Raw genomic sequence first — 72,089 nt, 5'->3', positions numbered from 1 at the left:
GCCGGCCGATTCCAGAAGGATATGCTAGGGTGATGGTGGATGAAATAACGGAGGGATTTGAGGACCTCCAGCTTGACCACCCTACCGGTGAAGGGGAGACTAGGCTGGGGTCTGCTCTGAAGACTCCATGCCTATGGCGGAAGGAGCTCATCAACCTTCCGAACTGGACGCCTCCGCCTCCTCCTCCTCCTCCGGCAAGTCAGGGCACTCCGCCTCCTCCACCGCCTCCTCCTCCGGCGAGTCAGGGCACTCCGCCTCCTCCACCGCCTCCTCCTCCGGCGAGTGACGATCAGGGCACTCGACCGGCTCCTTCTCCAGCGCGTGGCGGCACTCCGCCTCCTTCTCCGCCTGCGCCGACGCGCCCGAGCAGCCAGCCTCCTCCTTCTCCGCCTCGTCAGCAAGGGCGGAAGAGACCTGCCGCCGCTCCGGCTGCTCCGGCGCGTCGTAGTCCTTCTCCTCCGCCTCGTAAGCAAGTAAAGAAGACAACCGCTCCGTCTGCTCTGCCGGCGTCTAGCAGTACAGCCAGAGGCGGGAGGAAATACAGATTTGGTCCTTCTCTGAAGACTCCAGAGAAGTTACCATACGAGAGGACCCCGGAGGAGAACGCCGAGATCGCACGAGAAGAAGTGAGGAACTACTTTGAAGGGGTGAAAGCAAAGAAACATCCACCTCCGGAGGAGAAGGTAGATCCGGTGAAAGCGAAGCGCACTCTGGCTGCCCTGACAAAACCACCCAAGTCTCCGCCGAAAGGAAACTATGAGCGCATTATTGGAAAGGAATTTGCCGAAGCGGAGCGGTCGGGAAGTACTGTCAGTGATCAAAGGCTGAAAGAACGACGAGCTGGGAAACAAATTGCCCAGCTCGGCGAACAAGCGAAGCAATCGTGCCCCCCGCTCAAGGTGCCTAGCGACAACGTCGCTAATGATCCGAGGATGGTGCCCGGTTATAGCAATCTTGGCGATTACCTGCCCGACGATGTACATTATGATTTCATGGAGGTGCAGATACAAAGATACGAGTACGGGAAGCCTCTCGTCAAAGATGAAAGATCTCTATCAACGATGATGCGAAGATTGCATGATTGGTACTTGAAAATCTGCAGAGACTCTGGGGGAGGAGTACTTTGTATGTGAAAGTTAAAAAGGAGCATGACCTCGTTGGAATTGAACTGTTGCCTGTTCCATTTGAGGAGTTCTTTCAGTTTTTCAATCAATTGGCCCTCGATAAAACAACGGTCGCCTGCTACTGTCTGTAAGTAGTACTACTTCTGTCATTAAGTCTCTCTATATAGCTCAGCTCTTTCATTGCATGTATTTATAATCATCCTCACTATATTATGCAGATTGAAGATCGCCGAATTGAAGAAAAGACAAGTCGGTGATATTGGGTTCATTAACACATATCTCATAGATGCAACTCAGGTTAAATTTCATGCCGCAGATACCGAGGCCAACTTGCTACGATCGTTGGTAATAAATGAAAACAAAGATATAATACTCTTTCCTTACAACTTCAAGTGAGTGTTACTGTCTTGTGCGTATTCGGTTTCCCTTATATATTAGTCAAGGTTATAGTAATGTAATTGATGAGTTATGCATGCGTGTGCAGTTACCACTATATTCTCCTAGAGATTAAGCTTGAGCAGGGACTAGTAACCGTCTTAGACTCAAGACGAAAAGATCCCCAGGACTATGCAGACATGACTCAAATGCTCGAGAAGTAAGTTAAATCGATCATTATCCACCATATCAGCAACTTTGTTCATTTCCTGATATATCAAGTAATTGTTTTCTTTGTCTGGCAGGGTTTGGAAAAAATTCTCCAAAAAAGCTCCAGGACTCCCGAAGAAGCTGCAATTTAGACACCCGAAAGTAAGTACTATAGTAGCATGTTCCGCGCATCTCCTATTGATTCAAGCGCTAGTTTCATCAATACCATTTGGCATTCTTGCTTATCAGTTTGATTGACCTCTATTTCTTGTAAAGTGGTTGTGGCAGGAACAAGGGAATGATTTCTGTGGATACTACGTTTGCGAGTCCATCCGCCACACGACCTGTGAGCGGGGCTACACTGACGAACAATATGAAGTACGTAAATAACAACATTCACAATTTTATTTTATTACCATCATTTGTGTTGAGTTTCATTCATTCATATATATATGTATTGACCCCCTTCTTCAAATTAGATGTTTCGGAAGCGGGATGAACTCCTAGCACCAGCTCGCATGCGAGCAATTCAAGAGGAATTGGCGGCATTCTTTCTTGACCACGTGATCGCTGAAGACGGAGAATACTATGTGGACCATGAGTCCGTATGATTATATTTGTAAGAGATAATTATTGTATATATGTAGCCGGTAGTGTCGGATAGATATACGAGAACTTGTTGTTCGACCAATCTCTCGGAGAAGGAGAGGTGGTCGATATCACTTCTCTCTGTATGCATATATGTTCATGACGATCTTCTGTTTCCTTCGTTTGCTTACTAGCTAGCTAGCGTGTCTAGTCCTCTCTATACGTATGTATAGTACGTAGCGTCGACCAAGCACGGACATAAGAGAGGACACTTCTCTCTATTAATTATAGCTAGCTAACACAATATATGAAACACCTAAATTAACCCCCCAAAACCCCCAACCCCCCCCCCTTCAAAAAAAAACAAAAACCCCAGCCACAGAAATGCTGACGCGTGGATGCCTATTGGTCCCGGTTGGTGCCACCAACCGGGACCAAAGGTCTCCTGCCTGGGCTCCGCGCACAGGCCACGTGGAGGCCCATCAGTCCCGGTTCTGGATTGAACCGGGACTAAAGGGACAGGGCATTAGTACCGACCCTTTAGTCCCGGTTTAGGAACCGGGACAAAAGGCCCTTACGAACAGGACAACGGGCCCTTTTTCTACCAGTGTAAGGGGGCACGATCTCTGTTGGGGAACGTAGCATAAATTCAAAATTTTCCTATGTGTCACCAAGATCTATCTATGGAGTCATCTAGCAACGAGGGAGGAGTGGATCTACATACCCTTGTAGATCACGCACGGAAGCGTTCAAGAGAACGGGGTTGATGGAGTCGTACTCGTCGTGATCCAAATCGCCGATGATCCTAGCGCCGAACGGACGGCACCTCCGTGTTCAACACACGTACGGAGCAGCGACGTCTCCTCCTTCTTGATCCAGCAAGGGGGAAGGAGAGGTTGAGGAAGATGGCTCCAGCAGCAGCACGACGGCGTGGTGGTGGTGGAGCTGCAGTACTCCAGCAGGGCTTCGCTAAGCTCTATGGAGGAGGAGGAGGTGTTGGAGAGGGAGAGGGAGGCACCAAGGCGTGGGTTGAGAGGCCCTCCTTTCCCCACTATATATAGGGAGCCTAGGGGGGCGCCGGCCCTAGGAGATCCAATCTCCTAGGGGGCGGCGGCCAAGGGAGGAGTCCCTCCCCCCAAGGCACCTAGGAGGTGCCTTCCCCTCTTAGGACTCTTCCTTCCTTATCTCTAGGCGCATGGGCCTCTTGGGGCTGGTGCCCTTGGCCCATGTAGGCCAAGGTGCACACCCCTACAGCCCATGTGGCCCCCCGGGACAGGTGGCCCCACCCGATGGACCCCCGGGACCCTTCCGGTGGTCCCGGTACAATACCGGTGACCCCGAAACTTGTCCCGATGGCCGAAATAGCACTTCCTATATATAATTCTTTACCTCCGGACCATTCCGGAACTCCTCGTGACATCCGGGATCTCATCTGGGACTCTGAACAACATTCGGGTTACTGCATATACATATCCCTACAACCCTAGCGTCACCGAACCTTAAGTGTGTAGACCCTACGGGTTCGGGAACCATGCAGACATGACCGAGACGTTTCTCTGGTCAATAACCAACAGCGGGATCTGGATACCCATGTTGGTTCCCACATGTTCCACGATGATCTCATCGGATGAACCACGATGTCAAGGACTTAATCAATCCCGTATACAATTCCCTTTGTCTATTGGTACAATACTTGCCCAAGATTCGATCGTTGGTATCCCGATACCTTGTTCAATCTCGTTACCAGCAAGTCTCTTTACTCGTTCCGTAACACATCATCCCGTGATCAACTCCTTGATCACATTGTGCACATTATGATGATGTCCTACCGAGTGGGCCCAGAGATACCTCTCCGTCACACGGAGTGACAAATCCCAGTCTCGATTCGTGCCAACCCAACAGACACTTTCGGAGATACCCGTAGTGCACCTTTATAGTCACCCAGTTACATTGTGATGTTTGGCACACCCAAAGTATTCCTACGGTATCCGGGAGTTGCACAATCTCATGGTCTAAGGAAATGATACTTGACATTAGAAAAGCTTTAGCATACGAACTACATGATCTTGTGCTAGGCTTAGGATTGGGTCTTGTCCATCACATCATTCTCCTAATGATGTGATCCCGTTATCAATGACATCCAATGTCCATGGTCAGGAAACCGTAACCATCTATTGATCAACGAGCTAGTCAACTAGAGGCTTACTAGGGACATGGTGTTGTCTATGTATCCACACATGTATCTGAGTTTCCTATCAATACAATTCTAGCATGGATAATAAACGATTATCATGAACAAGGAAATATAATAATAACTAATTTATTATTGCCTCTAGGGCATATTTCCAACAGTCTCCCACTTGCACTAGAGTCAATAATCCAGTTCACATCGATATGTGATTAACACTCAAGGTCACATCCCCATGTGACTAACACCCAAAGAGTTTACTAGAGTCAATAATCTAGTTCACATTACCATGTGATTAACACTCGATGAGTTCTGGGTTTGAACATGTTATGCTTGTGAGAGATGTTATAGTCAACGGGTCTGAATCTTTCAGATCCGTATGTACTTCGCAAATCTCTATGTCATCTTGTAGATGCAGCTACTACGCTATATTTGGAGCCATTTCAAATAACTGTTCTACTTGGAGCTATTCTAAATTATTGCTCCATTATACGTATCCGGTATCTCTACTCAGAGCTATCCGGATAAGTGTTAAGCTTGCATCGACGTAACTCTTTACGTCGAACTCTTTATCACCTCCATAACCGAGAAACATATCCTTATTCCTCTAAGGATAATTTAGACCGCTATCTGGTGATCTACTCCTAGATTACCTTTGTACCCTCTTGCCAGATATGTGGCAAGGCACACATCAGGTGCGGTACTCAGCATGGCATACCGTATAGAGCCTATGACAAAAGCATAGGGGACGACCTTCGTCCTTCCTCTTTCTTCTGCCGTGGTCGAGCTTTAAGTCTTAACTTCATACCTTACAACTCAGGCAAGAACTCCTTCTTTGACTGGTCCATCTTGAGCACCTTCAAGATCATGTCAAGGTATGTGCTCATTTGAAAGTACCATTAAGAATTTTTTGATCTATCCTTATAGATCTTGATGCTCAATGTTCAAGTAGCTTAATCCAAGCTTTCCATTGAAAAATACTTTACAAATAACCCTATATGCTTTCCAAAAATTCTACGTCATTTCTGATCAACAATATGTCAACAACATATATTCATCAGAAATTCTATAGTGCTCCCACTCACTTCTTTGGAAATACAAGTTTCTCATAAACTTTGTATACACCCAAAACTTTGATCATCTTATCAAAGCATACATTCCAACTCCGAGATGCTTACTCCAGTCCTTAGAAGGATTGCTGGAGCTTTGCGTACTTATTAGCATCTTTCAGGATTAACAAAACCTTCCGGTTGTATCACATACAACCTTTCCTCAAAAATCGTCGAGGAAACAATGTTTTTGGCATCCTATCTGCAAGATTTCACAAATAATGCAGTAATTGCTAATATAATTCCAACAGACTCTTAGCATCGCTACGAGTGAGAAAGTCTCATCGCAGTCAACTCCTTGAACTTGTCAGAAAACATCTTAACGACAAGTCGAGCTTTCTTAATGGTGACATTTACCATCATTGTCCGTCTTCCTTTTAAAATCCATCTGCACTCAACAGCCTTACGACCATCGAGTTGTTCTGCCAAAGTCTACACTTTGTTTTCATACATGGATCCTCTCTCGGATTTTATGGCCTCGAGCCATTTTCGGAATCCGGGCCCACCATCGCTTCTCCATAGCTCGTAGGTTCATTGTTGTCTAGCAACATGACTTCCAAGACAGGATTACGTACCACTCTGAAGTAGTACGCATCCTTGTCATCCCACGAGGTTTGGTAGTGACTTGATCTGAAGTTTCATGATCACTATCATAAGCTTCCACTTCAATTGGTGTAGGTGCCACAGGAACAACTCCCTGTGCCCTGCCACACACTAGTTGAAGAGACGGTTCAATAACCTCATCAAGTCTCCACCATCCTCCCACTCAATTCTTTCGAGAGAAACTTTTCCTCGAGAAAGGACCCGATTCTAGAAACAATCCCTTATTGCTTTCGGATCTGAGACAGGAGGTATACCCAACTGTTTTGGGTGTCCTATGAAGATGCATTTATCCGCTTTGGGTTCGAGCTTATCAGCCTGAAACTTTTTCACATAAGCGTCGCAGCCCCAAACTTTTAAGAAATGACAGCTTAGGTTTCTCTAAACCATAGTTCATACGGTGTCATCTCATCGGAATTACGTGGTGCCCTATTTAAAGTGAATGTGGTTGTCTCTAATGCCTAACCCATAAACTATCGTGGTAATTCGATAAGAGACATCATGGTATGCATCATATCCAATAGGGTGCAGTTATGATGTTCGGACACACCATCACACTATGGTGTTCCAGGCTGTATTAGTTGTGAAACAATTTCCACAATGTCTTAATTCTGTGCCAAACTCGTAATTCAGATATTCATCTCTATGATCATATCATAGATATTTTATCCTCTTGTCACGACGATCTTTCAACTTCACCCTGAAATTACTTGAACCTTTCAATAATTCAGACTCGTGATTCATCAAGTAAATATACTCAACATCTACTCAAATCATCTGTGAAGTAAGAACATAACGATATCCACTACATGCCTCAGCACTCATTGGATTGCACACATCAAAATGTATTACTTCCAACAAGTTGCTTTCTAGTTCCATTTTACTGAAAACGAGGCTTTCAGTCATCTTGCCCATGTGGTATGATTTGCATGTCTCAAGTGATTCAAAATCAAGTGAGTCCAAACGGTCCATTTGCATGGAGTTTCTTCATGCATATACACCAATAGACATGGTTCGCATGTCTCAATCCTTTCAAAAATGAGTGAGTCCAAAGATCCATCAACATGGAGCTTCTTCATGCGTTTTATACCGATATGACTTAAGTGGCAGTGCCACAAGTAGGTGGTACTATCATTACTATCTTAATCTTTGGCATGAACATGTGTATCACTATGATCGAGATTCAATGAACCATTCATTTTAGGTGCAAGACCATTGAAGGTATTATTCAAATAAACAGAGTAACTGTTATTCTCCTTAAATGAATAACCATATTGCGATAGACATAATCCAATCATGTCTATGCTCAACGCAAACACCAATCTCGATGGTAGAGGGAGCGTGCGATATTTGATCATATCAACATTGGAAACACTTCCAACACATATCGTCAGCTCACCTTTAGCTAGTCTCCGTTTATTCCGTAGCTTTTATTCGAGTTACTAACACTTAGCAACCGAACCGGTATCTAATACCCTGGTGCTACTAGGAGTACTAGTAAAGTACACATTAACATAATGTATATCCAATATACTTCTATCGACCTTGCCAGCCTTCTCATCTACCAAGTATCTAGGGTAATTCTGCTCCAGTGGCTGTTCCCCTTATTACAGAAGCACTTAGTCTCGGGTTTGGGTTCAACCTTGGGTTTCTTCACTAGAGCAGCAGCTGATTTGCCGTTTCATGAAGCATCCCTTTTTGCCCTTGCCCTTCTTGAAACTAGTGGTTTCACCAACCATCAACAATTGATGCTCCTTCTTGATTTCTACTTTTGTGGTGTCAAACATCGCGAATATCTCAAGGATCATCATATATGTCCCTGATATATTATAGTTCATCACGAAGCTCAAGCAGCTTGGTGGTAATGACTTCGGAGAACCATCACTATCTCATCTGGAAGATCAACTCCCACTCGATTCAAGCGATTGTTGTACTCAGACAATCTGAGCACAAGCTCAACAATTGAGCTTTTCTCCCTTAGTTTGCAGGCTAAGAAAATCGTCGGAGGTCTTATACCTCTTGACGTGGGCACGAGCCTGAAATCCCAATTTCAGCCCTCGAAACATCTCATATGTTTCGCGACGTTTCAAAACGTCTTCGGTGCCTCAACTCTAATCCGTTTAACTGAACTATCACGTAGTTATCAAAATGTGTATGTCAGATGTTCGCAACATCCACAGACAACGTTCGAGGTTCAGCACACTGAGCGGTGCATTAAGGACATAAGCCTTCTATGAAGCAATGAGGACAATCCTCAGTTTACGGACCTAGTCCGCATAATTGCTACTATCAACTTTCAACTAAATTTTCTCTAGGAACATATCTAAACAGTAGAACTGAAGCGCGAGCTACGACATAATTTGCGAAGACCTTTTGACTATGTTCACGATAATTAAGTTCATCTTATGAACTCCCACTCAGATAGACATCCCTCTAGTCATCTAAGTGATTACATGATCCGAGTCAACTAGGCCGTGTCCGATCATCACGTGAGACGGACTAGTCAACATCGGTGAACATCTTCATGTTGATCGTATCTACTATACGACTCATGCTCGACCTTTCGGTCTCTTGTGTTCTGAGGCCATGTCTGTACATGCTAGGCTCGTCAAGTCAACCTAAGTGTTTCGCATGTGTAAATCTGTCTTACACCCGTTGTATGTGAACGTTAGAATCTATCACACCCGATCATCACGTGGTGCTTCGAAACAACGAACTGTCGCAACGGTGCACAGTTAGGGGGAACACTTTCTTGAAATTATTATGAGGGATCATCTTATTTACTACCGTCGTTCTAAGTAAACAAGATGCATAAACATGATAAACATCACATGCAATCAAATAGTGACATGATATGGCCAATATCACTTTGCTCCTTTGATCTCCATCTTCGGGGCTCCATGATCATCATCGTCACCGGCATGACACCATGATCTCCATCATCATGATCTCCATCATCGTGTCTTCATGAAGTTGTCTCGCCAACTATTACTTCTACTACTACAGCTAACGGTTAGCAATAAAGTAAAGTAATTACATGACGTTTATGTTGACACGCAGGTCATAAATAAATTAAGACAACTCCTATGGCTCCTGCCGGTTGTCATACTCATCGACATGCAAGTCGTGATTCCTATTACAAGAACATGATCAATCTCATACATCACATATCATTCATCACATCCTTTTGGCCATATCACATCACATAGCATACCCTGCAAAAACAAGTTAGACGTCCTCTAATTGTTGTTTGCATGTTTTACGTGGCTGCTATGGGTTTCTAGCAAGAACGTTTCTTACCTACGCAAAACCACAACGTGATATGCCAATTGCTATTTACCCTTCATAAGGACCCTTTTCATCGAATCCGATCCGACTAAAGTGGGAGAGACAGACACCCGCTAGCCACCTTATGCAACTAGTGCATGTCAGTCGGTGGAACCAGTCTCACGTAAGAGTACGTGTAAGGTCGGTCCGGGCCGCTTCATCCCACAATGCCACCGAATCAAGATTGGACTAGTAACGGTAAGCATATTGAACAAAATCAACGCCCACAACTACTTTGTGTTCTACTCGTGCATAGAAACTACGCATAGACCTAGCTCTGATCCCACTGTTGGGGAACGTAGCATAAATTCAAAATTTTCCTACGTGTCACCAAGATCTATCTATGGAGTCATCTAGCAACGAGGGAGGAGTGGATCTACATACCCTTGTAGATCGCGCGGAAGCGTTCAAGAGAACGGGGTTGATGGAGTCGTACTCGTCGTGATCCAAATCACCGATGATCCTAGCGCCGAACGGACGGCACCTCCGTGTTCAACACACGTACGGAGCAGCGACTTCTCCTCCTTCTTGATCCATCAAGGGGGAAGGAGAGGTTGAGGAAGATGGCTCCAGCAGCAGCACGACGGCGTGGTGGTGGTGGAGCTGCAGTACTCCGGCAGGGCTTCGCTAAGCTCTATGGAGGAGGAGGAGGTGTTGGAGAGGGAGAGGGAGGCACCAAGGCGTGGGTTGAGAGGCCCTCCTTTCCCCACTATATATAGGGAGCCTAGGGGGGCGCCGGCCCTAGGAGATCCAATCTCCTAGGGGGGCGCCGGCCAAGGGAGGAGTCCCTCCCCCCCCCAAGGCACCTAGGAGGTGCCTTCCCCTCTTAGGACTCTTCCTTCCTTATCTCTAGGCGCATGGGCCTCTTGGGGCTGGTGCCCTTGGCCCATGTAGGCCAAGGTGCACACCCCTACAGCCCATGTGGCCCCCCAGGACAGGTGGCCCCACCCGGTGGACCCCCGTGACCCTTTCGGTGGTCCCGGTACAATACCGGTGACCCCGAAACTTGTCCCGATGACCAAAACAGGACTTCCTATATATAATCTTTACCTCCGGACCATTCCGGAACTCCTCGTGACGTCCGGGATCTCATCCGGGACTCCGAACAACATTCGGTAACCACATACAAACTTCCCTATAACCCTAGCGTCATCGAACCTTAAGTGTGTAGACCCTACGGGTTCGGGAACCATGCAGACATGACCGAGACGTTCTCCGGTCAATAACCAACAGCGGGATCTGGATACCCATGTTGGCTCCCACATGTTCCACGATGATCTCATCGGATGAACCACGATGTCAAGGACTTAATCAATCCCGTATACAATTCCCTTTGTCTATCGGTATGTACTTGCCCGAGATTCGATCGTCGGTATCCCGATACCTTGTTCAATCTCGTTACCGGCAAGTCTCTTTACTCGTTCCGTAACACATCATCCCGTGATCAACTCCTTGATCACATTGTGCACATTATGATGATGTCCTACCGAGTGGGCCCAGAGATACCTCTCCGTCACACGGAGTGACAAATCCCAGTCTCGATTCGTGCCAACCCAACAGACACTTTCGGAGATACCCGTAGTGCACCTTTATAGCCACCCAGTTACGTTGTGACGTTTGGCACACCCAAAGTATTCCTACGGTATCCGGGAGTTGCACAATCTCATGGTCTAAGGAAATGATACTTGACATTAGAAAAGCTTTAGCATACGAACTACATGATCTTGTGCTAGGCTTAGGATTGGGTCTTGTCCATCACATCATTCTCCTAATGATGTGATCCCGTTATCAATGACATCCAATGTCCATGGTCAGGAAACCATAACCATCTATTGATCAACGAGCTAGTCAACTAGAGGCTTACTAGGGACATGGTGTTGTCTATGTATCCACACATGTATCTGAGTTTCCTATCAATACAATTCTAGCATGGATAATAAACGATTATCATGAACAAGGAAATATAATAATAACTAATTTATTATTGCCTCTAGGGCATATTTCCAACAATCTCTGCTTCGACAAAACATGCCAATGGTAACCGCGTCTCGAAACATGGAGCGGCAGACGAAAAACGGTCCGAAATTATGACCGGACAGATGTGATGTCATATTGTAGAAGTTGTTAGCGGATTAGACTCGTGTGAAAATATATATTCTCTCTACGGTTATGTATGGTGTGTATGATAGGTCCGGATACTATCATCGCATCCGAAGACTATCTTGAAGTACGGATAAAAGGGAACCCGCCTTGCAATGCCGAAAACAATCTGCGCGCCGGACTCCTCGTCATTGAAGCCTGGTTCAGGGGCTACTGAGGGAATCCTGGACTAAGGGGTCCTCGGGCGTCCGGCCTGTTATCTATTGGGCCGGACTGATGGGCTGTGAAGACATGAAGGCCGAAGACTGTACCTGAGTCCGGATTGGACTCTCCTTGGCTTGGAAGGCAGGCTTGGCGACCACCTATGAAGATTCCTTCTTATGTAACCGACTCTATGTAAACCCTAGATCCCCCCAGTGTCTATATAAACCGGAGGGGTTAGTCCGGAAAGGATATACATACATATATTCATTACCATAGTCATACAGGCTAGGCTTCTAGGGTTTAGCCATTACGATCTCGTGGTAGATCAACTCTTGTAACACCCATTTTCATCAATATCAATCAAGCAGGACGTAGGGTATTACCTCCATAGAGAGGGCCCGAACCTGGGTAAACATTGTGTCCCCCGTCTCTTGTTACCATCGATCCTAGATGCACAGTTCGGGACCCCCTACCCAAGATCCGCCGGTTTTGACACCGACAATCACATCATTAGAGAATGATGTGATTGACTTGACCCATCCGTTAGCTTAGCATGATGATCGTTTAGTTTACTGCTATTGCTTTCTCCATAACTTATACATGTTCCTATGACTATGAGATTATGCAACTCCCGAATACCGAAGGAACACTTATTGTGCTATCAAACGTCACAATGTAACTGGGTGACTATAGAGATGCTCTATAGGTGTCTCCGATGGTGTTTGTTGAGTTGGCATAGATCGAGATTAGGATTTGTCACTCCGTGTATCGGAGAGGTATCTCTAGGCCCTCTTGGTAATGCACATCACTATAAGCCTTGCAAGCAATGTGACTAATGAGTCAGTTACGGATGTTGCATTATGGAACGAGTAAAGAGACTTGCCGGTAACGAGATTGAACTAGGTATTGATATACCGACGATCGAATCTCGGGCAAGTAACATACCGATGACAAAGGGAACAACAACAACCGATAAAGATCTTCGTAGAATATGTAGGAACAAATATGAGCACCCAGGTTCCGCTATTGGTTATTGACCAGAGATGAGTCTCTGTCATGTCTACATAGTTCTCGAACCCGTAGGGTCCGCACGCTTAACGTTCGATGACGATCGGTATTATGAGTTTATGTGTTTTGATGTACCGAAGGTAGTTCGGAGTCCCGGATATGATCACGGACATGAAGAGGAGTCTCGAAATGGTCAGGACATAAAGATCAATATATTGAAAGGCTATGTTTGGACATCGGAATGGTTCCGGGTGAGTCCGGGCAATTACCGGAGTACCGGGGGGGGGGGGGTTACCGGAACCCCCGAGGGAGTGTATGGGCCTTAATGGGCCTTAGTGGGAGAGAGGAGGAGGCGTCCAAGGTGGAGGGCGCCCCCCCCCCAGCCCAATCCGAATTGGGTGGGGCCCCCTTCCTTCCCTCTCTCTCCCCCTTCCTTTCTCTCCTACTCCAACAAGGGAAGGGGGAATCCTACTCCCACCGGGAGTAGGACTCCCCCCTTGAGGCGCGCCATAGAGGGCCGGCCCTCCCCCTCCTCCACTCCTTTATATACGGGGGAGGGGGCAACCCATAGACACACATGTTGATTGTTTAGCCGTGTGTGGTGCCCTCCTCCACAGATTTCCACCTCGATCATATCGTCGTAGTGCTTAGGCGAAGCCCTGCGTCGGTAACTTCATCATCACCGTCATCACGCCGTCGTGCTGACGAAGCTCTCCCTCGACACTCGGCTGGATCTAGAGTTCGTGGGACGTCACCGAGCTGAACGTGTGCATATCGCGGAGGTGCCCTACCTTCGATGCTAGGATCGGTCGGATCGTGAAGACGTACGACTACATTAACCGCGTTGTCATAACGCTTCCGCTTGCGGTCTACGAGGGTACGTGGATAACACTCTTCCCTCTCGTTGATATGCATCACCTAGATGGATCTTGCGTGTGCATAGATTTTTTTTTGATATTACTACATTCCCCAACAATTTATTACTCACTCATTTAGTTATATGAATATATTTTTTGGAAAAACTTTACTTTTTATGAAAAGAAGTTCATTAAATTTCAGAAAAAGTTCAAAAATTTCAAAAATAAGTTCATCAATCTAGAAAAACTTCATTGATTTTGAAAGAAGTTCATCGAATTTGAAAAGGAGTTCATCAATTTGGAAAAAAGTTCATCGAATTTGAAAAAAGCTCATTGAATTTGAAAAAAGTTCATCGATTTTGAAAAAAATCATCAAATTTGGAAAACAAATTTTGATTCTAAAAAAATCATCGATTTTGAAAAAAAGTTAACATATTTGGGAAAAATGTATTTTGAAGAAAAAGTAAATAAAAATAAAAAAAATGATACAAAAGGAAGAAAAACCAAAAAAATGGTTTAAAAAAGTTCACAATGGGAAATGGATAATACCCAGATGCGGAGAGTATAAAAGAAGAAAAGGAAGTACATTGTCAATACGTGTGGTCAGCCCGGTTGGTTTGTGCGTGTTGCACTTAAACTGCAGGTCGCGTGTTCGATTCTCTCCCGCAAGCGGCTGTGTGCCAGTTTGCCCACTGGCCTGTTGTAATCTGAGCCTGAAGCGTTGTTGGAAAAGCCAATACGTAGCATATAAACCCTTACGAAATTTATTTATTTTCTCAAGGACTGTCTTATTTTATTTCATTTTGTCACTATCTCTAATTCATTTAGTTTTTGTCTCAATTTTTATTCTACTCTATGTGTTCCATCAATACATATTTCTGGCATTATTTTGAAGAAATGTTCAGCCAATATTCTCTGCAATCATTTTATTTTTTCATTTGTTTTCGTGTTAGGTTTTTGTTGTTGGAAAAGCAAAAGCCCATATATTACGTAGTATAAACCCTTACAAAAATACCCTTACGAAATTTCTTCATTTTATCAAGGACTGTCTTATTTTATTTCATTTTGTCACTATCTCTAATTCATTTAGTTTTTGTCTCAATTTTTATTCTACTCTATGTGTTCCATCAATACATATTTCTAGCATTATTTTGAAGAAATGTTCAGCCAATATTCTCTGCAATCATTTTATTTTTTCATTTGTTTTCGTGTTAGGTTTTTGTTGTTGGAAAAGCAAAAGCCCATATATTACGTAGTATAAACCCTTACAAAAATACCCTTACAAAATTTCTTCATTTTATCAAGGATTGTCTTATTTTATTTCATTTTGTCACTATCTCTAATCATTTAGTTTTTGTCTCAATTTTTATTCTACTCTATGTGTTCCATCAATACATATTTCTAGCATTATTTTGAAGAAATGTTCAGCCAATATTCTCTGCAATCATTTTATTTTTTCATTTGTTTTCGTGTTAGGTTTTTGTTGTTGGAAAAGCAAAAGCCCATATATTAGGTAGTATAAACCCTTACAAAAATACCCTTACGAAATTTCTTCATTTTATCAAGGACTGTCTTATTTTATTTCATTTTGTCACTATCTCTAATTCATTTAGTTTTTGTCTCAATTTTTATTCTACTGTATGTGTTCCATCAATACATATTTCTGGCATTATTTTGAAGAAATGTTCAGCCAACATTCTCTCCAATAATTTTGTTTTTCCATTTGTTTCGTGTTAGGATTTTGTTGTTGGAAAAGCAAAAGCCCATATATTACGTAGCATAAACCATTACAGAAATAAACCCTTATGAAATTTATTTATTTTCTCAAGGGCTGTCTTATTTTATTTCATTTTGTCACTATCTCTATTTCATTTATTTTTTGTCTCAATTTTTGTTCTACTTCATGTGTTCCATCAATACATATTTCTGGCATTATATTGAAGAAATGTTCAGCCAATATTCTCTCCAATCATTTTGTTTTTCCATTTGTTTTCGTGTTAGGTTTTTGTTGTTGGAAAAGCAAAAGCCCATATATTACGTAGCATAAACCATTACAGAAATAAACCCTTATGAAATTTATTTATTTTCTCAAGGACTGTCTTATTTTATTTCATTTTGTCACTATCTCTAATTCATTTAGTTTTTGTCTCAATTTTTATTCTACTCTATGTGTTCCATCAATACATATTTCTGGCATTATTTTGAAGAAATGTTCAGCCAATATTCTCTGCAATCATTTTATTTTTCCATTTGTTTTCGTGTTAGGTTTTTGTTGTTGGAAAAGCAAAAGCCCATATATTACGTAGTATAAACCCTTACAAAAATACCCTTGCGAAATTTCTTCATTTTATCAAGGACTGTCTTATTTTATTTCATTTTGTCACTATCTCTAATTCATTTAGTTTTTGTCTCAAATTTTATTCTACTCTATGTGTTCCATCAATACATATTTCTGGCATTATTTTGAAGAAATGTTCAGCCAATATTCTCTGCAATCATTTTATTTTTCCATTTGTTTTCGTGTTAGGTTTTTGTTGTTGGAAAAGCAAAAGCCCATATATTACGTAGTATAAACCCTTACAAAAATACCCTTACGAAATTTCTTCATTTTATCAAGGACTGTCTTATTTTATTTCATTTTGTCACTATCTCTAATTCATTTAGTTTTTGTCTCAATTTTTATTCTACTCTATGTGTTCCATCAATACATATTTCTGGCATTATTTTGAAGAAATGTTCAGCCAACATTCTCTCCAATCATTTTGTTTTTCCATTTGTTTTCGTGTTAGGTTTTTGTTATTGGAAAAGCAAAAGCCCATATATTACGTAGCATAAACCATTACAGAAATAAACCCTTATGAAATTTATTTATTTTCTCAAGTGTTGTCTTATTTTATTTCATTTTGTCACTATCTCTATTTCATTTAGTTTTTGTCTCAATTTTTATTCTACTTCTTGTGTTCCATCAATACATATTTCTGGCATTATTTTGAAGAAATGTTCAGCCAATATTCTCTCCAATTATTTTGTTTTTCCATTTGTTTTCGTGTTAAGGTTTTGTTGTTGGAAAAGCAAAAGCCCATATATTACGTAGCATAAACCATTACAGAAATAAACCCTTATGAAATTTATTTATTTTCTCAAGGACTGTCTTATTTTATTTCATTTTGTCACTATCTCTAATTCATTTAGTTTTTGTCTCAATTTTTATTCTACTTCATGTGTTCCATCAATACATATTTCTGGCATTATTTTGAAGAAATGTTCAGCCAATATTCTCTCCAATCATTTTATTTTTCCATTTGTTTTCGTGTTAGGTTTTTGTTGTTGGAAAAGCAAAAGCCCATATATTACGTAGTATAAACCCTTACAAAAATACCCTTACGAAATTTATTTATTTTATCAAGGACTGTCTTATTTTATTTCATTTTGTCACTATCTATAATTCATTTAGTTTTTGTCTCAAATTTTATTCTACTCTATGTGTTCCATCAATACATATTTCTGGCATTATTTTGAAGAAATGTTCAGCCAATATTCTCTCCAATCATTTTATTTTTCCATTTGTTTCGTGTTAGGTTTTTGTTGTTGGAAAAGCAAAATCCCATATATTACGTAGCATAAACCATTACAAAAATAAACCCTTATGAAATTTATTTATTTTCTCAAGGACTGTCTTATTTTATTTCATTTTGTCACTATCTCTAATTCCTTTAGTTTTTGTCTCAATTTTTATTCTACTTTATGTGTTCCATCAATACATATTTCTGGCATTATTTTGAAGAAATGTTCAGCCAATATTCTCTCCAATCATTTTTGTTGCGGGATATGGTTTTCATAGTAATTTATACCGATTCAACACCAAAAGGATCGAGCTCTTGAGGTGAAAGCCAAGATCCTGATGTAGGATTGGGTGGCGGCGTCATCTCCAATGCCGCTTCTTCTCTTGGGGGTGCCGCCTTGAAGATCATGATCCCTCCTGCTCTTCCTTGAGGCTGGACGTGCATGACATCGCGGTCGACAGGTGCCCGGCTGGCGGTGCGAATGATGCATTGCGACTTGTGTAGCGGCAATGATGGTTGCAAAATGAGAGGGTCATGGCTCGCCTTCGTCATTGACTGTCTAGCATGTTTCTGAGCTTGAAGTCAGAGCTGCAGCGTTGCCGGGCGACACTGCGAGAACAATGTCGGAGGATGGGCAGATTAGACTTTGGTGGTGCAAGGCGTGTTCCTTTTATCATGAGAGGCTCGGCATTAACGTCAGAGCTGCCTCGTCCTCGATTCGCGCGGTCGATTGTTTGGCGTTGGCTGGCAGGTTCCCGTGTACCATTCGTTTGGAGGGGTTTTGATGGGTCGCCAGCGACGAAGTCGGAGTCGCTTGCTCGGGGAGAGGTGATAATGATGACATTGCAGGCAACCTCGATGGTGTCCTTTCCTCGGCGTTGTGGGTGTGGGTTGTGGGTGCCAGGTCGGCTCTGTGGGCATTGTTTTAACTATTTTTGTCCGGGTTTTCGTTAATTAATCAGGCAACTCTTTTCGACCCTTTTTAATGAATCAAGCCCTAAAAGACCATGTTTAAAATAATCATGAATCGGCCATGAATCAAACTTGTGATCATTCTTTGGATATAGTATATGACAATTACTTTTGAGAGAGAGTGAAGAATGCCAAGAATATATATTTCACATACCAAAATAATTTCAGTCATTCGCATTCTTTCAATATAATCCCTCAGCTTTATATTACTTGTCGCAGATTTAGTACACTTTTTATAGGAAGCACGTTATCCGAAATCTCAACCCGGGAATGTCCAACTTGAAGTCTTAGATGTGACTATGTGACCCAGCGTTGCACCTTGTATCGGCATAATGCTGAGTTGAGAATAACAGGATAATGCAAATCGAGAAACATCTGCAGGATAATTTATTTTATCCAAAAAATCTACGGGGTAAATTCTATGGAATGATGACACGAGGGGACGTAGAGATTTTATTAAGAACAAATCCCAAGAGCTGATAGAGTATTAGGATTATCAAGTGTGCACACTTTGTTAGTGTTATAAGCGACCATGAAATTACTTCATTTGTCTCATAATATAAGACCTTTTTTAATATAATTATAGTGTCAAAAAATTATGAAACGGAGGGACAATATTTTCTGCCCATGCCTCACATCTCTTAGGCTAATTGTAATGGGGGTATCATAGGTAGTATCATGCATGCCAACTAGGCAAATTGGATGAGGTGGCATAGAATTAAATGACGAAAAAGAGGGTTGAGTATCATATCATGATACCGTATCATATTAAATGTTGTGCTACTATGTGTCATGCATGCTAATAAATGAAGTCGTCTATGATACTAACATATGATACTATACACTATGGATGTTGTATCATACACTAGTATCATATGCATGATATTAATATATGATACTTCCCATTACGACCAACCTTACTTAAACAAATATATTCATGCAGGCAACGGGCAGTCTGTCACAACTCCTGCTGTAATCATTTCGAAAAATGAAAAAAAAAATCAATTTTTACCTGCAAAAAAGAAAAGAAAAGAAAAACTACCATTGTATTCAGCGATCACACTACACAACGATCAAATTAACAAATCTTATCCCACTACACAATGATCGGTTATATCCTTTGTGTTGAAACTATGTAAATTATGGCGTGAACTACTAGTTTTCAAAATCATGTTAAATTTCGGTGATGTATGTGGGATCTATTCTGTCTCCGTATGTGTCGTCCCGTAACCATGAAGCACTTTTGCGGCTTGTTCGGTTGCGGGATCTGCTAGATATGCTATTAGAATTGTCTAAGTATGCACATTTTATTACTGTTATAGGCGATCAAGAAACTATATTTTTCTGTCCATGCGTCACATCTCTTTCTTAAACAAACACATTCATACAGGCCGCGGGCAGTCTATCACAACCCCTATTGTAATCATTTCGAAAAAAGGGAAAGGAAACTCTCATTATAAGCGATCAAGAAGCCATATTTTTCTGTCCATGCCTCACATCTCTTGCTTAAATAAACATATTCATGCATGCACCGGGCAGTCTGTCACAACTCACAGCGCCCATTGTAATCATTTCGCAAAAAAAAAAGCTCCCATTGTAATCAGTGATCACACTACACAACGATCAAATTAACAAATCTTATTGGTTCTCAAAAAAATTAACAAATCTTATTTCACGCATGCAGACAGACTGATCCCCTCCATCGCAAAAATAAAAATAAAAAAATGACAGAATGAGGCCAACTCCACCACGCGACCCTATACTGTTCGGCCCCGTCCGTTTGGGATAAAAGGGACAAAAAAAAGGCGGCCCAGCGCGCGGGAGCAAACGGACTTTTGTCCGCTTTGTGTCCGCTTTCGACCCATCCGCGGTCCAAGTTTGCGCCACTTTTGGGGTGAAAAGTACACCACGCGGACACGCAGGTCGTCTGTGTTGGGGAACGTTGCAGAAAACAAAAATTTTCCTACTCGTTTCACCAAGATCATCTAGGAGTTCATCTAGCAACGAGTGATTAGATGCATCTACATACCTTTGTAGATCGCGCACGGAAGCGTTCAAAAGAACGGTGATGATGTAGTCGTACTCGACGTGATCCAAATCACCGATGACCAGCGCCGAACGGACGGCACCTCCGCGTTCAACACACGTACGGGACGGAAGGCGTCTCCTCCTTCTTGATCCAGCAAGGGGGGAGGAGAGGTTGATGAAGGTCCAGCAGCACAACGGCGTGGTGGTGGATGCAGGGCGTCACAGCAGCAGGGCTTCGCCGAGACTAAGAGGGAGAGACGTAACGGGGGGAGATGGAGGCGCCAGGGGCTGGTGTGAAATCCCTCCTCTCCCCCCACTATATATAGGGGTGCCAGGGGGGGCGCCGGCCCTAGTAGATGGCATCTACTAGGGGGGCGGCGGCCAAGGGGAGGTTTCCCTCCCCCCCAAGGCACCTAGGGGTGCCTTCCACCACATGGACTCTTCCATGGTGGAAACCCTAGGCGCATGGGCCTATAGGGGCTGGTGCCCTTGGCCCATCTAGGCCAAGGCGCACCCCCTACAGCCCATGTGGCCCCCCGGGACAGGTGGCCCCACCCGGTGGACCCCCGGGACCCTTCCGGTGGTCCCGGTACAATACCGATAACCCCGAAACTTGTCCCGATGCCCGAAATAGCACTTCCTATATATAATTCTTTACCTCCGGACCATTCCGGAACTCCTCGTGACGTCCGGGATCTCATCCGGGACTCCGAACAACATTCGGGTTTCTGCATATACATATCTTCATAACCCTAGCGTCACCGAACCTTAAGTGTGTAGACCCTACGGGTTCGGGAGACAAGCAGACATGACCGAGACGACTCTCCGGTCAATAACCAACAGCGGGATCTGGATACCCATGTTGGCTCCCACATGCTCCACGATGATCTCATCGGATGAACCACGATGTCGAGGATTTAATCAATCCCGTACGCTATTCCCTTTGTCTATCGATATGTTACTTGCCCGAGATTCGATCGTCGGTATCCCAATACCTCGTTCAATCTCGTTACCGGCAAGTCACTTTACTCGTACCGTAATGCATGATCCCGTGACCAGACACTTGGTCACTCTGAGCTCATTATGATGATGCATTACCGAGTGGGCCCAGTGATACCTCTCCGTCATACGGAGTGACAAATCCCAGTCTTGATCCATGTCACCCAACAGACACTTTCGGAGATACCCGTAGTCTACCTTTATAGTCACCCAGTTACGTTGTGACGTTTGGCATACCCAAAGCACTCCTACGGTATCCGGGAGTTACACGATCTCATGGTCTAAGGAAAAGATACTTTGACATTGGAAAACTCTAGCAAACGAACTATACGATCTTGTGCTATGTTTAGGATTGGGTCTTGTCCATCACATCATTCTCCCAATGATGTGATCTCGTTATCAATGACATCCAGTGTCCATAGTCAGGAAACCATGACTATCTGTTGATCAACGAGCTAGTCAACTAGAGGCTCACTAGGGACATGTTGGTGTCTGTTATTCACACATGTATTACGATTTCCGGATAACACAATTATAGCATGAATAAAGACAATTATCATGAACAAGGAAATATAATAATAATGCTTTTATTATTGCCTCTAGGGCATATTTCCAACAGTCTCCCACTTGCACTAGAGTCAATAATCTAGTTACATTGTGATGAATCGAACACCCATGGAATTCTGGTGTTGATCATGTTTTGCTCTAGGGAGAGGTTTAGTCAACGGATCTGCTACATTCAGGTCCGTATGTACTTTACAAATCTCTATGTCTCCATCTTGAACATTTTCACGAATGGAGTTGAAGCGACGCTTGATGTGCCTTGTCTTCTTGTGAAACCTGGGCTCCTTGGCAAGTGCAATAGCTCCAGTGTTGTCACAGAAGAGCTTGATCGGCCCCGACGCATTGGGTATGACTCCTAGGTCGGTGATGAACTCCTTCACCCATATTGCTTCATGTGCTGCCTCCGAGGCTGCCATGTACTCCGCTTCACATGTAGATCCCGCCACGACGCTTTGCTTGCAACTGCACCAGCTTACTGCCCCACCATTCAAAATATACACGTATCCGGTTTGTGACTTAGAGTCATCCAGATCTGTGTCGAAGCTAGCGTCGACGTAACCCTTTACGACGAGCTCTTCGTCACCTCCATAAACGAGAAACATTTCCTTAGTCCTTTTCAGGTACTTCAGGATATTCTTGACCGCTGTCCAGTGTTCCTTGCCGGGATTACTTTGGTACCTTCCTACCAAACTGACGGCAAGGTTAACATCAGGTCTGGTACACAGCATGGCATACATAATAGAACCTATGGCTGAGGCATAGGGGATGACGCTCATCTCTTCTATATCTTCTGCCGTGGTCGGACATTGAGCTGAGCTCAATTTCATACCTTGTAACACAGGCAAGAACCCCTTCTTGGATTGATCCATATTGAACTTCTTCAATATCTTATCAAGGTATGTGCTTTGTGAAAGACCTATGAGGCGTCTCGATCTATCTCTATAGATTTTGATGCCTAATATATAAGCAGCTTCTCCAAGGTCCTTCATTGAAAAACTTTTATTCAAGTAGGCCTTGATGCTGTCCAAGAGTTCTATATCATTTCCCATCAAAAGTATGTCATCTACATATAATATGAGAAATGCTACAGAGCTCCCACTCACTTTCTTGTAAACGCAGGCTTCTCCATAAGTCTGTGTAAACCCAAACGCTTTGATCATCTCATCAAAGCGAATGTTCCAACTCCGAGATGCTTGCACCAGCCCATAAATCGAGCGTTGGAGCTTGCACACTTTGTCAGCATTCTTAGGATCGACAAAACCTTCCGGCTGCATCATATACAATTCTTCCTTAAGGAAACCATTAAGGAATGCCGTTTTGACGTCCATTTGCCATATTTCGTAATCATAGAATGCGGCAATTGCTAACATGATTCGGACGGACTTCAGCTTCGCTACCGGTGAGAAAGTCTCATCGTAGTCAACCCCTTGAACTTGTCGATAACCCTTAGCGACAAGCCGAGCTTTATAGATGGTCACATTACCATCCGCGTCTGTCTTCCTCTTAAAGATCCATTTATTTTCTATGGCTCGCCGCTCAATGGGCAAGTCAGTCAAAGTCCATACTTTGTTTTCATACATGGATCCTATCTCGGATTTCATGGCTTCTAGCCATTTGTCGGAATCCGGGCCCGCCATCGCTTCTTCATAGTTCGAAGGTTCACCGTTGTCTAACAGCATGATTTCCAAGACAGGGTTGCCGTACCACTCTGGTGCGGAACGTGTCCTTGTGGACCTTCGAATTTCAGTAGGGGCTTGATCAGAAGTATCTTGATCATTGTCATTAACTTCCTCTCTAGTCGGTGCAGGCACCTCAGGAACATTTTCTTGAGTTGCGCCATTTTCCGGTTCAAGAGGTAATACTTCATCAAGCTCTACTTTCCTCCCACTTACTTCTTTCGAGAGAAACTCTTTCTCCAGAAAGGACCCATTCTTGGCAACAAAGATCTTGCCTTCGGATCTGAGGTAGAAGGTGTACCCAATAGTTTCTTTTGGGTATCCTATGAAGACGCATTTTTCCGACTTGGGTTCGAGCTTTTCAGGTTGAAGTTTCTTGACATAAGCATCGCATCCCCAAACTTTTAGAAACGACAGCTTAGGTTTCTTCCCAAACCATAATTCATACGGTGTCGTCTCAACGGATTTCGACGGAGCCCTATTTAAAGTGAATGCGGCAGTCTCTAAAGCATAGCCCCAAAAGGAAAGCGGTAAATCGGTAAGAGACATCATAGATCGCACCATATCTAACAGAGTGCGATTACGACGTTCGGACACACCATTACGCTGAGGTGTTCCAGGCGGCGTGAGTTGTGAAACTATTCCACATTTTCTTAAGTGTGCCCAAACTCGTGACTCAAGTATTCTCCTCCACGATCTGATCGTAGAAACTTGATTTTCCTGTCACGTTGATTTTCAACCTCACTCTGAAATTCCTTGAACTTTTCAAAGGTTTCAGACTTGTGTTTCATTAAGTAGATATACCCATACCTACTTAAATCATCAGTGAGGGTGAGAACATAACGATAGCCACCGCGAGCCTCAACACTCATTGGACCGCACACATCAGTATGTATGATTTCCAATAAGTCGGTTGCTCGCTCCATTGTTCCTGAGAACGGAGTCTTGGTCATTTTACCCATAAGGCATGGTTCGCATGTGTCAAATGATTCATAATCAAGAGACTCTAAAAGTCCATCAGCATGGAGCTTCTTCATGCGTTTGACACCTATGTGACCAAGGCGGCAGTGCCACAGGTATGTGGGACTATCATTATCAACCTTACTTCTTTTGGTACTCACATTATGAACATGTGTAGCATCACGTTCGAGATTCATAAAGAATAAACCATTCACCATAGGAGCATGACCATAAAACATATCTCTCATAAAAATGGAACAACCATTATTCTCAGATTTAAAAGAGTAGCCATCTCGAATTAAACGAGATCCCGATACAATGTTCATGCTCAAAGCTGGCACTAAATAACAATTATTAAGGTTTAAAACTAATCCCGAAGGGAGATGCAGAGGTAGCGTGCCGACGGCGATCACATTGACCTTGGAACCATTCCCGACGCGCATCGTCACCTCGTCCTTTGCCAGTTTCCGCTTATTCCGCAGCCCCTGCTTTGAGTTACAAATGTGAGCAACTGCACCGGTATCAAATACCCAGGAGCTACTACGGGCACTAGTAAGGTACACATCAATTACATGTATATCACATATACCTTTTGTTTTGCCGGCCTTCTTATCCGCTAAGTACTTAGGGCAGTTCCGCTTCCAGTGACCGCTTCCCTTGCAATAAAAGCACTCAGTCTCGGGCTTGGGTCCATTCTTTGGCTTCTTCCCGGCAGCTTGCTTGCCGGGCGCGGCAACCTCCTTGCCGTCCTTCTTGAAGTTCTTTTTACCCTTGCCTTTCTTGAACTTAGTGGTTTTATTGACCATCAACACTTGATGTTCCTTCCTGACTTCTACCTCTGCTGATTTCAGCATAGCAAATACTTCAGGAATGGTCTTTTCCATCCCCTGCATATTGAAGTTCATCACAAAGCTCTTGTAGCTTGGTGGAAGCGACTGGAGGATTCTGTCAATGACCGCATCATCCGGGAGATTAACTCCCAGCTGAGTCAAGCGGTTATGCAACCCAGACATAGTGAGTATGTGCTCACTGACAGAACTGTTTTCCTCCATCTTACAGCTGAAGAATTTGTCGGAGACTTCATATCTCTCGACCCGGGCATGAGCTTGGAAAACCATTTTCAGCTCTTCGAACATCTCATATGCTCCATGTCTCTCAAAACGCTTTTGGAGCCCCGGCTCTAGGCTGTAAAGCATGCCGCACTGAACGAGGGAGTAGTCATCGAAACGTGCCTGCCAAGCGTTCATAACATCTTGTTCTGCAGGGAGAACGGGTGCGTCACCAAGCGGTGCTTGTAGGACATAATCTTTCTTGGCAGCTATGAGGATGATCCTCAGGTTCCGGACCCAGTCCGTATAGTTGCTGCCATCGTCTTTCAGCTTGGTTTTCTCTAGGAACGCGTTGAAGTTGAGGACTACGTTGGCCATTTGATCTACAAGACATATTGCAAAGATTTTAGACTAAGTTCATGATAATTAAGTTCAACTAATCAAATTATTAGTGAACTCCCACTTAGATTAGACATCCCTCCAGTCATCTAAGTATTACATGATCCGAGTTAACTAGACCGTGTCCGATCATCACGTGAGACGGACTAGTCAACATCGGTGAACATCTTCATGTTGATCGTATCTTCTATACGACTCATGCTCGACCTTTCGGTCTTCTGTGTTCCGAGGCCATGTCTGTACATGCTAGGCTCGTCAAGTCAACCTAAGTGTTTGCATGTGTAAATCTGTCTTACACCCGTTGTATGTGAACGTCTGAATAAAACACCCGATCATCACGTGGTGTTTTGAAACAGCGAACTGTCGCAACGGTGCACAGTTAGGGGGAACACTTCTTGAAATTATTGTGAGGGATCATCTTATTTACTACCGTCGTTCTAAGTAAACAAGATGCAAAACATGATAAACATCACATGCAATCAAATAATAAACGTGACATGATATGGCCAATATCACATAGCTCCTTTGATCTCCATCTTGGGGCTCCATGATCATCTTGTCACCGGCTTGACACCATGATCTCCATCATCATGATCTCCATCATCGTGTCTCCATGAAGTTGCTCGCCAACTATTACTTCTACTACTATGGCTAACGCGTTTAGCAATAAAGTAAAGTAATTTACATGGCGTTTCTTGATGACACGCAGGTCATATAAAAGAATAAAGACAACTCCTATGGCTCCTGCCGGTTGTCATACTCATCGACATGCAAGTCGTGATCCTATTACAATAGCATGAACATCTCATACATCACATATAGATCATTCATCATTCATCACAACTTTGGCCATATCATATCACAAACCACTTGCTGCAAAAACAAGTTAGACGTCCTCTAATTGTTGTTGCAAGTTTTACGTGGCTGAATTAGGGTTCTAGCAAGAACGTTTTCTTACCTACGTTAAAGCCACAACGTGATTTGTCAACTTCTATTTACCCTTCATAAGGACCCTGTTCATCGATTCCGCTCCAACTAAAGTAGGAGAGACAGACACCCGCCAGCCACCTTATGCAACTAGTGCATGTTAGTCGGTGGAACCGGTCTCACGTAAGCGTACGTGTAAGGTTGGTCCGGGCCGCTTCATCCCACAATACCGCTGAAGCAAGAAAGGACTAGTAACGGCAAGAAAGTTGACAAATCTACGCCCACAACAAATTGTGTTCTACTCGCGCAAGAAGAACTACGCATAGACCTAGCTCATGATGCCACTGTTGGGGAACGTTGCAGAAAACAAAAATTTTCCTACTCGTTTCACCAAGATCATCTAGGAGTTCATCTAGCAACGAGTGATTAGATGCATCTACATACCTTTGTAGATCGCGCACGGAAGCGTTCAAAAGAACGGTGATGATGTAGTCGTACTCGACGTGATCCAAATCACCGATGACCAGCGCCGAACGGACGGCACCTCCGCGTTCAACACACGTACGGGACGGGAGACGTCTCCTCCTTCTTGATCCAGCAAGGGGGAGGAGAGGTTGATGAAGATCCAGCAGCACGACGGCGTGGTGGTGGATGCAGGGCGTCACAGCAGCAGGGCTTCGCCGAGACTACGAGGGAGAGACGTAACGGGGGGAGATGGAGGCGCCAGGGGCTGGTGTGAAATCCCTCCTCTCCCCCCCACTATATATAGGGGTGCCAGGGGGGCGCCGGCCCTAGTAGATGGCATCTACTAGGGGGGGCGGCGGCCAAGGGGAGGTTTCCCTCCCCCCCAAGGCACCTAGGGGTGCCTTCCACCACATGGACTCTTCCATGGTGGAAACCCTAGGCGCATGGGCCTATAGGGGCTGGTGCCCTTGGCCCATCTAGGCCAAGGCGCACCCCCTACAGCCCATGTGGCCCCCCGGGACAGGTGGCCCCACCCGGTGGACCCCCGGGACCCTTCCGGTGGTCCCGGTACAATACCGATAACCCCGAAACTTGTCCCGATGCCCGAAATAGCACTTCCTATATATAATTCTTTACCTCCGGACCATTCCGGAACTCCTCGTGACGTCCGGGATCTCATCCGGGACTCCGAACAACATTCGGGTTTCTGCATATACATATCTTCATAACCCTAGCGTCACCGAACCTTAAGTGTGTAGACCCTACGGGTTCGGGAGACAAGCAGACATGACCGAGACGACTCTCCGGTCAATAACCAACAGCGGGATCTGGATACCCATGTTGGCTCCCACATGCTCCACGATGATCTCATCGGATGAACCACGATGTCGAGGATTTAATCAATCCCGTACGCTATTCCCTTTGTCTATCGATATGTTACTTGCCCGAGATTCGATCGTCGGTATCCCAATACCTCGTTCAATCTCGTTACCGGCAAGTCACTTTACTCGTACCGTAATGCATGATCCCGTGACCAGACACTTGGTCACTCTGAGCTCATTATGATGATGCATTACCGAGTGGGCCCAGTGATACCTCTCCGTCATACGGAGTGACAAATCCCAGTCTTGATCCATGTCACCCAACAGACACTTTCGGAGATACCCGTAGTCTACCTTTATAGTCACCCAGTTACGTTGTGACGTTTAGCATACCCAAAGCACTCCTACGGTATCCGGGAGTTACACGATCTCATGGTCTAAGGAAAAGATACTTTGACATTGGAAAACTCTAGCAAACGGACTATACGATCTTGTGCTATGTTTAGGATTGGGTCTTGTCCATCACATCATTCTCCCAATGATGTGATCTCGTTATCAATGACATCCAGTGTCCATAGTCAGGAAACCATGACTATCTGTTGATCAACGAGCTAGTCAACTAGAGGCTTACTAGGGACATGTTGGTGTCTTTATTCACACATGTATTACGATTTCCGGATAACACAATTATAGCATGAATAAAGACAATTATCATGAACAAGGAAATATAATAATAATGCTTTTATTATTGCCTCTAGGGCATATTTCCAACAGTCTGCGCGTGTCCTCCCCTGGCCCGCCCGTCAATGACACAAGACGGGCCTTTTTCTATCCGCCCCCTGCCTCCCTCCGGCCGCACCCCCTCCACTCTTTCCACTCTTCCCGTCGTTGCCGCCGCCGCCGCCGCTGCCATTGCAGCCGTGCAGTTCGGACGCGAGCTTGCCCAACCCCTTCCCCTCGGCGCCGCCGAGCTACCCAACCACGGCCACCTAGTTTGCGCACCCGCCGACCGGTTTTGGGGCGGATCCGGTCGGTCTTGAGCTCGGCCGGCTGTGGGAGGCCGGGCCGCGCCATGGATTGGCCGGGCACCTCGCCGGAAGGCCCTGGCAAGGCCGCAAGGCCACATGCAGGCAGTGACTCCTCCTCTAGCCGCTCGGATCTGCACCATCGGCGGTCCGCCGGCAGATACACGAATGGCGGTCGGCCGGGCTCGGTGCTTGCCCAAAAACTCGCCGGCGCACCGTTGCCACTCATTAAGTGCGACCACTGCCCAAGGATGGTCGTGCGCCGCGTGTCTACAACGCCGGAACATCCCGGATGGGTGTTCATCAAGTGCTTAAACGATGGGGTATGCGTTTTTTTTAGCTTCGGTTTGTGCTCTAGATTTAACTAGTTGTGCTAATTTCAAATTTTGTTGTGTAGAACGGATGCAAGTTTTGGTATTGGGAAGAAGAGTACATCGATATATTGATAGAGCGAAATTTAGTACATGTTCGTGCATTTTTAGCTAGCATAGAGGCTGTAAATGAGACAAGTGCACTTGATGCTAGATTAGAGGCTAGACACGAGACTAGGTGTGAGGAGAAAGCAACATCGACTTACGGCTTGAAGAAGAAAGGAGGATGCCAAATCGAGCCTTCTGGCTTGAAGAAGAAAGGAGGATGCCAGATCGACCCTCCTCCACAGATCAACAACGAGTGCATCAAGAAGGCCCTAACCCAACTTATGGGAGCAGTTATGGAAATTGGATATCTTCTAAAATGTATTCTTATGGTTTTTGTTTTTTTTTGGCCTTGCTTTACTAGTCAAAATGTGATGATGCATTTCCATGTATCAAAAATGAATGATGAAATAAAGTTAAGGACTTGTAAAGAAATAATACGCAGATAAGATGCGGCCGGGATGTGTCCGCGCGGTGGGTGCACAGGCACCGCATTTCAGGACAGGCCCGGACATGACCCTAAATCCCTACCCAAAGGGACAAAAACAGGACAAAACGGACGTCCGTTTGGGGTCGCGCTGTGAAGTTGGCCTGATCCCCCACCGAACCTTGGATCACGGCATCTTCCTCATCGGGCGGTGGATTTCGCCGGCGCCGCCCTGTTGCTCTCCACGAAGGCCTTCATCTTCAGGAAAACCTTGCCGGCGTCAGCGACAGGGAAGCCGTAGAACCCGTGGAAGCCGTCCGGGTACTCCGCCACCTGAACATTCACCCCCTTCCGTCGCAGCACGTCGGCGTACCGCCGCTGCCAGTCCTGCAGCGGGTCGAACCCGCCGATCACCAGCAGCGTCGGCGGGAACTCCTCGGCCAGCTCGGCGTTGTCGTCGGTCACGTGCGCCGCAGGGTGGTCGCGGGTGGCTCCCACGGGCAGGAACGCCTTCCACGAGAAGTCGGAGCGCTCGAGGTTCACCACCGGCGCCACGCCCTCCAGCCTGAGCTCCGACTCCGTCCGCTCCTCGCCGCCGAAGTAGGGCTGCACAGGGATGATGCCGGCGAGGCGGAGGGACTTGGCGGCGTGCTGGTGCTCGGCGGCCCAGCGGCTGGCGACGTGGTGGACGATGTTGGCCCCCGCGCTCTCCCCGGTGAGAAAGCAGCTGGCGAGGTCGACGGGGACGCCGTCGCCGAGGCCCGGGACGCCGCCGGCGTCGTCGAGGAAGCGGAGCGCGTCGACGCCGTCGTCGTACGCCGCCGGGTAGCGGTGCTCCGGGGCGAGGCGGTAGTTGACGGACACGACCACGGCGCCGACGTCGCTGCAGAGGCGGCGGCACACGCCGTTGAAGGGGCCGATGGCCGGGGAGAAGAGCGCGAAGCCGCCGCCGTGGTAGTAGACGACGACGGGCAGCGGCACCGCCGAGGAGACCGGCGCGAAGACGCGCGCCCAGATGCCGCGGGAGGCGTCGACGGTGAAGTCGTAGGAGCGCACGCCGGAGCCGTCCGGGCGCGGGTTGGCGCGCGCGCTCAGCAGCCGGTCGATCACCGAGTAGAGGCAGCGGTTGACGGTGCCGTCGCTGCGCTCCACGGCGTCGATGGCGGCCGTGAGGCCCGCCAGCTGGAGCCGCACCCCCAGCGGCAGCGGCGGCGGCGTCGGGCGCTCTCCCTGACCCGCGGCGGCTTCCATCAAGTTCAAGCGTGTCTCTTCACGTACGCTCGATCACTCTGTCTCTCCTTCGTTCTCCTCTGCTTCGGAGTGCGTGAGCTCTGCTGCGCGATCGGCATGGTACATATAATGGGGGAGCGCCGACGGCTGATGAGTAGAGTAGGTGAGATGGATCCATCGGGGTGGGGTGGGGTGGCAACGGAGGCCACATGCCAAATCGGAGGAGCACGACGCGTCTACGCTATTGGTGGCGGGATGAAGTTTGAGCAAGGGGCGCAAGCAGCTCGTGGAGCAAAGAATAAGCTGACACGCGTCATGCACGGCTGTGCCGTCGTTGACTGCTATAATCAATCAAACTGATAAAATGGCATGCTTATGGGGTGTGAATGTGACTGACTAAAAGGCTGCCTTTGGTTACTCTTTTTTGACTTCTGATCTATTCCAAGATAGTACAAAAGAATACTAAAAGTAAAATTTACATTCAGATTCATAGAGTCCCTAGCGACGACTGCAAGCACTAGAACGAACTGAAGACGTATTGCCGTCATAGCATCTTCTTTGTCGGAACCTGGCAAACATTGTTGTAGTAAACAGTCGGAAAGACATCGTGCTAAGCCCCCTATAGGACCATCGCGTCAAACAGCAACCGCCGCCGATGAAGAGAATCATAGATCGGAAGGATCCAACCTGCAGACACACAGACGTAGATGAACGAAGACTGGTTCCAGACGGATCCATCGAAGACAAAGGCCGACCAGATCCCACGAGATCCGCCTGATACACACCTTCACACGCCTTCCGATAACGCTTGAAACATCACCGGAACAGGTGCTAGGCGGGAAGAACTGTATTTCATCTTCAAGAAGCCACCATCGCCTCATCTTCTTGAGAATGGTACAAACCCTAACAAAACTCAGAAAACACCTAAAAACGACCCCTTCCCGCCGCCGTGGGACTGGGATCCACCGCATCTCCATGGTCCAAGGGTCGTAGTAGACGAGGCAGACCGACGATGGTGCCTATGGAAGGCAGCGAAACCCTAGATGCGAGTTCCCAAGAGGACAGGAATAAACTAGCCTACAAGAATAAGCTCCACTATAACTTCAACTTCTAAGCTCAACGTATTCCCGGTCTGTGTTATGCATCTGATCAGAGTCTACACCTTGTATCCATACAGGTGAGGCAAAAAAAAGAAACTCCTAGACTCTCTAGTCAAGATAAAATGGTGCAACACATGCACACCACTTGTCGTCATCAGATAATTTGTGTGGGTATTTTTCCATGAAAGGGTTGGTTGCACTTGTGTTTTTTGTTAGATCTATTTTCAAAATGAAAATATCTTAAACCGAGCGGTCAGATTATAAAATCATTTTCACCGTTGCATTACTCGCACCGGTATTTTCAGAATTAGATTTCATGTTTACATGTTTTGAATGAACTTTTCGGATGCAACTTGTGCTTTCAAATATAGCAATCTTATGCTTCCCGAAATAACACATGTGTACTCCGTAAGGGCATCTCCAAAGCGAACTCTCAAACCGCCTGTAAGCGTCCGGACCGAGCTGTCCGGACGTAGTTTGCCATCCAACGACGTCCCTTATCGGTCAGTGGACCGGTCCAGACATCAGTTTTCTAGCAAACCAGGAGGTCCAGACATCGCGGTGGGCTTCCATGCCCGTCCCAAACGTCTAGACGAGCTGCCCAGTCAGTGACCGGGCGCAAAAAACGCCACCCAACCGGGCGCCCAGGGCTGGTCTTGAGATTTTTGGGGAGCCAGCGCGAATCGAAAACTAAAGCCCCTAAATAATATAAAAATTAGAACAATGATAATGGATGTGGGATTTATAACAAGCTCATTTTTGCTCGTATAGTTATCGCCGCAACTTGAACTATGATGTTTGACCAGGGTGATCCTCTTGTGAGATCCACAAGTGTTGTCCCATGACGAGTCATAATTCCAGTACTCTGTGCTCGGTACGGTATTTCCTTTGTCCGGATGTATTAGTTCTCTTCGGGGTTTAAGCCTACTTTTGACCTAACATTTTGACTAATGAACTTTGTGTTCTATATCAGAAAATATAGGTCACCAGCAAAATTCTTTGAATACTAACCTAATGATTTTTTTTGGTATATAACTCATGTATTTGTGAGTAAAATTCCTAATCAACTTTAGGCTCAATATTCGAAGAGGGCTAATACGGTGTCATGTACAGCGGCCGTCGTGTTGTATTTGGATTCTAATTAATATACACAAATATAGAACAATACAAATAGATACTCCCTCCGTAAACTAATATAAGAGCATTTAGATAACTATTTTAGTGATCTAAACGCTCTTATATTAGTTTACAGAGGGAGTACTTAGATAATCCCTAAAAGAATATTTTATAGGTTCAATGACGGTACACATGCATCGTGTATGCGAAAGTAAATTAGTTAGTTAGCCATATATGTGAGAAACCGTAATGTATGAAAACGGAGGGAGTACACAGTGTGTTTGGATGCTACCCTAGCTGGCCCTGCCAACTCATAGAAGTGCCAAAAAAAAAAAACTCATAGAAATGCCAAATATTTAGCCCATAATATTGCTGCCCCCAATTTATCCTGAAGTTGATGAAAAATTAAACTAATGAAGGTAACACGGTCAAGATGAGTCAATTTATTGGCCCTTCATCCAAGCACACGCCCCTCGCTGCTCCCGGCTCTAATCCAAATACGCCCTACACCTAATCCAAGCAGGCCATAATCGAGATACTCCCTCCTTTCCGGTTTATAGAGCTTATCTCAAAATTTTAGTTTTTCCATTTTATAAGGCTCAATTTGGTTGTTCTCCATCACATGTTCAGACTTCAAGGTGTATTAAATCATTGCATGTAAGTATTAAGAGAAAACTGACCAATGCATGTACTTTATGCATGCATGCATTGCAAATAATGCATTCATAAACATAATTTTTTGAGGAAAATAAAAACATTAATTGGGTGCTTTTGCAAACTACAAAAAATATTTCACCACTCATCATCTATCTTGATTGGTGAGATTTTTGAATTGAGTCTTATAAACTGGAAAGGAGGGAGTATCTTTCATTGTGTACACAATTTTCTATGGACCAATGTGTACCCAATTCCTAAATTGAATGGACTTGAAGAAATACTCGTATTTCCAAATTTCGACACGTCGAGGGGACTACAAGTTCTTTTCAATCAATTTTTGAATGGCCGTTTTCAATCGATGTCGTTCCCGCGAGAAGGTTCTGGCGCCGACGGCGACGTCCGGTTGCTTTGCACGAACGTCCTCATGCGCTCGATAGCTCTGGCGGTGTCGGGGAGGTCCGGGAAGAGGTAGAACGCGTGGATGCCGTCTGGGAACTCCACCACCTCCACGGTCTTCCCCTTCCGCCGCAGCACGTCGGCGTACCGCCGCTGCCAGTCCTGCAGCGGGTCGAACCCGCCGACCAGCACCATCGCCGGCGGGAACGCCTCGGCCAGCTCGGCGTTCTCGTCGGTCACGTGCGCCGCCGGGTGGTCGCGGCTGGCGCCCTCCGGTAGGAACGCCCTCCACCAGAAGTCCGCCCGCCGGAGGGTCACGATCGGCGCCACGCCGTCCAGCCTCAGCTCCGACTCCGTCCGCTCCTCGCCGCCGAAGTAGGGCTGCACGGAGATGAGGCCGGCGAGGCGCACGGAGCTGGGGGTGGGCGCGGCCGCGGCCCAGCGGTTGGCCGCGTGGTGGATTATGTTGCCGCCGGCGCTCTACCCGGCGAGGAAGCAGCTGGAGAGGTCCACGCGGACGCCCTCGTCCAACCCCGGGACGCCGTTGGCGTCGATGAAGCGGAGCGTGTCCACGGCGTCGTCGTAGGCGGCCGGGTAGGGGTGCTCGGGGGCGAGGCGGTACTCGACGGAGACGACGACCGCGCCGACGCCGCGGCAGATGCGGCGGCACAGGCGGTCGAAGTAGCACTGGCGCGCGGAGAACATCGCGAAGCCGCTGCCGTGGAAGTAGACGACGACCGGGAGCGGGGCCCGGGGCGCGGCGGGGGAGGAGAAGGAGAAGACGCGCGCCAGGAGGCCGCGCGACGCGTCGACGTCGAAGTCGGCAGAGCGGACGCCGGAGGAGTCCGGGCGGGGGCTCGCGCGCACGCGGAGGACGCGGTCGGCGACGGAGTAGAGGCCGCGGTTGACGGTGCCGTCGCGGCGGTTGATGACGTCGATGAGGGGCGAGAACGCGGTGACCTGCAGCCGCACCGCGCACGGCAGCGCCGGCGGCGAGGCGCGCGGGCGCTCGCGTTCTTGGCTCGTGCTCCCCGCTTCCATCCTCCCCTGGCTGCTCCTGCACTCGGCTCAGTTCGGATAATGTGCATGGGCTGTGGAGTCCGAGGCATGGCCGATCGCTGTCGCGAACTGTTCGATGTACACGTCTGGGCGGTGGCGTTGCACGTCAACCACGTGACCGGCCACGAGGAAATGTCACGGAATTCGGTTTTTGACGATGTACACGATGATAGTGAAGCAGCTCTAGTGACTTTCACCGTCTTCAAGTTTCACGACTCACTCCAGTTCCTGTGCGGATGCGTGTGTGCAACTTCGTGCATTGTGTTAAGGATCCACACACACAAGCTGTAGCCTGCGGAAATCTCGACACAGACCACCCGCAGCAGGCTTAACAGCAGAACCATCGCATTCGCAAATTATATGACCGGGCTTGGGGGACGTTTGATCGTTGAATCTTAGAAAGGCGGGAATAGAAAAAACACAAGAATAAGAGGGTCTATCTAGGTCTAAGTGAAGTCTCAGTCGGCTGACATCACCTGTAGCAGATTTGGCCCGTTTTATCTCCCTCTGTGTTGGTCTTAATTTCCTTCATAATAGGCTTGGCGTGTGGGCTTTGTTTGTTTGTTTGTCCTTTTTAGAGCAGTGATGACCGTAGGAAGAGGGTGTGAAGGCATACATAGCACACAAACAAAATTGTCTCAAAAAAAGCACACAAACAAAACTTTGTGCGCCACATATCATCATACTATTTTATGTTTCACATTTTTTCAGAAAAAAATAATGTTCAGAGCTAGCTAACTGAACCATGTTGTCTGCTGTTCATGAAGTTGTTCAGAGCAACTTATGGTTGTTTCAGACCTCTTCCTTGTTTCAACAAGAGTACATAGACACGGTTGACTTTGATAGTTAACCTCCCCGTATTAATTAGATAGTTAACAAACTTCATGTATTAGTTAGTTAAAACTTCAGCAAAGAGTACAGAGCCACGGGGACGTAGCTAGTTAACTTTCTATGCTAGCTAGTTAATTTCCTGTATCAACTAGATCTCAGGGGAAAAATGACTATATGTAGAAAAAGGTTAAAAACCAGTGTAGCAACTTCTTCAAAAGAGCAAATCATGACACGGTTTCTACATGATATCGTCTCTCTTCTAACTCTGGATCTTCAAGACACTGATCTCTGCCTTCTGTATTTCTATTGTCTCTTCAGGGCCCTTCCTTCAGCATCCATATTTGTGCCCGTTAATTGCTGTATTCACAAATGTATATAAGACATTAGTGTGTAAGCAATGGGACTGGACAACATAAGAAAGGCAGAAAACTAAGGCTAGGAACCGGGCGAACATTATAAGCCACTTTCATTGTTAAGTTTAAACGTGATGACCAAAGGTACTTTGAAAATTTTGGCAAATCAGACAGTTTTAGTTCCTTTCATCAACGGTTTTAGCCGCAAAATAAAAATAAAAAATAGAACCACGAGCATATATCACATGAATAATACGGGTAATATGCCACATTTTGGTTGTCAAAAAACTTTTTATTAGGTTAAACAGGACAAACAAACCTCACCAGCTACTCTACATTGTTCACAAAAGAGCACAAACTTGTCAAGGTCGCTTCAACAAATGGAATCTTCCTGCAGAACATCCAGGCTAACACACACACACACACACATGGGCACCTACTGCCATATAACAGTCCAGGATTTGGGAGTCAGTTTTTAGTAGCGATTTGCTATCCATTATCTTAGGCGGGGAAATGCCAAGCCTAAAAATCCAGACTACCGAAACAGGGGCATTGTTGGTGTCATTATTACAAAACTTTACCTGGAACAGCCACAACCATACCAGCTGAAAAAATGCTGGATTACAAGGTAACTGATACAAACATTTGAACTAGAATGTGCAACTAAAAAGCAAAATCTTGGAAACTTCACAAAATGTCTGACAACAAAATCATTAGAAATGAACTTCAGCACAAAAAAAGCTCACGGTTCCTCATATTCCCGAGAGTATGTTCTGATCCAATGTATCTAGCTAGCATGTTCTCAACTCTACTTCAGGAATATACAAAACTTTAGTGTTTGCTTGTGTTAAAAAATAGGACAAAAAGAACAGCAAAATCATATAGCGCGCCCACACACACACACACACACACACACACACACACACACATGAACCTACTCTAAAACAAAATCATCATTGAGCCGTTCAAATCCTAATTCATGCCTAATCTATGCCTACATGGATTTCAGCAGCCGCAATTCAATTCAAATTCGAACATGATCATGCAATATGGTTGTGAGAAAAATAAATTCCAAAGTGGAAGTCCATCAAACATTACTGACCTATACAAAAGCTTACAATCAAACTTCCTTCCCTCCTTCATCTCTCCCCTCCCGCTCCTGCTCCCCCTCTCTCCCTCTCCGTGAATTTGAAGAGTATTGTGGGGTGACCTCTAGAAGATGTTGAGCCTGGGGCCACATTCCATAGACTTCAGAAAAAGAAAAAAAGAAAAAACAATTGATTTTACTTCTAATTTCTTAGATAAACAAGCTTAACTTTGTATCTGATTTGATGTGCATGGAAAAATAAGTTTGTACTTTTTATTTGATTTAAAATATAACAAAAGCAAAAGAATCATGTTGAAATCTTCCCCTCCGCCCCCTCTCTTGCCGCCCTTCGACAAAAAAACATATAGTTGCGTGTCCCATGGGGACATGCATTTGCAGCCGAGGACAAACACTAGCAATTTGCAGTGGAGCGCGACACTAGTAGTTTCAAGCCGTCAAACATGTGGCTGTGGCCGGGGCGACACTTGCAGTTACAAGCCTAGTGTCGGGCATGGAACTGCCCATCACCCTCCCCTGCCCCTCTCCCAACGTCCACTGACAAAACAAAAATGTCAGTTCCAGTCAGGGCGCGACACTTGCAGTAGTAAGCCTAATGTTGGACATGCAACTACCTATCACCCTCTCTCGCGCCTCTCCTGCCACACACTAACAAAACAAAATGTCACTTGCAGTCGTTTGCTAGACATGCAGTTGTAGTCCATAGCGACACTTGTTGTTGCAAGCCAGGTGTCAGACATGCAACTACACATCACCTTCTCTCGCCGCCTACTGACAAAAACAAAAACGTCAATTGCAGTCGGGGCTAACACTTGCAGTTGCAAGCCTAATGTCGGACATGAAACTACACCCCCTTCTCGCCGCCTACTAACAAAACAAAAACGCCAATTGCAGTTGGGGGCGACACTTCCAGTTACAAGCCTAGTGTCGGACATACAACTGCGCCCCCTCTTCGACAAGAACACCAGGCGAGTTGCAGTCGGGAAGGAGACATGCAACTGCAGTCAAGGGTTACACTTGCAGTTTGAAGTCGTGTATCGAAGAAGCAACTCCCACCACTCTCCCACCGCCCACTTAAAAAACAAATGTCAATTGCATTCGCGTTCGTGGACATGCAATTGTACTTAGGTGTGTAGGCATGCAGTTGCAGTCGACACTTGCAGTTGCAAGCCTACTATTGCGCAACTGCCGCCCCCTCTCTCTGGCAGAAAACACAAGGTCAGTTGGAGTTGGGTGTGTAGGCATGCAATTGTGGGCGACACATGCAGTTGCAAGCTTAGTATTGCACATGCAGCTGCCCCCCCCCCTCCGACAAAAAACACAAGGCTAGTTGCAGTTGGGAGGGAGACATGCAGTTGTAGTCAAGGGTGACGCTTGCAGTTGCAAGCCTACTATTTGACATGCGACTCCCCCTCTCGTGGCACCCTACAAAATAATTGTTAGTTTGATTCAGGTGTGTGGGTGTGAAGTTGCTGTCGAGTGTGTAGGCATGTAGTTGCCCCCCCCCCCCCGGACAAAAACACAAGGCCAGTTGTAGTCGGGAAGGAGATATGTAGTTGCAATTGAGGGTGGCTGTCAGTGTCAAAACCGGCGGATCTCGGGTAGGGGGTCTCGAACTGTGCGTCTAGGCCGGATGGTAACAGGAGACAGGGAACACGATGTTTTACCCAGGTTCGGGCCCTCTCGATGGAGGTAAAACCCTACGTCCTGCTTGATTAATATTGATGATATGGGTAGTACAAGAGTAGATCTACCACGAGATCAAGGAGGCTAAACCCTAGAAGCTAGCCTATGGTATGATTGTTGTCTATGGAGTTGATGAAGTTGTCCCACGGACTAAAACCCTCCGGTTTATATAGACACCGGATAGGGTTAGGGTTACATAGAGTCGGTTACAACGGTAGGAGATCTTGAATATCTGCATCGCCAAGCTTGCCTTCCACGCCAAGGAAAGTCCCATCCGGACACGGGACATAGTCTTCAATCTTGTATCTTCATAGTCCTGGAGTCCGGCTGAAGGTATAGTCCGGCTACCCGAACACCCCCTAATCCAGGACTCCCTCAGTAGCCCCTGAACCAGGCTTCAATGACGACAAGTCCGGCACGCAAACTGTCTTCGGCATTGCAAGGCGGGTTCCTCCTCCAAATCCTTCATAGAAGATTGTAAACACCAAGAGTAGTGTCCGGCTCTGTAAAATAAGCTTCCACATATTGCCATAGAGAGAATAATATTAACACAAATCAAATCTGCTGACGTATCCCGCAGTGCGCCATCACACTACGGCCAAGTCCTTTACTCAAATCGTTTTTACTTTTCCACCTCAGCGTGTTTTGCGAGGCGGTTTCCTTGGCACGTCTTGTCAAAGCAGAGATCGTGTACCCCCCCTTTTACGGGATTCTCATCAATACAGACGTGGGTAACCCAACCGCGCCACTTATCACGGTGCTTGGGAGGCAAGCGAGTTTTACTAGGCAGGTGGGGACGCACAACCGCATCCGCCCATATAAGGGGATAAGGATCCACCTTTTTACCTACGCCTTCTTCCTCCTTTGCCTATCCATCTCCTGCGCATCCGAGCTCCAGCGCCCAAGCCCGCACTTCCCACCTCAACCTTCTCCAGCAATGTCCGGAGCGGGAGGCAAGTGGATGGTCTCCTCCGTCACGGAGGGACAAGTCAAGAAGCTAAGGAAGGCCGGATACTTGTCCAAGGACATCGCGCACCGGCTTCCCGAGGAGGGGCAGCTTCTTCCCACCCCAAGGCCCCATGAGAGGGTAGTGTTTCTCCCCCACTTCCTCCGCGGACTGGGTTTTCCACTCCACCCATTTGTCCGGGGGCTCATGTTCTACTACGGCCTGGATTTCCACGATCTGGCCCCGAACTTCATCCTCAACATCTCGGCGTTTATCGTCGTGTGCGAGGCTTTTCTCCGCGTCCGCCCCCATTTCGGCCTCTGGATCAAGACCTTCAACGTCAGGCTCAAGGTGGTGCGCGGCAGCCAGGCGGAGTGCGGAGGCGCCATGGCGGGCAAGATGGCCAACGTCCTATGGTTCGAGGGCTCTTTTGTGGAGACCCTAAAGGGTTGACAATCAGGGTGGTTTTACATCACCGAGCCATGCGATCCGAAATGGACCGCAGCCCCCGAGTTCCGATCCGGACCCCCCACGCGGCTTGTGTCCTGGAAAGAGACGGTCCTGTCGTGGGGTAACAAAAAAGAGGTGACCGGTTTGCAAACATGCATCCAGTCCCTGGTGAACAAGCCAGTCCGGCTTGTTAATGTAATCCAGGTTATGCTCGTCCGCCGGATCCTCCCGTGCCAACAACGGGATTTCAATCTGTGGGAGTTCAACCCGGTGCAGCATCAAACCCTCAACAAGCTCTTCGACATGACGTACGAAGACGCCTGGAAGATGCTATTCAAGGGCGCCGAGGCTCCCGCATTCGTTTCCGAGGACCGCGGATACAGCTCACAGCGTCACGCTAGCGAGGTAAGCCATCTACACCTTTTACAGGATGTTTAAGCTTTTTTCATAGTTTGACTCTATGCGGGATCTAAACTCCCTTACCTTTGACAGGCTTGGCGGGCAATATCCGGACCGATTAACTGTCCGGCTCCACTGCCCGAAGATCCAGCCCCAGCTTTACTAGTGAAGCTGCTAGTTCCGGCGCCTTATGTGGTGCCGGAGAAGAAGGCCAAGAAGAAGAAGACCACGGGGACTCAAAAGAGTGCCCGCAACGTGGTGGTGTCAGACTCGTCATCTGACGAGTCCGAGACGCCCTCCTCCCGTGAAAACGAGGAGGAGGAAGAAGAAGACTCTCCCCTCCCAGCGGAGAGGAGAGAAGAGGAAGGCCGCCCCAACGGGGGAGGCCGAGGGGTCTAGGAAAAGGAAGACCCCTCCGCCGGACTACGCTCCTGACGCCGAAGAGGGCGAAGAGGAGTGGCCAAACAGGGCCAAGCGTCCGGCGAAATCGTAAGTTCGGATATCAGAGTAACTCATGATGTTCCTTTGTTGCACAGCTTTCCCTAATGTCGAATGTAATTATGCAGTCCGCCCCGGGCCGAAGTCGACGAATCGTCGGGCGGCTCCCTGGACTCATCGGATGTGAACTCAGTTTCGCCCGTTGTCTCCCCCCGCACTGCGGACGACGCCAAAGTGGCATCGCGACGAGCTTCGGGGCAGGAGGAGGCGGTCCCGGAGGAGCCGCAAGGCAACCTCCCGGACTCCAGGAGTGAAGGAGATAAGGCCCCCCAGGGCTCCAAGTCCGGCTTTGAGCCGGACACCGCACCGGAATCTACAACAGTTCCGGACCGCGGTAGGCGAACTCCTTCCAAGAGGAGTAAGCCTTTGAGCCGGCAGCCTCCGTCCAACCGAAGGTGCCGGACAATCTGCTGGAGGTGCTTGACGGCGCCTCCATCGACGAGGAGCACCATACTATTATGAGTATGGTGATCCAGAAGGTTCAGTCCGCCAAGAGCGGACTGAGTGAAGCTTGCGCTAGCCTTCTAACAGGCTTCGAGGTAAGTAAAAAATATGTAAAAATATAACCGCATAGACAGTAGCCCCTGATGCTCTGTTTGGCGTTCAGAAAGAAAAGCCGAATAGAGGATCTATTAAATTTCGCAGGAGTCTAACAACAAAGAGTCAATATGCGTATGCAGGCTTCGCTGCTGGCCACCGCCGCACTGACTGCGGAGGTGGGTGCCCTGAAACAGGGCCTCGAGCGGACCGAGCAAGAGCTCGGCCTTGCCAAACGGCAGCTCGAGGAGAAAGAAGGTAAGAAATACCTTACAGAAAAAGTGCCTATAGAAAGGCTTGATTGCAAAAAGAATAACAGGATTGTACTGCTTATTGTAGGGGCCACGACTGAGGTGGCGACCCTTAAGCAGGCGCTGTCTGAGGCCAAAAAGAAAACGGCCACGGAGCGCACCGAGCGAGAGAAACTTGAGGCCCAGGTCGGTGAGGTGCAGCAGGAGCTTCAGGCTCTCATGAAAAAACATGAGAGTTTGGAGCTTGAGTCCAAGACGCAAGCGTCCGAGCTCGCGGCGGCCCTTGAGACTGCCAAGTCTGCCAACGCCGAAGCCCAAAAGGCCCTCCAAGAGTTTGAGGAGATGAAAAAGATAGCGGCGGGTAAGGCATTCTTTATGCAAAGCAGAAGTATAAAAGTAAAGTACTTGTTACTTACCCGAATCCGAAGCTCTCCAGGGGCATTCGCAGATCTTCCCCGCAGCGTATCCGATGCCGCTGTTGGGGAACGTAGTAATTTCAAAAAAATTCCTACGCACACGCAAGATCATGTGACGCATAGCAACGAGAGGGGGGAGTGTGATCTACATACCTAGTAGATCAACAACGGAAGTGTTTGGTTGATGTAGTCGTACGTCTTGACGATCCGACCGATCAAGCACCAAAACTACGGCACCTCCGAGTTCTAGCACACGTTCAGCTCGATGACGATCCCCGGACTCCGATCCAGCAAAGTGTTGGGGAAGAGTTCCGTCAGCACGACGGCGTGGTGACGATCTTGATGTACTACAGCAGCAGGGCTTCGCCTAAACTCCGCTACAATATTATCGAGGACTATGGTGGCTGGGGGCGCCGCACACGGCTAAGGAAAAGATCACGTGGACCAACTTGTGTGTCTCTGGGGTGCCCCTGCCTCCGTATATAAAGGACTAAAGGAGGGAGGCTGGCCGGCCAAGGAGGACGCGCCAGGAGAGTCCTACTCCCTCTGGGAGTAGGATCCCCCCCCCCAATCCTAGTTGGAATAGGATTCGCGGAGGTGGAAAAGAGAGAGAGGGGCCGGCCCCCTCTCCTTGTCCTATTCGGACCAAGGGAGGGGAGGGGCGTGCGGCCCATGAGGGGCTGCCTCTTCTCTTTTCCACTAAGGCCCATCATGGCCCATATAGCTCCCGGGGGGTTCCGGTAACCTCCCGGTACTCCGGTAAAATCCCGATTTCACCCGGAACACTTCCGATATCCAAACATAGGCTTCCAATATATCAATCTTTATGTCTCGACCATTTCGAGACTCCTCGTCATGTCCGTGATCGCATCCGGGACTCCAAACAACCTTCGGTACATCAAAATGCATAAACTCATAATATAACTATCATCGTAACCTTAAGCGTGCGGACCCTACGGGTTCGAGAACAATGTAGACATGACCGAGACACGTCTCCGGTCAATAACCAATAGCGGGACCTGGATGCCCATATTGGCCCCTACATATTCCACGAAGATCTTTATCGGTCAGACCGCATAACAACATACATCGTTCCCTTTGTCATCGGTATGTTACTTGCCCGAGATTCGATCGTCGGTATTCCAATCTCATTGCCGGCAAGTCTCTTTACTCGTTCTGTAATACATCATCCCGCAACTAACTCATTTAGTTGCAATTCTTGCAAGGCTTAAGTGATGTGCATTACCGAGAGGGCCCAGAGATACCTCTCCGAAAATCGGAGTGACAAAACCTAATCTCGAAATACGCCAACCCAACATGTACCTTTGGAGACACCTGTAGTACTCCTTTATAATCACCCAGTTATGTTGTGACGTTTGCTAGTACCCAAAGTGTTCCTCCGATAAATGGGAGTTGCATAATCTCATAGTTATAGGAACATGTATAAGTCATGAAGAAAGCAATAGCAACATACTAAACGATCGGGTGCTAAGCTAATGGAATGGGTCATGTAAATCAGATCATTCTCTTAATGATGTGATCCCGTTAGTCAAATAACAACTCATTGTTTATGGTTAGGAAACATAACCATCTTTGATTAACGAGCTAGTCAAGTAGAGGCATACTAGTGACACTTTGTTTGTCTATGTATTCACACATGTATTATGTTTCCGGTTAATACAATTCTAGCATGAATAATAAACATTTATCATGATATAAGGAAATAAATAATAACTTTATTATTGCCTCTAGGGCATATTTCCTTCAGTCTCCCACTTGCACTAGAGTCAATAATCTAGTTCACATCGCCATGTGATTCAACACTAAGAGTTCACATCACCATGTGATTAACACCCATAGTTCACATCGTCATGTGACCTATATCCAAAGGGTTTACTAGAGTCTATAATCTAGTTCACATTATTTATGTGATTAACACCCAAAGAGTACTAAGGTGTGATCATGTTTTGCTTGTGAGATAATTTTAATCAACGGGTCTGTCACATACAGATCCGTAAGTATTTTGCGAATTCTATGTCTACAATGCTCTGCACGGAGCTACTCTAGCTAATTGCTCCCACTTTCAATATGTATCTAGATTGAGACTTAGAGTCATCCAGATCTGTGTCAAAACATGCATCGACGTAACTTTTTACGACGAACCTTTTGTCACCTCCATAATCAAGAAATATTTCCTTATTCCACTAAGGATAATTTTGACCAATGTCCAGTGATCTACTCTTAGATTATTATTGTACTCCCTTGCTCAACACAGTGTAGGGTATACAATAGATCTGGCACACATCATGGCATACTTTACAGAACCTATGGCTGAGGCATAGGGAATGACTTTCATTCTCTTTCTATCTTCTGCCGTGGTCGGGCTTTGAGTCTTTACTCAATTTCATACCTTGTAACACAGCCAAGAACTCTTTCTTTGACTGTTCCATTTTTGAACTACTTCAAAATATTGTCAAGGTATGTACTCATTGAAAAAACTTATCAAGTGTCTTGATCTATCTCTATAGATTTTGATGCTTAATATGTAAGCAGCTTCACCGAGGTTTTTCTTTGAAAAACTTCTTTAAAAACACTCCTTTATGCTTTACAGATTAATTCTACATTATTTCTGATCAACAATATGCCATACATATATACTTATCAGAAATGCTGTAGTGCTCCCACTCACTTTCTTGTAAATACAGGCTTCATCACAAGTCTGTATAAAACTATATTCTTTGATCAACTTATCAAAGCGTATATTCCAACTCCGAGATGCTTGCACCAGTCCATAGATGGATCGTTGGAGCTTGCATATTTTGTTAGCACCTTTAGGATTGACAAAACCTTCTGGTTGTATCATATACAACTCTTCTTTAATAAATCTATTAAGGAATGCAGTTTTGTTTATCAATTTGCCAGATTTCATAAAATGCGGCAATTGCTAACATGATTCGGACAGACTTAAGCATAGATACGAGTGAGAAACTCTCATCGTAGTCAACACCTTTAACTTGTTGAAAACCTTTTGCAACAATTCTAGCTTTGTAGATAGTAACACTACTATCAGCGTCCGTCTTCCTCTTGAAAATCCATTTATTTTCTATGGCTTGCCGATCATCTGGCAAGTCAACCAAAGTCCATACTTTGTTCTTATACATGGATCTCATCTCAGATTTCATGGCCTCAAGCCATTCTGCGGAATCTGGGCTCACCATCGCTTCTTCATAGTTCGCAAGTTCGTCATGGTCTAGTAACATGACTTCCATAATAGGATTACCGTACCACTCTGGTGCGGATCTCACTCTGGTTTACCTACGAGATTAGGTAGTAACTTGATCTGAAGTTACATGATCATCATCATCAGCTTTCTCACTAATTGGTGTAGTAGTCACAAGAACAGATTTCTGTGATGAACTACTTTCCAATAAGGGAGATGGTACAATTACCTTATCAAGTTCTACTTTCCTCCCACTCACTTCTTTCGAGAGAAACTCCTTCTCTGGAAAGGATCCAACGAATGTCTTGCCTTCGGATCTGTGATAGAAGGTGTACCCAATAGTCTCCTTTGGGTATCCTATGAAGACATATTTCTCCGATTTGGGTTTGAGCTTATCAGGATGAAACTTTTTCATATAAGCACCACAATCCCAAACTTTAAGAAACGACAACTTTGGTTTCTTGCCAAACCACAGTTCAGATTGTTGTCGTCTCAACGGACTTAGATGGTGCCCTATTTAACGTGAATGCAGCTGTCTCTAATGCATAACCCCAAAACGATAGTGGTAGATCGGTAAGAGACATCATAGATCGCACCATATCTAATAAAGTACGGTTATGACGTTCGGACACACCATTACATTGTGGTGTTCCAGGTGGCGTAAGTAGTGAAACTATTTCACATTGTTTTTAACTGAAAGCCAAACTCGTAACTCAAATACTCTTCTCTACGATCAGATCGTAGAAACTTTATTTTCTTGTTACGATGATTTTTCACTTCACTCTGAAATTCTTTGAACTTTTCAAATGTTTCAGACTTATGTTTCATCAAGTAGATATACTCATATCTGCTCAAATCATCTGTGAAGATCAGAAAATAATGATACCTATCGCGAGCCTCAATATTCATCGGACCACATACATCAGTATGTATGATTTCCAACAAATCTGTTGCTCGCTCCATTGTTCCGAAGAACAGAGTCTTAGTCATCTTGCCCATGAGGCATGGTTCGCAAGCATCAACTGATTCATAATCAAGTGATTCCAAAAGCCCATCAGCATGGAGTTTCTTCATGCGCTTTACACCAATATGACCTAAACGGCAGTGCCACAAATAAGTTGCACTATCATTATTAACTTTGCATCTTTTGGTTTCAATATTATGATTATGTGTATCACTACGATCGAGATCCAACGAACTATTTTCATTGGGTGTGTAACCATATAAGGTTTTATTCATGTAAACAGAACAACAATTTATTCTCTTACTTAAATGAATAACCGTATTACAATAAACATGATCAAATCATATTCATGCTTAACGCAAACACCAAATAACACTTATTCAGGTTCAACACTAATCCCGAAAGTATAGGGAGTGTGCGATGATGATCATATCAATCTTGGAACCACTTCCAACACACATCGTCACTTCACCCTTAACTAGTCTCTGTTTATTCTGCAACTCCCGTTTCGAGTTACTAATCTTAGCAACTGAACTAGTATCAAATACTGAGGGGTTGCTATAAACACTAGTAAAGTACACATCAATAACATGTATATCAAATATACTTATGTTCACTTTGCCATCCTTCTTATCTGCCAATCACTTGGGGTAGTTCCGCTTCCAGTGACCAGTCCCTTTGCAGTAGAAACACTTAGTCTCAGGCTTAGGACCAGACTTGGGCTTCTTCACTTGAGCAGCAACTTGCTTGCTGTTCTTCTTGAAGTTCCCCTTCTTCCCTCTGCCCTTTTCTTGAAACTAGTGGTCTTGTCTACCATCAACACTTGATGTTTTTCTCGATTTCTACCTTCGTCAATTTCCGCATTACGAAGAGCTTGGGAATCGTTTCCGTTATCCCTTGCATATCATAGTTCATCACGAAGTTCTACTAACTTGGTGATGGTGACTAGAGAATTCTGTCAATCACTATCTTATCTGGAAGATTAACTCCCACTTGATTCAAGCGATTGTAGTACTCAGACAATCTGAGCACATGCTCACTAGTTGAGCGATTCTCCTCCATCTTTTAGCTATAGAACTTGTTGGAGACTTCATATCTCTCAACTCGGGTATTTGCTTGAAATATTAACTTCAACTCCTGGAACATCTCATATGCTCCATGACGTTCAAAACGTCTTTGAAGTCCCGATTCTAAGCCATTAAGCATGGTGCACTAAACTATCAAGTAGTCATCATATTGAGCTAGCCAAACGTTCATAACGTCTGCATCTGCTCCTGCAATAGGTCTGTCACCTAGCGGTGCATCAAGGACATAATTCTTCTGTGCAGCAATGAGGATAAACCTCAGATCACGGATCCAATCCGCATCATTGCTACTAACATCTTTCAACACAATTTTCTCTAGGAACATATCAAAATAAACATAGGAAAGCAACAACGCGAGCTATTGATCTACAACATAATTTGCAAAATACTACCAGGACTAAGTTCATGATAAATTTAAGTTCAATTAATCATATTACTTAAGAACTCCCACTTAGATAGACATCCCTCTAATCCTCTAAGTGATCACGTGATCCAAATCAACTAAACCATGTCCGATCATCACGTGAGATGGAGTAGTTTCATTGGTGAACATCACTATGTTGATCATATCTACTATATGATTCACGCTCGACCTTTCGGTCTCCGTGTTCCGAGGCCATATCTGTATATGCTTGGCTCGTCAAGTATAACCTGAGTATTCCGCGTGTGCAACTATTTTGCACCCGTTGTATTTGAACGTAGAGCCTATCACACCCGATCATCACGTGGTGTCTCAGCACGAAGAACTTTCGCAACGGTGCATACTCAGGGAGAACACTTCTTGATAATTAGTGAGAGATCATCTTAAAATGCTACCGTCAAACTAAGCAAAATAAGATGTATAAAAGATAAACATCATATGCAAAAATATGTGACATGATATGGCCATCATCATCTTGCTTCTTTGATCTCCATCTCCAAAGTACTGTCATGATCTATATCGTCACCGGCATGACACCATGATCTCCATCATCTTGATCTATATCAATGTGTCGTCACATGGTCGTCTCGCCAACAATTGCTCTTGCAACTATTGCTATCGCATAGCGATAAAGTAAAACAATTATTGGACGCTTGCATCTTATGCAATAGAGAGACAACCATAAGATTTTGCCAGTTGCCGATAACTTCAACAAAGCATGATCATCTCATACAACAACTTATATCTCATCACGTCTTGACCATATCACATCACAACATGCCCTGCAAAAACAAGTTAGACGTCCTCTACTTTGTTGTTGCAAGTTTTACGTGGCTGCTACGGGCTTAGCAAGAACCGTTCTTACCTACGCATCAAAACCACAACGGTAGTTTGTCAAGTTGGTGCTGTTTTAACCTTCGCAAGGACCGGGCGTAGCCACACTCGGTTCAACTAAAGTTGGAGAAACTGTCACCCGCAAGCCACCTATGTGCAAAGCACGTCGGGAGAACCGGTCTCGCATAAGCGTAGGCGTAATGTCGGTCCGGGCCGCTTCGTCCAACAATACCGCCGAACCAAAGTATGACATGCTGGTAAGCAGTATGACTTATATCGCCCACAACTCACTTGTGTTCTACTCGTGCATATAACATCAACATATAAAACCTAGGCTCGGATGCCACTGTTGGGGAACGTAGTAATTTCAAAAAAATTCCTAAGCACATGCAAGATTATGTGACGCATAGCAACGAGAGGGGGGAGTGTGATCTACATACCTAGTAGATCGACAATGGAAGCGTTTGGTTGATGTAGTCGTACGTCTTGACGACCCGACCGATCAAGCACCGAAACTACGGCACCTCCGAGTTCTAGCACACATTCAGCTCGATGACGATCCCCGGACTCCGATCCAGCAAAGTGTCGGGGAAGAGTTCCGTCAGCACGACGGCGTGGTGACGATCTTGATGTACTACAGCAGCAGGGCTTTGCCTAAACTCCGCTACAATATTATCGAGGACTATGGTGGCTGGGGGCGCCGCACACGGCTAAGGAAAAGATCACGTGGATCAACTTGTGTGTCTCTGGGGTGCCCCTGCCTCCATATATAAAGGACTAAAGGGGGGAGGCTGGCCGGCCAAGGAGGGCGCGCTAGGAGAGTCCTACTCCTCTGGGAGTAGGATTCCCCCCAATCCTAGTTGGAATAGGATTCGCGGAGGGGGGAAAAGAGAGAGAGGGGCCAGCCCCCTCTCCTTGTCCTATTCGGACCAAGGGAGGGGAGGGGAGCGCGGCCCATGAGGGGCTGCCTCTTCTCTTTTCCACTAAGGCCCATCATGGCCCATATAGCTCCCGGGGGGTTCCGGTAACCTCCTGGTACTTTGGTAAAATCCTGATTTCACCCGGAACACTTCCGATATCCAAACATAGGCTTCCAATATATCAATCTTTATGTCTCGACCATTTCGAGACTCCTCGTCATGTCCGTGATCGCATCCGGGACTCCAAACAACCTTCGGTACATCAAAATGCATAAACTCATAATATAACTGTCATCGTAACCTTAAGCGTGCGGACCCTACGGGTTCGAGAACAATGTAGACATGACCGAGACACGTCTCCGGTCAATAACCAATAGCGGGACCTGGATGCCCATATTGGCTCCTACATATTCCACGAAGATCTTTATCGGTCAGACCGCATAACAACATACGTCGTTCCCTTTGTCATCGGTATGTTACTTGCCCGAGATTCGATCGTCGGTATTCCAATACCTAGTTCAATCTCGTTGCCGGCAAGTCTCTTTACTCGTTCTGTAATACATCATCCCGCAACTAACTCATTTAGTTGCAATGCTTGCAAGGCTTAAGTGATGTGCATTACCGAGAGGGCCCAGAGATACCTCTCCGAAAATCGGAGTGACAAAACCTAATCTCGAAATACGCCAGCCCAACATGTACCTTTGGAGACACCTGTAGTACTCCTTTATAATCACCCAGTTACATTGTGACGTTTGGTAGTACCCAAAGTCTTCCTCCGGTAAACGGGAGTTGCATAATCTCATAGTTATAGGAACATGTATAAGTCATGAAGAAAGCAATAGCAACATACTAAACGATCGGGTGCTAAGCTAATGGAATGGGTCATGTCAATCAGATCATTCTCTTAATGATGTGATCCCGTTAGTCAAATAACAACTCATTATTCATGGTTAGGAAACATAGCCATCTTTGATTAACGAGCTAGTCAAGTAGAGGCATACTAGTGACACTTTGTTTGTCTATGTATTCACACATGTATTATGTTTCCGGTTAATACAATTCTAGCATGAATAATAAACATTTATCATGATATAAAGAAATAAATAATAACTTTATTATTGCCTCTAGGGCATATTTCATTCAGCCACCGCATTCTACCGAGCCGAAGAGGGCAGCTCGACGGAGAAGGTATTCTGGTCTCAGTATGCTGAGGCCGGACACCCTGTGCCCTTGAGATACCAGCTGAAACAGCTGGTCGAGCTCCACAAGGCGGCCGAACAGGCCATGAAGGGCTTCATAGTTCGGCTGTGGCCCGGAGAGGCCCTGCCTGGGAGCTATTTCGGGCTAGTGCGGCGACTAGTGGAGGCCTGTCCAAGGCTCGAGGTCATCAAGCGCTCCATCTGCATCGAAGGTGCCCGTAGGGCCCTTGCCCGTGCAAAGGTGCACTGGGGTAAGCTGGACGGTGAGAAGCTTGTGAGGGACGGGCCGCCGCCGGGGAAGGAGCATCGCAAGCCCGAGAACTACTATAAGGATGTTCTTGCGGGTGCCCGCCTTGTGGTGGATGAATGTACCAAGGATGTAATTTTTGAATGAACTCGCTCGTGTTTATCCTGTGCGCTGAAAACTTGTTCATATGCGCTAAGCAATGCTTGTTGAATTTAAAATATTACTTTTTGTGCGGCCGTTTATCAAAAATTGAGAGATGGCTAGTCATCGGCTTCTGCCCCCATGCCACTAGTGCTGGGGTGTTCGGGATAAACCTGAGCGCTCTTTTTCCCATAGTTGGGTCCTTCGAGGGAGGCGGTCAGCACAACGAACCAGGCAATCGGACTATAATGCTTGAACACTCTCACTTAGCCATAGAACTCTATAATTTTAAATTTCGGCGAAGCCCCTAGTTCGAAAGACCGAGTTCGGGGCGCTATCCATGCCTTGGCCGGACAAAGCCAGCTCCTCGCTCGAAGCGGCATAAGCCTTTAGGGACTCGAAAAAACTCTCGAACAGCGACCGGTCTCTCGCCACATCATGACAGTCAGTTTTAGCTTTCTCCACTTAGGTGCTTAACCCAGCTCAACCGGGGCACAATCGCAGTGGTTCTCCTAGTGCTACCTTAGCCGATATAGCGGAACGTAAGGCACCAAAACATAGGAGCCGGGCAAACCCAACTATTGACCCAAATCATGATTCGGAGCCGATGCATATAGTGCTATAAGTTCGGGGTGCCGCACTTGTGAAAGTGTACGGACTTCTCATGCCATATTTATGGGTACTAAAGCCCCTGGCGTATTTTGCCGTACCACAGTACTGGTGCAACATGTCATAAACATATATATGAAAATATAATAATGCAAAAAATAGACAGAAAGCTATGCATTGTTTATAAAGAGGCTATTTATCAAAGCCGAACGATACAAGTAGTGCAATAAGCAAAAGATATTGGACTATTTAGTCTGTCCTGACCAGGGGCAGGCCGCGGAATTGTATTTAAAACAGGTATACCGCTTGTAACAGAGACCACCTGGGAGTTCCATAATGCGGCATGGCTTGTCTGCCTCCCTGGATCTTGCATTGTTTGTGCGGCAGTCGAATTGCCGAACAAGTCATCCGAAGTATGGAGTCCTGAAAGTAAGAAAAAATTAAAAAAAAGAATCCGGCAGCCCCTAGTACGTTTTAAGCCGTATTTTGGGCGTGCTGTTACTGTGCCCCTTCCCCTGTGCCCATGGTATTTCAAGGGCGTAGTTATGTACGCGAGGTACTGGTTTCGCTATGTCGCGAGAGCTGGGGTTGGGGCCGCATTGCTACGCTTGCTCATAGTGCGCCAGGCGGTCCTGCTGTGGGTTACTCCGGGCGCGCTTGGCAGTGTCTGGCTTTTTAACGGCAGGACTGGAGAATTGCCTAAGGAGGCTACTTTGTACTTCCGCTGCGAGAGCCGCCGTGTGCTCCTCCGTACGGAGGGAGCGTTCGATGTTTCTGTTGACCGTGATTACTCCTCGAGGTCCTGGCATCTTGAGCTTGAGATATGCGTAGTGCGGCACCGCATTGAATTTTGCAAATGCGGTTCGTCCGAGCAGGGCGTGATAGCCACTGCGAAACGGGACTATATCGAAGATTAACTCTTCGCTTCGGAAATTGTCCGGGGATCCGAAGACCACGTCAAGTGTTACTGAGCCTGTACAGTTGGCTTCTACACCTGGTATAACGCCTTTAAAGGTCGTTTTTGTGGGCTTAATCCTTGAGGGATCTATGCCCATTTTCCGCACTGTATCCTGATAAAGCAGGTTCAGGCTACTGCCGCCATCCATGAGGACTCTTGTGAGATGAAATCCGTCGATGATTGGGTCGAGAACCAATGCGGCGAAGCTGCCATGACGGATGCTAGTGGGATAGTCCCTTCGATCAAAAGTGATCGGGCAGGAGGACCATGGGTTGAACTTTGGGGCGACTGGCTCCATCGCGTATACGTCCCGTAGCGCACGCTTCCGCTCCCGCTTGGGAACATGGGTTGCGTATATCATGTTCACCGTCCGCACTTGTGGGGGAAAGCCCTTCTGTCCCTTGTTGTTCGGCGGCTTGGGCTCCTCCTCCTCGTCGCTGTGCAGCCCCTTGTCTTTGTTTTCGGCCCCTAACTTGCCTGCCTGCTTGAACACCCAACAATCCCTGTTAGTGTGATTGGCTGGCCTTTCGGGGGTGCCATGTATCTGGCACAAGCGATCGAGTATTCGGTCCAAACTGGACGGGCCCTGAGTATTCTTTTTGAATGGCTTTTTCCGCTGACCGAATTTATAGCCTTTGAATCCGGCATTGACTGCCGTGTCTTCATTGCTGTCGCTGCTAACACGGCGTTTTTGATTATTCCGACGTGTCCTGCCACTTTTGTCCTTGGTATCCAAATTACCAGGGTTCTTTGATAAGTTGTTACTGCGAGCTAGCCAGTTGTCTTCTCCCGCACAAAAGCGGGTCATGAGTGTCGTGAGGGCTGCCATAGATTTCGGCTTTTCCTGTCCCAGGTGCCGGGCAAGCCATTCGTCGCGGATGTTATGCTTGAAGGCTGCTAGGGCCTTTGCATCCGGACAGTCGACTATCTGGTTTTTCTTTGTTAGGAACCGTGTCCAGAATTGTCTGGCCGATTCCTCTGGCTGCTGAATTATGTGGCTTAAGTCGTCGGCATCCGGTGGTCGCACGTAAGTGCCCTGGAAGTTGTCAAGGAATGCGGCTTCCAGGTCCTCCCAAGAACCGATTGAGTCTGCTGGCAAGCTGTTAAGCCAATGCCGGGCCGGTCCTTTAAGCTTGAGCGGGAGGTATTTGATGGCGTGTAGATCATCGCCGCGTGCCATGTGGATGTGAAGGAGATAATCCTCGATCCATACTGCCGGGTCTGTTGTGCCATCGTATGATTCAATGTTTACGGGTTTGAAACCCTCTGGGATTTTATGTTCCATTACTTCCTTCGTGAAGCATAGCGGGTGTGCGGCGCCTCTGTACTGGGCTATATCACGACGCAGCTCGGAAGAGCTATGTCTGTTGTGTTCGGCCCGGCCGGATTTGTTGTCCGGAGTGAAGATCATCGTCACGTGCCGTAGGGCGCTTGCACGATCCGTAGATCGATCTTGTTTGTCTTGCCTTGTCCTCCAGTACGTCTCGCAGGTCTGGCGTATTTTCCCGTGCCTTAGTTGAGCGGCGTCGGGGCATGGCTTGGGTGGAGGTCCGAGAGACCTCTCTGTCGCGGCCGCGAGGTGGCCGGTCTACCATGTCATGCGCTGTTGATGTAGGTGCTTCCTCCTCTGATCGGGGTAGCGGCCTGCGCTTTGGGTAACTCTTGGAGGGGCGTTCGAGTTCATACTCTTCGGCCGCAAGGACTTCAGTCCATCTGTCAGCTAGCAAATCTTGGGCAGCTCTAAGCTGCTGTTGCTTTTTCTCGAGGCTGCTTGCCGTGGCTAAAAGCCTGCGTCTAAAACTCTCTTGTTCGGCGGGGTCTGACGATATGACGAATTCGTCGTCATCGAGACTTGCCTCGTCTTCGGAGGGAGGCATATAGTTATCATCCTCAACCTCTTGGTCTGCCGCTCTCTCATGAGGGTTGGCTTCTCCATCTTCCTGTGCCGAATCTTGCTGAGGTGGGTGTTCTTCGGCACTATCCGGGGTAGTATTATCTCCCGTGCCGGAATCACCGTTTTTTGCTTTGGCGGGATTTAGAGCGGCGCCGCTGACGCCGGCGCTTTGGCTGTTTCTTGGGGGTGTCATCCCCCACTGTTCCATCGCCATCTCCATCTTTTGGAGTGTCCACCATATATATGTCATATGACGAGGTGGCCTTCCAGTGCCCTACAGGTGCTGGTTCCTGTTCGTCTCGTACATCATCGTCCATACCGTCGATGTCTTCGGAGCCGAAGTCAAGCATGTCGGTTAAATCATCGACAGTGGCTACAAAGTGGGTGGTGGGTGGGCTTTGAATTTCTTCATCGTCCGCATCCCATCCTCGCTGACCGTAATCCGGCCAGGGCTCTCCTGATAAAGAGAGAGACTTAAGAGAATTCAGGATGACGCCAAAAGGCGAGTGCTGAAAGATGTGTGCGGCGGTGAACTCCATTATCGGCGCCCAATCGGATTCGATCGGCAGGGGCGCGGGGGGTTCGGAGTCCGGGGAGGAGTCCGGATCCTCGGAGTCACGGGTCATGCAAAGTGCGGGGCTAGCGTTCGGCTCGATCGCCTTTGAGATCGCAGCCCCCGAGGTGGCGTCCAACCGCTTGTCCTCGATTGGCGCAATAGGCTCCGAGTTAGAGGTCGGAACCGATGCGTGAACGGCCTCCAGGACACTGTCCGGAGGCAGAGCTAGATCATGTCCCTCAAGATAGTGCGGCACGCTTGGCCGTGGCTCGAACCCATCGAAGATCAAGTCTCCGCGGATGTCAGCCGTGTAGTTTAAGCTTCCAAACCTGACTTGATGGCTAGGGAGTAGCTTTCGATCTGCTCCAAGTGGCCAAGAGAATTGGCTCGCAGAGTGAAGCCGCCGAAGACGAAGATCTGTCCGGGGAGAAAAGTCTCACCCTGGACCACATCGTTGTTGATGATCAAAGGAGCCATCGGACCTAACGGCGACGACACAGAGGAACTCTCAATGAAAGCACCAATGTCGGTGTCAAAACCGGCGGATCTTGGGTAGGGGGTCCCGAACTGTGCGTCTAGGCTGGATGGTAACAGGAGACAGGGAACACGATATTTTACCCAGGTTCGGGCCCTCTCGATGGAGGTAAAACCCTACGTCCTGCTTGATTAATATTGATGATATGGGTAGTACAAGAGTAGATCTACCACGAGATCAAGGAGGCTAAACCCTAGAAGCTAGCCTATGGTATGATTGTTGTCTATGGAGTTGATGAAGTTGTCCTACGGACTAAAACCCTCCGGTTTATATAGACACTGGATAGGGTTAGGGTTACATAGAGTCGGTTACAATGGTAGGAGATCTTGAATATCCGCATTGCCAAGCTTGCCTTCCACGCCAAGGAAAGTCCCATCCGGACACGGGACGTAGTCTTCAATCTTGTATCTTCATAGTCCTGGAGTCCGGCTGAAGGTATAGTCCGGCTACCTGAACACCCCCTAATCCAGGACTCCCTCAGTGGCACTTGCAGTTGCAAGCCTATTGTCGAACATGCAACTCCCACCCCTCTCGCACAACCCACTTACAAAAACAAATGTCAGTTGCATTCGCATGTTGGGCATGAAGTTGCAGTCGGGTGTGTAGGCATGTAGTTGCGGTCAAGGGTGGCACTTGCAGTTGCAAGCCTACTGTCAGATCTGCAACTCCCCCTGGCCTCTCCAACAAAAACACAAGGCCAGTTGCTGTCGGGAAGGAGACATGCAGTTGGAGTCGAGGGGAACAGTTGCAAGTCTAGTACGGGACATGCAACTCCCAACACTCTCCCACTGCCCACTTACAAAACAAATGTGAGTTGTGTTCGAGTGTATGGGCATGCAATTGCAGTCGAGTGTGTAGGAATGCAGTTGCAGTCGAGGGCGGCACTTGCAGTTGCAATCCTACTATCGGATGTGAAACTCCCCCCCTCTCCGACAGAAACACAAGATTAGTTGCGGTCGGGAAAGAGACATGCAGTTGGAGTCGAGGGCGACACTTGCAGTTGCAAGTCTTGTATGGGACATGCAACTCCCAACCCTCTCCCGCTGCCCACTTATAGAACAAATGTCTGTTGCATTCGGGTGTGTGCGCATAAAGTTGTTGTCGAGTGTGTATGCATTTAGTTGCGGGTCGAGGGCGACACTTGCAGTTGCAAGCCTACTGTCACACATGCAGCTCCCCCCCCCCCGACAAAAAACAAGGCCATTTGTAGTCAGGAAGGAGTCACGTAGTTGCAGTTGAGGGTGACACTTGCAGTTGCAAGCCTATTGTCCAACATGGAACTCCCACCCCTCTCCCACAACCCCACCTACAGGACAAATGTTAGTTGCATTCAGGTGCTGGGAATGCAGTTACAGTCGGGTGTGTAGGCATGTAGTTGTGGTCGAGGGCGGCACTTGCAATTGCAAGCCTACTATCAGACATGCAACTCCCCCCCCCCCCACACACCCGGCATCTCCGACAAAAACACAGGGCAACACTTGCAGTTGCAAGTCTAGTATGGGGCATGCAACTCCCAACACTCTCTCTCACCGCCTACTTACAAAACAAACAAGTGAATTGCATTCGAGTGTGTGGGCCTGCAATTGCGGTCGGTGTGTAGGCATGCAGTTGCGGTCAAGAGCGGCACTTGCAGTTGCAAGCCTACTGTTGGACACGATACTTCCCGCCTCTCCAACAGAAACACAAGGCCAGACGCGGTCGGGACGGAGACATGCAGTTGGAGTCGAGGGCGAAACTTGCGGTTGCAAGTCTTGTATCGGACATGCAACTCCCAACCCCTCTCCCACCGCCCACTTACAAAACAAATGTCTATTGCATCCGGGTGTGTGGGCATGCAGTTGTAGCCATGTGTGTAGGCATAGAGTTGCAGTCTAGGGCAACACTTGTAGTTGCAAGCCTATTGTCGGACGTGCAACTGCCCTGCCCCCCTCTTCAACAAAAATACAAGGCCAGTTGCAGCGGGAAGGGGACATGCATTTGCAGTCAAGGGCGACACTTGCAGTTGCAAGTCTAGTATCATAAATGCAACTCGCACACCTCTGTCGATGTCCACTTACAAAACAAATGTCAGTTGCATTCGGGGTGTGCGCATGCAGTTGCTATCAGGGTGTGTGGGCATGTAGTTGAAGTAGAGGGCCACATGTGGAGTTGTAGTCGAAGGCGACACTTGTAGTTCCAAGCCTGCCATTGGGCATGCAACTACCCCCCTTCCCTCTCCGACAAAAAACACAAGGCTAGTTGCAGTCAGGTGTGTAGGCATGCAGTTGCGACACTTGCAATTGCAAGCCTACTATCGGACACACAACTGCTCCCAACCCCCACCCCCACCCTCCAATAAAAAACAAAAGGCCATTTGCAGTCAGTCGGGAGACATGCAATTTTAGTCGAGGGCAACTAGTGTCGGACATGCAACTCCCTCCCCCGCTCCTCACGCCTACTTACAAAACAAATGCCAATTGATTATAGTTTGACTTATGTAATTTCAGTTCAGATTCACCTTATCCCCCCCAACCCCATTTTCTATTTCAGATTCTCATTATGTACTTGAATTGTTACTTGTACATATCCAAACAAAAATCTAAAAGAAACAAATAAAGATCACATGAACAAAAAGAGTTGAAAATGAAAAAAAGGATACATACCATGCTCCCAATTCAACATTTGTCCTTGTGAGGTGGTGCACAAATGGCGAACATGTGAATCCATCATGCAAACAACTTCCCTTGGGGAAGTCTGGTCCAAGTAGAAGAAAACCAGCTAACCATTTCCCAACTTCTTGTGTGCAACAGACTTCCTTCAACCACTCCCATGCATTGCACTCTATCTGCGTCCCTTGTGACACTTTATAGTACGTCCGTTTGTTTGCCTAAAACTTCAACCCATCACCTGTCAGGTTGTTGAAACAAACCTTTTCGCTGCATGGCACAACCTGTTCTGTTGAACAGTAAAGAAAAACCTCAAAATGAAGTAAATGATCATTGTAAAAAATTAGAAAGCATCCTCATGGTTATAAAAAAATCATGGCAAAAAAGAAGTAAAAATCCCTATTATGACAATAAGTGTGTTTCTCCTCTTGAGCCACACATGCAGAGCTTAACACGCTGGGAAAAAATGATTATAAGGAGTACATCAATAAACAAATGATGATGAACGTGCCTGATGCATTGAGCACTGATATAAAAAAGAGAGTCAAGCTGCTACAACCTAAAATTTAGTCTAAACTAGCATATAATACTAGGCATGACTGAACAAAACAAAACAAAAAATGAAAAAAAATCTACAGGAAACGAGCTACAAATAAGAAAAATGACAATGACAGGAACAAGCAACAAAAATCTACAGGAAACAACCTGCATGGGTTTGGACATGAACATGGAAGCGTGAATTCTAGAAAATCTACATTCTATATTCTACATTCTACATGGGTCAAAAATGGCTAGAAAGAAAGAGATACACTGAACTCTTCAAACATGAACCAACCATATCAGTGCAAAAACACACAGTTACAAAGAGAAGAGTGCTGCTAGTAAAACTCTAATAAGATCACAAAAAAAGTTGCTGTTGCTAGTTAAATCATGGTCATGGTTTTCTAGAAGTAAAGCCAAGCTGCAAACATTAATAAATGATCTCTATTTTTTAGACTCCCTATTATGACAGTGTCTTTCTACTCTCTAACCACACAGGAAGAGCTTGACATGCTGGATAATTTTTTAATGATTCAGTGTAAACAACTAGTTAACTAGGGGCTCCCCTCTGCTTCAAAACTCAGGGAGAAAAAATGGAAAAAGGTCAACCTTCAATGATATATTCTGTGATGATGAGTATAAAATAAAAAATAAGGATCAAAAAATGAAAAAATACAAATAAAAAAGAAACAGAGGCTGTGGATTTACCCATGCATTTTTGAACTCCTTCCAGAGATACATGCTGATGATGCTTCCCTTGCTCTCGCGGTTGCAAGGGCTCAGACAAGTTATGCAAACCATCTCCTATGCACATAAAAAGGCGCCAAACATAAATTTGTGCTAGTGAAAGGCATACATATTCAGATAATGATTTTAGTCAGATACTTGTAAGCTTCCGAAGAAAAAGGATTTCGGGATAATGATGAGTTATCATTGAAGAGAAGCTTGTCCAACATCGTCTGAGATGGTTTGGGCATATTCAGCGCAGGCCTCCAGAAGCTCCAGTGCATAGTGGACGGCTAAAGCGTGTGGAGAATGTCAAGAGAGGGCGGGGTAGACCGAATTTGACATGGGAGGAGTCCGTTAAGAGAGACCTGAAGGATTGGTGTATCACCAAAGAGCTAGCTATGGACAGGGGTGCGTGGAAGCTTGCTATCCATGTGCCAGAGCCATGAGTTGGTTGCGAGATCTTATGGGTTTCACCTCTAGCCTACCCCAACTTGTTTGGGACTAAAGGCTTTGTTGTTGTTGTTGTTGTTGTTGATGAGTTATCATTGGCATTGACGTTGATAACGTAAAGATATATTTACATTGGGTTGTGGAGATAAAAAAAGATGAATCTATCAAAAGACCATATTAAAACAAAAAGTGTGTGAAACACATGAAAAAAAGACAGTCAACTACTAGTGATGCATTCAGTAATCATTTATCTCGATTCATATACAACAAAATGAACATCGTACCGATCCATAGGGTTTCGAAAAAAACTGAAAAAACATGTTGCTGCTAGAAACATAATGTTATTAATCATTCTCTTTTGATCCCACAAAAGAGGGATTTGAACATGCTACCGATTAATAGAGTTTCAGCAAAAGATCTAATAGAACAAATAAACATGCCCTCCAACATCAATTGGATATAAAATCCTTCTCTCCTACAGTCATAAGTCAAACTCGAGTCTGAATAATGCATTAGACAGAATCAAAACAAGTGGAGAACTAGCTTGCACAATGGTAACTAGCTAGTACAGAAAAATGTCTAATTGTGGGCTGATTACCGAAACACAAACCTCGTGCATTCAGTTTGAGACCCCTAAAACTAAATTCCAGGATATCAAACATTCATTATCTCTCTCAATTTTCCACTTATGACACATACACAGAGTAAGAACAAAACAAATCTGGGTTCTGAACCACTACTAGTGCAACAGATCCTTCTGCTGCAAAAAAGCCTATATACATTCAGGCCAAATGAAATGGCTACTACAAACATATTTAAAATAAAAACAAAACCAACAACAACATGCTCCAGACTACATGTAGGAGATCAAGTTGTCAAAAAAAGAAAAAAAATGACTAACAGAGGTTATGTACTAACAAAGGAAAGTCAAACTTAGGAAGCCTAAAAACACATGCTCCTATCGCTACAGAGGGAGCACTGCGTGCTACTGCGACTCGACACCTAACCCTCCTTTGCTACTTATTAGGCTCATTTTATCCGACACACACTGTAACTAGTACTGATCTGTTTCCTTGGCGCAGCCGCATTAAAACAGTTTTAGGGAGAAGAGCGCGAAAACAATCTGAACAAGGATGGAAGTTACAAAATGGGAAATTCATTTTCAGAACTTGACTGAATCTAGCTACAAGCAAAGAAACCATTTCATTACTTAATCACTCTCAAAATCAGGCTCGGTTCTTCACTAGATGCTCTATGTGTTTCTTCTAGGACAGGGAATAACTCACTCATCCTCAGCCGATGACATTGCTGATCGAGAACGGAAACATGACTGAATGATCTCTTGAAGCAGCTTCAGACACAAGGGGAACGCAAAAGGAAAACTGAATTGAAGAGAGGTGCCACAATAACAGAGCTTTATTTTATCGTGGTAAGTGAATCTAGCTACAAGCAAAGAACCGGTTTCGTCCGCAATCACCACGGCGACATGTCGATCGACATGGTTAGCGAAAGACACTATTATGCATGAACGCACAAATGAAAATAAAAAAAACTCTGGGGGGGATTCTCTGCTTGAAACTACTAATCAAAAACTTGATACAAACAAATAAACATCCCACTGCTACAGAGATAAGTTCAGTGAATCATTTATCTTTGATTCCAGAGAAATAGATATGAAACATGGTACTAATTAATAGGGTTTCAGCAAAGAAAATTCTGGAAAAGAAAACATGCCACTCCTAAATGATAGGTTCAGTAATCGTCCTCTTGTTTTCCCTAGAGAAATGATATCGACATCCTACTGATTCAGAAAAAGTTTCTCAAAGATCTGAAGATAAAAATCACATATAGAAAAGGGGACACCCCTACGTGCCACTGCTTGGAAAAATGACAAGAAAAAAATGGCTAAATTCCTGGAGCCGGTTATATGGTTGAAGCTATTTATCTACACTTGATACAAACAAAAAACGACCCAATCCCCCTCAGATCTACGGTGTAGCAACAACAAACAAACAAAAAACTGATGGAAAAAGAAGGTAGGGGGACTTACTCCACAAGCAGCGTCGGCAATCCTTTCTCGTTGGACGTGCAGTAACACGCCGATCTGTTTGTTGAAAAAGCCTTGGAGCTCAGCGTCTCTTCTCCCCGTGCGGAGTTCTTCAGATTTGAGAATGGGGAGTGGAGAGAGACGAGTGGAATTACCACGGGTGACTGCTTCCCCATCCTCTTCTTAATGCGGCCCAAAAAACAGGAAAAAAAGAGACAAAAAAGCCCACCCGAACACTTGCCCAGCCCACAAAAGCAAAACGCCCAAGACAGGCCAAAATACGGGACAAAGCGCCGAAGCGTGAATCTACAAGCAAGCAGAGATCGAACGGCTGGGCAGTCAACTGAGACTTCGCGAAGTCTCAGTCGACTGATTTTTAGCAGCTCCGCAAGAATAACATAGTAAAAGCACCTACAGCAGCGTGCTTCAAACCACCCATGTACGCCCAGGCGAACAGCCCGCTCACAGACCGGTAAAAAGAAAAAACTGACCTAGATGGACCTCTCATGCAGGCCCCAAAAGCTTCGGGCTGATCGGCACCTCTCGTGTCAAGCCCAAATTTGGGGCAGATATGAAATGCCTGAGCGCGCCCGGACGCGTCTGTCACATCAAATCCGGCCCACGCCGTCCCATCCTAACCCCACATGTATCCGTCCCCGTCTACTCCCGGAGGAAGAAATGGCCATCTGTCTGGCCCTCTACCGCTCCCAAGAGCAGTGCGCCTGACTGACGTCAAATTCTGTTTGATGCGGATCCATTGTGTCGGTGAAACTGGAGCTTGGATCCGCCGGTGCTGGAAGCTCGAGGTCCGTTCGCCATGCCATCTCCGGTCCTCCGACATATGAGTGCTACATGGGAACAAGCGGAGGGCGACAGAGCACGAGGCCCACCTCGCTGCCGATGTGGCAGGGCCTCGCGCTGCTGATGTGGCAGAGGTGGTAGCGCGCTGTCGTGGAAGACGAACCATCCGTGCTCGCATCCTCCAGAAGCAGAAGAGGAGGAACACGCGCGCCCTTGCCTGAAAGCAAGTCTGGCGGGCGGTGCCATGGCTGGGTTGTCCCCCAAAGAGTTGAAGGATGAGATCCGGCTTGATCCATATTGTGACAAAGACGGCAATGGGCAAGCGTCGATGATCTTTGTCCATAGCTTAGGATGTACTATACTATATAGAACATGCTAAATTTTGGCAGGCGGATGTCATGTATTGATGTAGTAGCCTGATGTTGGTGCATGTGTAATATGGATTTGAGGTTTGCTAATTGAGATACGCTGATGTGGGAACAAAAATTTAAGGTGTGAACGGCCATTTCCTGGTCGCGTCCGTGGACATACGAGGGGCCGGTTTAGCTATATGTGATTGTAGATGCTCTAATGCATGCGCAAAACACATGACTAGAAAGCAAAGAAATTTTTTAATTGCATATCTAGCTTATAGGAATTAGAACATCAAAATATAGTAAATATATATCACAACTAGTCAAAAAAAAGAACCGCTCTGCTCCGGAAAAGTAGGATCGCATGAGGTGATCTAGGGAGGCGACGAAGGTTCCCTTGCGCGCCGCCGATGGTGCCGCCGGTTCCCTCTCTCTCCATCGGCCGCTCCGGCGGCGGGAGGGAGGGGGAACCTCGGGTCTGTTCGCTTGGTGGGTGTGTGGTAGGGTTAGGGTTGAGGGAGACGCTACCGAGGCCGTTGCGATGGTATCGCGTCGGAATAAGTTTCCCCGGGCTCCGTTCGCGGTCAGGCAAGGCTTTTGCTTTCGTCTAGGAGCCAGCGGGGTGGGGGATCCCCGGATCTCGTCGAGGTCACTGTTGGGGAATGTTGCAGAAAACAAAAAATTTCATACGGTTTCACCAAGATCCATCTAGGAGTTCATCTAGCAACGAGTGATTGGATTGCATCTAAATACCTTTGTAGATCACGCACGGAAGCGTTCAAAGAACGGGGATGAGGAAGGCGTACTCGACGTGATCCAAATCACCGGAGATCCTAGCACCGAACGGACGGCACCTCCGCGTTCAACACACGTACGGTCAGCGTTACGTCTCCTTCTTCTTGATCCAGCAAGGGGAAAGGAGAGGTTGAGGAAGATGGCTCCAACAGCAGCACGACGGCGTGGTGGTGATGGAGCTGCAGTACTCCGGCAGGGCTTCGCCAAGCACTATGGAGGAGGAGGAGGTGTTGGAGAGGGAGAGGGAGGCACCAAAGGCCAGGGGTAAGAAGTCCTCCATCTCCCCACTATATATAGGAGGGCCAAGGGGGGGCGCCGGCCCTAGGAGATCTAATCTCCTAGGGGGGTGCGGCCAAGGGGAGGAATCCCTCCTCCCCAAGGCACCTAGGAGGTGCCTTCCCCTCCTAGGACTCTTCCTCCCTTGAAACCCTAGGTGCATGGGCCTCTTGGGGTTGGTGCCCTTGGCCCATGTAGGCCAAGGCGCACCCCCTACAGCCCATGTGGCCCCCTGGGACAGGTGGCCCCACCCAGTGGACCCCCGGGACCCCTCCGGTGGTCCCGGTACAATACCGGTGACCCCGAAACTTGTCCCGATGCCCTAAATAGCACTTCCTATATATAATTCTTTACCTCCGGACCATTCTGGAACTCCTCGTGACGTCCGGGATCTCATCCGGGACTTCGAACAACATTCGGGTTACTGCATATACATATCCCTACAAACCTAGCGTCACCGAACCTTAAGTGTGTAGACCCTACGGGTTCGGGAGACATGTAGACATGACCGAGATCGCTCTCTGGTCGATAACCAACAGCGGGATCTAGATACCCATGTTGGCTCCCACATGCTCCTCGATGATCTCATCGGATGAACCACGATGTCGAGGATTCAAGCAACCCCGTATACAATTCCCTTTGTTAATCGGTATGTTACTTGCCTGAGATTCGATCGTCGGTATCCCAATACCTCGTTCAATCTCGTTACCGGCAAGTCACTTTACTCGTACCATAATGCATGATCCCATGACCAGACACTTGGTCACTTTGAGCTCATTATGATGATGCATTACCGAGTGGGCCCAGTGATACCTCTCCGTCATACGGAGTGACAAATCCCAGTCTTGATCTGTGTCAACCCAACAGACACTTTCGGAGATACCCGTAGTATACCCTTATAGTCACCCAGTTACGTTGTGACCTTTGGCACACCCAAAGCACTCCTAAGGTATCCGGGAGTTACACGATCTCATGGTCTAAGGAAAAGATACTTGACATTGGAAAACTCTAGCAAACGAACTATACGATCTTGTGCTATGTTTAGGATTGGGTCTTGTCCATCACATCATTGTCCTAATGATGTGATCTCGTTATCAATGACATCCAATGTCCATAGTCAGGAAACCATGACTATCTGTTGATCAACGAGCTAGTCAACTAGAGGCTTACTAGGGACATATTGGTGTCTATTATTCACACATGTATTACAATTTCTGGATAATACAATTATAGCATGAATAAAGACAATTATCATGAACAAGGAAATATAATAATAGTGCTTTTATTATTGCCTCTAGGGCATATTTCCAATAGTCTCCCACTTGCACTAGAGTCAATAATCTAGTTACATTGTGATGAATCGAACACCCATGGAATTCTGGTGTTGATCATGTTTTGCTCTAGGGAGAGGTTTAGTCAACGGATCGGCTATATTCAGGTCCATATGTACTTTACAAATATCTATGTCTCCATTTTGAACATTTTCACGAAGGGAGTTGAAGCGACGCCTGATGTGCCTTGTCTTCTTGTGAAACCTGGGCTCCTTGGCAAGAGCAATAGCTCCAGTGTTGTCACAGAAGAGCTTGATCGGCCCCGACGCATTGGGTATGACTCCTAGATCGGTGATGAACTCCTTCACCCAAATTGCTTCATGTGCTGCCTCCGAGGCTGCCATGTACTCCGCTTCACATGTAGATCCCGCCACGACGCTCTGCTTGCAAGTGCACCAGCTTACTGCCCCACCATTCAAAATATACACGTATCCGGTTTGTGACTTAGAGTCATCCAGATCTGTGTCGAAGCTAGCGTCGACGTAACCCTTTACGACGAGCTCTTCGTCACCTCCATAAACGAGAAACATTTCCTTAGTCCTTTTCAGGTACTTCAGGATATTCTTGATCGCTGTCCAGTGTTCCTTGCCGGGATTAGTTTGGTACCTGCCTACCAAACTTATGGCAAGGTTTACATCAGGTCTGGTACACAACATGGCATACATAATAGAACCTATGGCTGAGGCATAGGGGATGACACTCATCTCTTCTATATCTTCTGCCGTAGTCGGACATTGAGCTGAGCTCAATTTCACACCTTGTAACACAGGCAAGAACCCCTTCTTAGACTGATCCATATTGAACTTCTTCAATATCTTATCAAGGTATGTGCTTTGTGAAAGACCTATGAGGCGTCTTGATCTATCTCTGTAGATCTTGATGCCTAATATATAAGCAACTTCTCCAAGGTCCTTCATTGAAAAACTCTTATTCAAGTAGGGCTTTATGCTTTCCAAGAGTTCTATATCATTTCCCATCAAAAGTATGTCATCTACATATAATATGAGAAATGCTATAGAGCTCCCACTCACTTTCTTGTAAACGCAGGCTTCTCCATAAGTCTGCGTAAACCCAAACGCTTTGATCATCTCATCAAAGCGAATGTTCCAACTCTGAGATGCTTGCACCAGCCCATAAATCGAGCGTTGGAGCTTGCACACCTTGTCAGCATTCTTAGGATCGACAAAACCTTCCAGCTGCATCATATACAATTCTTCCTTAAGGAAACCATTAAGGAATGCCGTTTTGACGTCCATTTGCCATATCTCATAATCGTAGAATGCGGCAATTGCTAACATGATTCGGACGGACTTTATCTTCGCTACCAGTGAGAAAGTCTCATCGTAGTCAACCCCTTGAACTTGTCGATAACCCTTAGCGACAAGCCGAGCTTTATAGATGGTCACATTACCATCCGCGCCTGTCTTCTTCTTAAAGATCCATTTATTTTCTATGGCTCGCCGCTCTATGGGCAAGTCAGTCAAAGTCCATACTTCGTTTTCATACATGGATCCTATCTCGGATTTCATGGCTTCTAGCCATTTGTCGGAATCCGGGCCCACCATCGCTTCTTCATAGTTCGAAGATTCACCGTTGTCTAACAACATAATTTCCAAGACAGGGTTGCCGTACCACTCTGGTGCGGAACATGTCCTTGTGGACCATTGAATTTCAGTAGGAGCTTGATCAGAAGTATCTTGATCATCATCATTAACTTCCTCTCTAGTCGGTGCAGGCACCTCAGGAACATTTTCTTGAGTTGCGCCATTTTCCGGTTCAAGAGGTAATACTTCATCAAGTTCTACTTTCCTCCCACTTACTTCTTTCGAGAGAAACTCTTTCTCTAGAAAGGACCCATTCTTGGCAACAAAGATCTTGCCTTCGGATCTGAGGTAGAAGGTATACCCAATAGTTTCTTTAGGGTATCCTATGAAGACGCATTTTTTCGACTTGGGTTCGAGCTTTTCAGGTTGAAGTTTCTTGACATAAGCATCGCATCCCCAAACTTTTAGAAACGACAGCTTAGGTTTCTTCCCAAACCATAATTCAAACGGTGTCGTCTCAACGGATTTCGATGGAGCCCTATTTAAAGTGAATGCGGCAGTCTCTAAAGCATACCCCCAAAAAGATAGCGGTAAATCAGCAAGAGACATCATAGATCGCACCATATCTAATAGAGTGCGATTACGACGTTCGGACACACCATTACACTGAGGTGTTCCACGCGGCGTAAGTTGTGAAACTATTCCACATTTTCTTAAGTGTGTGCCAAACTCATGACTCAAGTATTCTCATCAACGATCTGATCGCAGTAACTTGATTTTCCTGTCACGTTGATTCTCAACCTCACTCTGAAATTCCTTGAACTTTTCAAAGGTCTCAGACTTGTGTTTCATTAAGTAGACATACCCATATCTAATCAAGTCATCAGTGAGGGTGAGAACATAACGATAGCCACCGCGAGCCTCAACACTCATTGGACCGCACACATCAGTATGTATGATTTCCAATAAGTTGCTTGCTCGCTCCATTGTTCCTGAGAACGGCGTCTTGGTCATTTTACCCGTGAGGCATGGTTCGCATGTGTCAAATGATTCATAATCAAGAGACTCTAAAAGTCCATCAGCATGGAGCTTCTTCATGCGTTTGACACCTATGTGACCAAGGCGGCAGTGCCACAAGTATGTGGGACTATCATTATCAACCTTACATCTTTTGGTACTCACACTATGAATATGTGTAGCATTACGCTCGAGATTCATTAAGAATAAACCTTTTACCATCGGAGCATGACCATAAAACATATCTCTCATATAAATAGAACAACCATTATTCTCGGATTTAAATGAGTAGCCATCTCGTATTAAACGAGATCCTGATACAATGTTCATGCTCAAACTTGGCACTAAATAACAATTATTGAGGTTCAAAACTAATCCCGTAGGTAAATGTAGAGGTAGCGTGCCGACGGCGATCACATCGACCTTGGAACCATTCCCGACGCACATCGTCACCTCGTCCTTCGCCAGTCTCCGCTTATTCCGCAGCTCCTGTTTTGAGTTACAAATGTGAGCAACCGCACCGGTATCAAATACCCAGGAGCTACTACGAGTACTGGTAAGGTACACATCAATTACATGTATATCATATATACCTTTCGTTTTGCCGGCCTTCTTGTCCACTAAGTATTTGGGGCAGTTCCGCTTCCAGTGACCACTTTCGTTGCAATAAAAGCACTCAGTCTCGGGCTTGGGTCCATTCTTTGGCTTCTTCCTGGCAGCTTGCTTGCCGGGCGCGGCAACTCCCTTGCCGTCCTTCTTGAAGTTCTTTTTACCCTTGCCCTTCTTGAACTTAGTGGTTTTATTGACCATCAACACTTGACGTTCCTTCTTGACTTCTACCTCTGCTGATTTCAGCATAGCAAATACTTCAGGAATGGTCTTTTCCATCCCCTGCATATTGAAGTTCATCACAAAGCTCTTGGAGCTCGGTGGAAGCGACTGAAGGATTCTGTCAATGACCGCGTCATCCGGGAGATTAACTCCTAGCTGAGTCAAGCAGTTATGTAACCCAGACATAGTGAGTATGTGCTCACTGACAGAACTATTTTCCTCCATCTTACAGCTGAAGAATTTGTCAGAGACTTCATATCTCTCGACCCGGGCATGAGCTTGAAAAACCATTTTCAGCTCTTCGAACATCTCATATGCTCCATGTCTCTCAAAACACTTTTGGAGCCCCGACTCTAAGTTGTAAAGCATGTCGCACTGAACGAGGGAGTAGTCATCGATACGTGCCTGCCAAGCGTTCATAACGTCTTGTTCTGCAGGGAGAACAGGTGCGTCACCCAGCGGTGCTTGTAGGACATAATCTTTCTTGGCAGCTATGAGGATGATCCTCAGGTTCCGGACCCAGTCCGTATAGTTGCTGCCATCGTCTTTCAGCTTGGTTTTATCTAGGAACGCGTTGAAGTTGAGGACTACGTTGGCCATTTGATCTACAAGACATATTGTAAATATTTTAGACTAAGTTCATGATAATTAAGTTCATCTAATCAAATTATTCAATGAACTCCCACTTAGATAGACATCCCTCCTGTCATCTAAGTATAACATGATCCGAGTTAACTAGGCCGTGTCCGATCATCACGTGAGACGGACTAGTCAACATCGGTGAACATCTTCATGTTGATCGTATCTTCTATACGACTCATGCTCGACCTTTCGATCTTCTGTGTTCCGAGGCCATGTCTGTACACATGCTAGGCTCGTCAAGTCAACCTAAGTGTTTGCATGTGTAAATCTGTCTTACACCCGTTGTATGTGAACGTTAGAATCTATCACACCCGATCATCACGTGGTGCTTCGAAACAACGAACTGCGCAATGGTGCATAGTTAGGGGGAACACTTTCTTGAAATTATTATGAGGGATCATCTTATTTACTACCGTCGTTCTAAGCAAACAAGATGCAAAAACATGGTAAACATCACATGCAATCAAAATAATAATAGTGACATGATATGTCCAATATCACATAGCTCCTTTCATCTCCATCTTGGGGCTCCATGATCATCTTGTCACCGGCATGACACCATGATCTCCATCATCATGATCTCCATCATTGTGTCTCCATGAAGTTGCTTGCCAACTATTACTTCTACTACTATGGCTAACGCGTTTAGCAATAAAGTAAAGTAATTTACATGGCGTTTCTCAATGACACGCAGGTCATACAAAAAATAAAGACAACTCCTATGGCTCCTGCCGGTTGTCATACTCATCGACATGCAAGTCGTGATTCCTATTACAATAGCATGAACATCTCATACATCACATATAGATCATTCATCATTCATCACAACTTTGGCTATATCATATCACAAAGCACTTGCTGCAAAAACAAGTTAGACGTCCTCTAATTGTTGTTGCAAGTTTTACGTGGCTGAAGTAGGGTTCTAGCAAGAACGTTTTCTTACCTACGTGAAAGCCACAACGTGATTTGTCAACTTCTATTTACCCTTCATAAGGACCCTTTTCATCGAATCCGCTCCAACTAAAGTGGGAGAGACAGACACCCGCCAGCCACCTTATGCAACTTGTGCATGTTAGTCGGTGGAACCGGTCTCACGTAAGCGTACGTGTAAGGTTGGTCCGGGCCGCTTCATCCCACAATACCGTTGAAGCAAGATAAGACTAGTAGCGGCAAGAAAGTTGACAACATCAACACCCATAACAAATTGTGTTCTACTCGTGCAAGAGAACTACGCATAGACCTAGCTCATGATGCCACTGTTGGGGAACGTTGCAGAAAATAAAAAATTTCCTACGGTTTCACCAAGATCCATCTAGGAGTTCATCTAGAAACGAGTGATTGGATTGCATCTACATACCTTTGTAGATCACGCGCGGAAGCGTTCAAAGAACGGGGATGAGGAAGGCGTACTCGACGTGATCCAAATCACCGGAGATCCTAGCACCGAACGGACGGCACCTCCGCGTTCAACACACGTACAGTCAGCGTAACATC

General features: G+C 46.2%; 1 protein-coding gene, 1 long non-coding RNA gene and 1 pseudogene across 2 annotated transcripts; all 3 read right to left on the bottom strand.

Moving 5' to 3' along the window:
• Nucleotides 1-29,915: 29,915 nt before the first annotated feature.
• LOC123184887 (probable carboxylesterase 18) lies at nucleotides 29,916-31,339 on the bottom strand. The gene has a single exon (XM_044596928.1). The coding sequence runs from the start codon at nucleotides 31,230-31,232 to the stop codon at nucleotides 30,183-30,185; it is 1,050 nt and encodes a 349-aa protein (XP_044452863.1). The 5' UTR covers nucleotides 31,233-31,339; the 3' UTR covers nucleotides 29,916-30,182.
• A 2,859-nt stretch (nucleotides 31,340-34,198) lies between these two features.
• LOC123184886 (probable carboxylesterase 18) lies at nucleotides 34,199-35,721 on the bottom strand (annotated as a pseudogene).
• Nucleotides 35,722-59,260: 23,539 nt separating this feature from the next.
• LOC123184885 (uncharacterized) lies at nucleotides 59,261-63,146 on the bottom strand. Its single transcript, XR_006493110.1, has 3 exons — nucleotides 63,009-63,146; nucleotides 60,488-60,583; nucleotides 59,261-59,528 (listed from the first exon to the last, which is right to left on the bottom strand). It is a non-coding gene; the product is annotated as an uncharacterized lncRNA (long non-coding RNA).
• Between the last annotated feature and the right edge of the window lie 8,943 nt (nucleotides 63,147-72,089).

This window comes from Triticum aestivum, chromosome 2A (assembly GCF_018294505.1).
Source record: "Triticum aestivum cultivar Chinese Spring chromosome 2A, IWGSC CS RefSeq v2.1, whole genome shotgun sequence".
In the NCBI taxonomy this organism is placed as follows: Eukaryota; Viridiplantae; Streptophyta; class Magnoliopsida; order Poales; family Poaceae; genus Triticum; species Triticum aestivum.
Note: the sequence above shows the minus strand (reverse complement) of the source record. Positions and strands in the feature narration are given on the sequence as shown.

Bases quoted from the DNA above. Each gene is read 5' to 3' on its own strand.
- LOC123184887 (XM_044596928.1), bottom strand. From the start codon at position 31,232: ATGGAAGCCGCCGCGGGTCAGGGAGAGCGCCCGACGCCGCCGCCGCTG.